The sequence below is a fragment of the Haplochromis burtoni genome, unplaced genomic scaffold (genome assembly GCF_018398535.1).
Source record: "Haplochromis burtoni strain Fernald_Lab_line unplaced genomic scaffold, NCSU_Asbu1 Contig_38, whole genome shotgun sequence".
In the NCBI taxonomy this organism is placed as follows: Eukaryota; Metazoa; Chordata; class Actinopteri; order Cichliformes; family Cichlidae; genus Haplochromis; species Haplochromis burtoni.
The window spans coordinates 1,647,106-1,719,194 of record NW_024582399.1 but is presented as its reverse complement, the minus strand read 5'-3'; the positions used below and the strand labels follow the sequence as shown (position 1 = coordinate 1,719,194).

General features: G+C 41.7%; 5 non-coding genes across 5 annotated transcripts; 1 reads left to right on the top strand and 4 right to left on the bottom strand.

Annotated features, from left to right (window-relative positions):
- Positions 1 to 8,567: 8,567 nt before the first annotated feature.
- Positions 8,568 to 8,639, bottom strand: trnam-cau. Its single transcript has one exon. It is a non-coding gene; the product is annotated as a tRNA-Met (tRNA).
- A 6-nt stretch (positions 8,640 to 8,645) lies between these two features.
- Positions 8,646 to 8,718, bottom strand: trnar-ccu. The gene has a single exon. It is a non-coding gene; the product is annotated as a tRNA-Arg (tRNA).
- A 39,818-nt stretch (positions 8,719 to 48,536) lies between these two features.
- Positions 48,537 to 48,609, top strand: trnar-ccu. The gene has a single exon. It is a non-coding gene; the product is annotated as a tRNA-Arg (tRNA).
- Positions 48,610 to 58,447: 9,838 nt separating this feature from the next.
- On the bottom strand, positions 58,448 to 58,519 carry trnam-cau. Its single transcript has one exon. It is a non-coding gene; the product is annotated as a tRNA-Met (tRNA).
- Positions 58,520 to 58,525: 6 nt separating this feature from the next.
- On the bottom strand, positions 58,526 to 58,598 carry trnar-ccu. Its single transcript has one exon. It is a non-coding gene; the product is annotated as a tRNA-Arg (tRNA).
- Between the last annotated feature and the right edge of the window lie 13,491 nt (positions 58,599 to 72,089).

Sequence of the window (72,089 nt, the reverse complement as noted above, 5' to 3'; positions counted from 1 at the left end):
ATTCGTTCGGGACATGGAGAGATAAGAGAACAACCAGGTTGAGAGCTAAGAGATGCGGCGGGGGGATGGTGGGGTAAAGCGACAGAGAAAATGAGGGAAGAAAAAGAGCAGCAAGAACAAGATATTCAGACAGTCTTTGCCTTCATCATGTTGTAGGAGTAAAAGGTCTTCAGGTTCGTTCCACCTGCAAATCATTTCCTAAGGAGATCAGGATGAAACACCTTATTATGTGTTAAATGTCATGGCAGTGTCATTAACAGGCTGCTCACTTGTTTGACTGAACAATGATTCACCCGGCTGGTTCCTGGTGACACCAAAGTGTGGTGTTCATGTCACATTACCGCTGTACCTGTGAGCAGCATTCATGCTGCTGATAAGTTCCTAATGATATCATCTCTCTTCATCTGCAGGGAAGCCTCTCGCTAACAGTGTGCCAAAAGGGGATCAAACTTTTTATTTCAGCACTTTGTCACATGGTTAGAGAAAGTGAAAAGAAGATAAAGGCAAGCAGGACTTTGGATTGTTCTGTTTAAAAGTTCTGCTAAGGTTTCTGCTGTGCGGGAGGTGGGGAAAGATGATTTTAATGGAAAGACTATTGCATTATGACTGTACTCCATAACAGCCACAACATATTTCTACTACTCTTTTTGTAACAAATACATTTTTGTAGAAACTACATTTTAAGATAATATAGTTAACAGATAGATAACTTAGTATTATGTCTCACCTCAACATAATAAATCTAGAAATTAAAAAAATGGATATGAACAGTTATAGTTTTTGTAGTGTTTTATCCCTTTAAGCCATAAGTCACCTCAAAAACTCTGGTCACCATTCTGCATTGGTTAGTGAGTATAATCAGACTGGATCCAGTCTGCAGTTTTTTCCTGTCTGTTGAAGGCTGGCAGTTTGCTGTTTAGCTCAGCTGTCAATGTTGCGAGCGAAATGTCCATGTTTATCTTCTCTGGAGGAGGCTGTAATAGTTTGTGAAAGGAGTCTGATATATGTCAATGAGTTAGAGTTGTTGAGGATATCCTGAATGTTTGTGTCAGTAAGCCCTCCCATTTTTGCTGCTGTTAGCTACTATTAGCCTCTGTTAGCTACTATTAGCCTCTTTTAGCTGCTATTAACCTCTGTGAGTTGCTGTTAGCTGACGTGAGTGAAACTTTCTTTGAAGTGGATCTAGTATTGTTGGACTCTCACTTTTAGTGAATAAACTCTTACACCATCTGAGAATGTAATCGAACTGTTTGTCAGTGGAAAGGTTGATTTTTGTAGGAGTCTGAAAACTAATAAAATCTTGTAAGTAAAATTTTAGTTATAGAGCACCTTTTGAGACACATCACAAAGTGTTCCACAAAGAAATATGAAGGCATTTAAAACAAAACAGACAAAAAGTTAACCAAACGCAATTCCAAAAAGATGACTTTTAGTTGCTTTTTAAAAGCGACTGCTGAGTCCACAGATGTTAAACTCAGAGGAAGAGAGTTCCACAGTCTGGGGGCCACACTGGCAAAAGCTCTCTCTCCCTTAGTTCTCAGCCTCATATGCTATATAACAAGTACGCCCTGATCACATGACCTCAGGGACCTGCTGCAGCAGGTATGAGTCCTGACTTCAGTTCAGGAGACGAGGCTTGAGGTGGCACCGATGGCGTTTTCTCCTTCCTTTTCATTCTTTGGTGAAGGGGGCCCTTTCTTTGATGATGAAACATAGACATGATCCTGCATGTCTTGAGTCTGAAGTTTCAGGCACTAAGGCAAACACCCCCCATGATTTCTCTTCTCCTCCTCTAACTTTGCTGTACTACATACGTATCCAGTCTCTATCCACAAACATAAAAGAAAACAAAAAAGCGATTAGGCAGAAAAGAGATAACCTTTCAGGTCACTGTATTCAGGTCGCATTCAACATACTGTTGCTTGCTTCTGTGTATTTTTATTGGATTAATTATATATTTATAAGATCGCATCAATTTGTTGGAAGACATAATTACATGATGTATATTTACAAGCACAACATGCTTTTATTTCTCTATCAAATAACCTCAAAAAATGACTGACTCTACGTTTAACTATATAAAAAGGTGTACAAGAAATCACAAACCACTTCCAGTGTCCGGTTTGGGAGGATTACCTGTAAATAAAAGCAGAGAAAGACTGCAGAGGAGTAGGCAGCTCCTTTCAACATAAGCCCCAACAACCACTACCCAAAGGATCATTAGGGGGTCCATTGTTCCTCGTGGGGGGACAATCCCACATGGCTTTAATCTGGGACCCTCCACCATTTGACTCCAGAACTGAAGAAGCTTCTCGGTTGAGAGGTGAAACATCTTCAAGCAACTTAAAGAAGTCCAGATGCTTTTCTTTCTAAGCTCCTTAGGCTACGATGACCTGGATGACTGAGAACCTTCACAGACATACCACTACCCAGATAATTTGGCAGTTTGTACATTGCCTGAATTAAAGTTTATGGCCTGAGAATACACTAGTACGTATACTTGTGTATTTCTGTGCTACTTGAGCACTCATTCACCCAATCAGCTTTTTCTCATCCTAATAACCTTTTAACCCAACATTCACACACTTGCACTCGAACTGATACAGTAGGTACAACTTGGGGTTCAATGTCTTGCCCAAGGATACCTTGAGAATTAGTCTGGAGGAACCAGCGATCGAACCACCAACCTGGACGATGTGCTCTACTTCCTGAACCACAGCCACCCCTTACTGCCCTGTGCTACCACTGAATACTTCAACATTTTTATTGGCTTTAATGGATTTTACCCACCAGCAGATTTCTCAGTCCTGGGTCAACTTTGACTTATGATTTTACACTGTCCACTAACTATGATGCACGTTGATTTATAAATCAAATTAAAGACTGCAGTTGTGTTTTTTGCAGTTGAGTGACTGTAATTTGAATGGCCATTCATGACAAATCATCATATCAACAAAAAGTGCGGTATTACCTAGTCATCTGTTTGCCCAGATGTCCATCAGAAGCACAGATTGTTGTTGGTGGGCTCAGTTTTAATCAAGAATACTGTACAAATCAAATTTTTATGCAGTGCATGAGGACACAAGAACATGATTTACATATGAATTGCATAAAAATTATGTGTTAAATGTCATGGCAGTGTTTTTGCATTCAGCCATCTTCTTCTGCTTAAACAGTTCAGGGCCATGGCGGTGCTGGGGCCTATTCCAGCTGTCATAGGTACCAACAGAGATGGGCAGCGTTACTGTAATCTGATTACTTTTTTCAGGTAATGAGTAAAGTAAGGGATTACTATTGCAAAAACAGTAATTAGATTACCGTTACTTTCCCGTAGGAACGCTGTGTTACTGCGTTACTAAAACCGTGATTTTTTTTGCCAGAATGTCTCATGACAGTGACGTAAGCAAGTGCGACGTTCGTGACAACAGCTGTGTGCAGATCAACAATGGATCATATATCGAATGCAGGAGAGAGTATGTGCATGCAACGTTTAAAGCGTGGAAGTACTGACCTTACTTTGAGTTTGATTCCATAAAAAGTGACAAAAACATTAGTGTCCGTTGTGCGTGGGAAAAGCAAAAAAAAACCCTAAACTTCCAAGCAAGCACCAAGTGTGCTGAGAAACTCGCGGATTCTTCAACTGACCGCCATGGCACACCTGCACCAGGGTAAACCTCCGCCTACGCTACTCCTGCTTTACAGGTGAAAATAGAGCAAAAGGACCGCTAGTCTTTGATATTATTTATTTTCTGCTGTGTTTTACTTGCATCTATTTGAAAGACTGAGTGTAAACACAAAAAAAATTAATATTTTATGTGCTGGAATGTGCAGAAAATAAGTTTAAATGTTAAGCAAATTTCTTCCAGTCAGAGAATGTTGCATATAATTTAATTTTTGCTTGATGCATAAAGTTAAAAGGTTAAAACTAATAAAACAAGTTTTAAAAAGAGACTTTTCCATTTGATTACATTTTGTATGATAGATTATGCAGAAAAAGTAGAATTGGACTGAAAGATCTATCGCTTCATCATCTATTCAGGTTGTAAATTGTGTTTTTAAAAAGTAACTAAGTAATTAATTACTTTTGAAAATAAGTAATCAGTAAAGTAACAGGATTACTTTTTTGGGGAAGTAATCGGTAATTAGTTACTGATTACTTTTTTCAAGTAACTTGACCAACACTGGGTACCAACCTACCTATCTGTCATAGGTACCCTCTCTGGTCATCCACTTAATTACCATTGCCCCTCTTTTTGATATTTCTTTGGCTAAAGCCACTGTTCCAACTGTGTTTGCTGGGTTTGTAGGTGTGAAGTGACCCAACACAACAACATATCGCCACAAAGCTAGGCAATGCCTTTGTCTTCAGGTGATTTGAAATGGTGACATTTTATGTTAATCATATTTGACTTTGTTTCTTATATTGCCAGTCATATGTTCGAGGGAAAATAAGTCTTAGTTTGGGTTTGTACTGTTAATTACTATGCAGAGTTGCATAAATGACTGACATTTAAGGTGTGTATTTTATACAAACCAATACCACAAAGATTAAAAGGAATTCAGGTTCCCCTAATAATCTTCCTGCAAAGTTTAAGTCATATTTGACAGTGTGGTTTCCGTTGGAACTGACATGTTGTTAATTATTTTGACAAAACACATGGACAAAATTCACAATTAGTTTTTTTTCAAAAACAAATGATAAAAAAAACTTTCCCTGATCTCTGAAGCATTTATTAAAGATTATTTATCCAGTTATTTATGTTAAATAGGCCATTTATTACACTTTCTAAACAGATCTTTAGTTCAAAATTTAGTATAGAGAGCTGGTTCTTGAACCAGGTCAAAACTGGACCAAATCTCACCATGAAGGCACCAAATATGAACATGTTATGCAACTTGTATGATGTTAAAACATGCCTGAAGTTTTTCAAAGATGCTGTTCTGCTGTAACACATCAGGAAGTTGTAGACAGTCTTCTCCAGACATTTTACTATAAAAGGTAACTTTGAGAGTCCTCTGTAATGAGATCATGTTTTTCTGAGTGGTTGCAAACAGGCTTTAAGTATTCTGGGACACATCCAGAGCACAGATTACTGTTAACTCCCACTAAAGATCAGTGACATCAGGGAAGTCACTGATAAAACATAGACAACTCAGTGCCATAGACATGATCCTGCATGATGATCCTGCTGGTGCCACATTAAGCATATATAAACATCCCTAAATCAATAATTATAGCCCAATAAAATGATGTATATGATTAGAAAAAGTGTAAGATTACATGAGTACATTTACTTTAACTACTTTAAATATATATGTATTCAAGCTGTGAACTATTACTCAAAAAGAATTATAATTTTGCACTTTGCTATCCAAACTATCCATCACAAGCTTATGGAGCTCCACTTCCCACATAGTAAATCTGCAACAGGATGCAGGGCTGCAAATGAGCACACTTATGAACATTTTAATGATTCAATATTCTGATTTCCTGTGGTCCCCCATGGCTCCCCATTTAAAAAAAAATCCCCCAAAATGCCCCTTTAGTGATATCCAACACTTCACAGAGAAAATTTGGAGGTATAGCTCATATTAACAGCCCGATGAGTGCTTTAGTCGTGCCACAGTACTTAAAAGCTCGTCCGAAGTTGCATTAAAGAAGAGAAAATGATATTGCTGGGGCAGGGCATCAATAAAAGAATCAGGAACTACTATTTAGGATTTCAAGTCATTAATTTTATCCTTATAAAAGTTTAGAAATTTTAGAATTCCTCAGTCAACCACATAATCTTATTAAAACTTACAGGATTTAAAAGATGGTCCACTGTGTAAAAAAAGGCTCTGGGGCTGTGCTCATTAGTGTGAATTAGAGTAGAGCAATACTTGGCCCCTGCCTTCTTAACCTGTTCAATGAAAGCAAGCATTAATGCTTGATAATGTACTTGAAGATTATAGCGGGAATCTCTTCCAACAAAATGATTAAAAGCAAAAATCTCCAATGTATTTGTTTCATCCTTTCTCGCATTTATGTGGACTGGAATTAATTTGTGCTACACCTTGTTAGAGCATGCAAAACCTGATCCTTCCATAATGCCACACACCCATCAACAAAAGGGAATTAAATCCTTTGTAAATATCAAACTAAGACCTCCCAGTCACAACAAGGACTCTCCTTGATGGCTGTCTCACAAGCATAAGCTATCAAACGAGGCGGGCTGCTTGTTTGGGGGTGGGGTGGGGGGGTTGAAAGGAGGGACTAGGATGAGAGCCAATTTTTCTTAGTGTCAGCGATAAAAATCCATCTGATTGAAATTGCGGGCCATTATGATATGAGAAGTAGAGTGCTAGAGAGATGGGTAGAGACGGGGGAGAACGAGAGAGTGGCTGCACAATTGCTGAGCTGCTCCTTTCTTTTCATTTCCAGATGAAAGCTAATTACGCGGTGTGGCGAGAAGACAGGGCGGCGTGCGCGTCGCAGGAAACGGGGAGCCGAGGTGGTTAATTGGGGTATGTGATTACACAGGGCTGTAGTTAGAGAGAATTAGGCAACAACACACTCGGCAGCACAGCTCATCATGGCGAGAGTGAGAGGAGCGGGAGATGACGCTGATATCCTCCGCACTCACCTTGCCCTCAGCAGACACTCCATGAGGCCTGCAGACTGAGATTTGATTTTTAGATTTAAAAGAAGCCTGTTGGTTATAAAAATTTACTCTTTCGCTTCCATTTTTGGCACGCTGCACTTCTTAGAGGTCATTTGGCAGGGAAAAATCATAAACAGCTTTCAGTATATTTGACGTCTGTAGCTGCTCATGTCTCATGTTAACATTAGTGCAAAAGTATTAAACAAGAAAGCACATACAACAGGTTTACTGTATTCTGTATGAACAGGACAATATGATATGATTGACCATTAAGGTTGTCTGGTAAAATATAAACAGGTTCAACAGTTGACAAACACCTGCAAGGCATGTCAGCAACTCAGTGCCTTTAGGAATTTAGACATGATCAAAGTGCCCTGCTGAAGTTTGTAGCGAGCATCAGAATGTGGAAAAACGATGACTTAAATGAAATTGATAGTTAGTATGGTTGCTTGTGCTATACGGTCTGGTCTAAGTATTTCAGGAACGGCTGATCTACTGGGATTTTTCCACACAAGCAACATTTACAGAAAACTTTCTGAAAAAGTCCAGTAAGCAGCAATTCTCCGGGTGAGGGTGGCAAAACTACTTTGAATTGACAGAACGGCAACTGCAGCTCAAATAACGACCAAGGTATGGAGAAGAGCATCATGGCAGCAGCAGAAGACCACACCGCTGCCACTCCTAAGACCATGAAGCTGAGGCTGCAGTTCACACAGACTCATCAAAACTGGACAACAGAAGATTGGAGAAATGTTGCCTGTTTGATGAGTCTTCATTTCTGCTGCAACATTCAAATGGCAAAGTCAAAATTAAAAAAAGACATGAAAACATAGATCATCCTGCCTTGTATCAACAATTCAGGCTAGTGCTGGTAGTGTAATGGTGTGAGACACTTTTTGACACACTTAGAGCCCTTTAGCAACAGGGTTTAGTTTAACAAAGACTAATTGAGTATTGTTATTGACCATGTCCATCCCTTATGACCGCAGTGTACCATCTTCTGTTGGCTGCTTCCAGCAGGATAACACACCATGTCACAAAACTCAAATAATCTCAAACTGATTTCTTGAACATAACAATGAGTTCACTGTAATGGCCTCCACAGTCACCAGATCTCAATCCAAAAGAACACCTTTGGGATGTGCAGCTTATAAATCTGTAGTAACTGTGTGATGCTGTCATGTCATTATGGACCAAATCTCTCAGGAATGTTTCCAGCAACTTCTTGAATTATTGCCATGGAAGATCAGGAGACAAAAAGGGGACTTTGGTCTTGGTCTTGTCTTGGTCTATAGTGGTCGGGAGATTTGGAGTCAACAGTATCCATGACACACAACCTCATGCGCAAAAGCATCAGCTCTAAGAGCCGTGCTTAGAGAGTGCTTTGTAGTGAATCAGAGTCGACTCCCATTGAGCGAGAGCCGGCTCCTTACTTAATTTCCTTTTGCTGCTCAGCTCTCACACAGTGGCTCAGCTATGCGCCAATCCCTCCATATTGTGGCCAATCACATGTGAGGATATAGGATAATATCATTATGTGAAAAACAGAGAGGGTGAGAGACGCGACAGTCAAGTGGAGCGTGCGTCTGTCCTCTCAGTAAGTGAGTGAGACAGTAGACAGCGGTGCAGAGGGCTGTGTGAGTGCATCGCAAAAACATATAAATATGCCTGACACCCGTAAACGAAGCAGCATCTGGCTGCAGTTTAAAGACTTTTTTTGTCTCTGTCTCGACTTTGTCTTGGTCTTGACTCGGTCTGTATTGGTCTTGGTCTTGTCTTGGTCTCGATACCCTTTGGTCTCGGTTTAGGCGGTCTTGACTACAAATCTAGTATCAACCCAGTACTAGACATCTCACAGCCAGTAAGTGCATAAAGGGAAACTTGTATTCCATTAATGACTGAAAGCAAACTGGCTAAAAGTCCTAGCAGAGGATGGTTTCGATCCATCGACCTCTGGGTTATGGGCCCAGCACGCTTCCGCTGCGCCACTCTGCTGGAAATCACCCCAGATGGGACTCGAACCCACAATCCCTGGCTTAGGAGGCCAGTGCCTTATCCATTAGGCCACTGGGGCTGCACACAATGAGACTTAACATGATGGATATTGTGTAGTGTACAGCTGGTACATCGTAGCTTTTGTATTTAAATAGCAGCTTGAGGTTCGTATCTTGCCAGCCTGTTTGGCATGAAGACTGGAGTAGCCAGGGACCAAACAACCAACCTTCTGAGTAGTAGGTGACATGTTCTACCTCCTGACCTATAGCCACAGAGCTGCAGTGTGTGATGCTATCACGTCAATATGGACCAAAAACTGAGCACCTTGATGAATGTGTGCCATGAAAAAGTAAGGCTGTTCTGAAGGCAAAACTGGTCCAAACTAGTCTTGTACCTAATGAAATGGCCTTGATGTTTTTTCCCCTTGACACAGCTGTTAAACCTCATCATACAGAATTTGTATTGGAGATGAGACACAACTGTACCTTTACTTTTATATGGTCAGCTCAGCTGTAGCAGAAAATGACCTACAGCATGAACCCTCTCACTGTGAGCACTATTGATGACACTTCAACGACCTGCACTCTAAATTTCACAACATTATCTCTCTGTTAGATGGTCTTTATTGATCAGCACATTATTCAGAGTGTCTCCCTCCCAGTGCACGTACACTCTTTACTTTTTTATCTTCAAGAACAAAAGAACTGGCAATGAAAAGACATTGGAAAAGTGAGTTAAAGGCTGTTACCACTCTGCTACAAAAATAAAGGGAGCATTTGACTGGGTGTCACTGGTTATAAACACAAAGGTCCTGAAAAGACATAATTATGGGAGCTGAAAAGAGGGAATTGTAACAGTAGGAACATCTGTCTTCCTATGGCATTATCTCTTACCTTCACAAGCTTTCTCTGGCATCATTCAGCTCGGGTCAATACATTTCACCTGTGAATGTCTTAGGAAGGGTTCATGTGTAAGTGAAAGGGTAGACCATCCTTCATCGTGAAAACAATAAAACTGGAGCTGCAGCCTCCAAAATAAAGACTGGTTAGTACTTTCTACTGCCAGTTGTTACATTATGTGAAACAAACTTTAATGCTATGACAATTGTCAGATATAACAGCCTAGTAAAATTGGTCTATAGTGCCAAAAATGTCATTATTTTGTAATCTGTGTCAGTGAAGCAGGAATAACACGGGTTAAAAACTAGAGAGATTGAAAGAATCAGTGAAAGAGGTGCCTTATGTGCCATCATGGTTGATCCATTCATGAAAGAAAGTGTCTAAGACCTCAGAAACACAGGCGTAGAGATCGGCCAGGGACCCCAGACACTGACCAGTGTAATCTGTGACCAACTGGTGAGTGGTTCCTGGCTATTTGCTATTACTTACTAGTAGGGCTGTGCGATATGACCCAAAATTCATATCTCGATATTTTTTAGCTGGGTGGCGATATAAGATATATATCTCGATATTTTTTTAAAGCCATAAGTTAAGAACAAAAAGAGAGTTCTTAGTCACACTGTGTCCCAGATGTCACACGGGCATTTTTATTTACATACAGCGTAGATGTACATGAAGAAATTACTCAAAAATAAATTATCAGCATTTATTAAATAATCATGCTCCATAAATAAAAGAAAACAATGTTGTTTTTGTGCATAACAAAAAGCTCATAATTGTGCAGTGAAAATATAAACTAACAGACGCTGAGCATAATAACAAAGACAGATTTCACAGCTGCTCTGTTCCCAACTTCTACTGCGTGACTGACAGCCTGGAGTTTGAAATCCGCTTCGTAACCATGTCTCTTAACAGGTGCCATTTATGGTCCTTATACACACACAATACGGTAATATTACGTTGAAGCACAGTACGTATCACTCCGCGAGGCTCCAGACTACGGTAGCCGTAATGCTCCGACAATCCATCAAGCGCTGCAGCTCCGTAACTTACCAAAGTCGTAAAACATTTTTTGACAGATTGCTGAGCGCCGTGTATCACCTAAAATCGGTTCGCGGTCAGTAAGCACAACCAGAATTCATACATAAGGCGTGCTGTCAACTTTTGAGAAAATGAAAGGATTTTAGGCCGTGCAGCCTCTGTGGGCTGCATGTCGTTAGCGTGGTTAGCTCGTTAGCGTGGTTAGCTCGCTAACACGTTGACGCCGTCCAGCCCCACAACTCGCTAATGGAGATTTGCCGTGTCCATCTGGTCGCTGCCTGCAGGTGAAGCTATGGGGGAGGGGGAGTTGTATTCAGTGAAGGAGAGGCGAGGCCGAGTAACGTTGCGTAGAGACAAAAGTGGACGAAAGAGAGGCAAACTTGTGGCTCCACAAGTATAATTATAACGTAACATAGACTATATCGATATAAAGGATATTGTCACATCTTATATCTCGTATGAAAATATATCGATATTTTTTAAAACTCGATATATCGCCCAGCCCTACTTACTAGGGTGAAATTGGTCATGAAGGCATATACAGTGCTGCTTTAAATTCCTGGCGATTGCTTTGTTTGCCAGCAGCTTCTATGTAAACACCTGCAAACCACTCACTAATCGACAGTGAACTTGCAAAAAGTCCAATATGGGCATTTGCTCTCTATGAATACATTTTTCTAGCAGGGGGTGATGTTGCTGTCCTGCTTTTCACCTAGCTTGAAACCATGCTAATTTAATAATACAATCAAAGTTACGCTAGCATGTAGTAATCAGTTTTAACTCAGGCTGGCATGGACTGTAAGGTTTAGAGTCAAAGTCTGGGTTGATCCCTTTATTGCAATCTTTTCACAGTTCCTGTTGTCCCTCTGCCATCTTTAAAAATGTCCCTATAAACAGGATTTCTAGCACTTCTTTAAATTCCTGTATGCTACATGCTAGCTTGTATGCATGGAATGATTTGCTAGCCTATATAATTAAGTTGAATATAAACTGATAAGAAACTTTAATTGATATTCATATTCAGTCAGAGCTTCCTCATCTAGCTAGGTCTCTTAGTTGACAGTATTTCTGGGTGTAATCAATCATCCCGAATTTTAGGTTTGTGTGTGATAGAGAAAGTGTTCCTGAAAAGGGGAGCATTGTACAAAAAAAGCATCAAAAACAGCTACAAGTTTTAAACACCTGCCTCTCTGGAGAAATTGCTTTGGCCAAAACGTGTAGCACGGCCACAACAGGATGAGGTTAATTACCCTGAAAGCCCTTTTTGTGGCGTCTATGCATGTGCGATCCCTGCATGAATATGAATCCTCACCACTCAAGCACTCTTCTGCTCAGTTTTTGTTTTTCTCTGTGATGACCTGGCCGCTCATTTTCCCAGAGGACCTGTTGTGTCCGGTAAGCCCCCTTGACCAGCGGCGATGACCTCTCGTATCAAAGCTGCATGTGTAGAAGAAGTAGCTCACATCAAAGGTGGCGAGCCTACCAAAATAAACCGAGTGTTGTCGCCAGACTTCGGTCCGCCTTTGAACCTCCCCCACCCCCGATCTGCTTGACAAAGCTTCAATTAGCCGACATCAGACCACACGCAGGAAGCGGTGGTTCCTCCTCCTTCCATCTCTCATTGCGAGCCCTTCTTGATTCATGGACGCTTTGTTTTTGGTGAATAATTCCTGCCTAGTCAGCTGCTCTTATTGTTAATCAATCTTAACCACCCACACGGCGATGAAGGTAACTCAGAGATGAGAGCAAACAGAGGCATATTAGAGGCGGAGGTGTATGTTTGAAGGGGCGTTTGACATGGAACTGGAGTTATTGGTTATTTTAAAGGTTATTTCGGTGTTACCTGACAGCATTTAGGTGTGACAGGAACCGAGGGGAAGCAAGCGATAGGAGGGATCATGTCAGGTTCAACGCGCTGCTGATCTCCAACACAAGAAAACTTTGTTTTAAGGGGATTTGCTCGGGTTGTGAACTCCAAACAACAGAAAACAAGACTAAAATGTCCCAAAGCAAATGTCTTCTCAAAGTCTTTGTGGCCTCTGTGGTTTGTGTAAACACAGGCAGCATGGAGCAAATGTAGAGCATGTACAAAATAACTGCAGCTATGTGGCTGCAAAAATCATACCCTTTGCATATTCCTGTACGATGTTGAAGCACACACAAAAAAAACAAAGCATAGTTTTTCAAACATCTACTCTTAGGAGTTGCTCTGGTTGCTAAAAAATACATGCAGTTGCAGAAATGTCTACAAAAAATGACCCTCAACTCTGTCAGTAAAGTTTAGTTGCTAGTTTCAGGTCACTTTGAAGAAAACATGATGCTCAATTAGTACATTTTGGTCATTATTACAATCAGAAAGTAGGAATATTCACAGTATCACTTAAAAATCCAACTTGGTATATAAATCCGTTCATGTATGTCCACGCTTTTAAAAAGCAGTAATGAACAGAGGCCGAAGTTGTTTGACAAACACATATTATTGTTTAATTAAACCTGTGAATCTAAAAAATGCATGACTGAAAAAGTCACTGAGAAGCAGTGAACACAGACAGATAAGAAATTGATAAATAAATAAATAAATAAATAAATAAATAAATAAATAAATAAATAAATATAATGGTAAAAATGTGGAACAGTTTACTAAAAGTAACAGCTGATGGTGTTTTCTAAGAGTAAGAAAAGAAGAACTTGAAATTATTTGCTAATCTGTTAATAAAATAAAATAAAATATTAGCTGTAAAGGATAAAAATTAATATAACTCTCACAAAAGATTTTTTTATGTTGGTGAGATTTATTATTAAAACCACTTCTATTACACACAAATCTTTACACAAAATATGAAAAAGGTCAGGTTTAAAGGCAAAAATGCCAAAACTTTATTTATCCCCTTTAAATTATGGGAACAATCCTGCTCAATATCCTACCACAGCTTAGCTGTTAAAACGGGTCGCTGAGCGTAATGAAGATGCCAGATAAACTGCTCAAAATCAAGGGAGCACTTGATCAGTGCAGTAAAACACAAAGTCTTTTAAACTTCAGGGATATCAGTCTGTTCAGTTAGAAAGCAGAATCCACTGTGAATCCATATCAGCTGCTTTGGTGCAAATCAAAGAGACAACAGGTGCACTGAAGAGCCAACAACAGCACAAAGAGAATGGTTTAGCAGGTGGTGCCTACAGATCATCGGTCTCTCCTTATTCCTTTTGACAGATTTTTCTCTAGTTTGGTTTTTCTTAGTTTCTTGGTACCTGCTGACAGCATGAACTTACATTTGGGTTGATAAGTAACTAAATGCAGTAAACAAATAGCTAAAACTGTAAGCTATGGATAAGTAGCTCAGATAGTCCCTGAAAGCAATCCAAATCCAATCAAAATCAGTTCAGATGTGAACACGAACGCCGATGTTGACAAAGATGGTTCTGAATCCATTTACCAATTGAAAGAACATAGACATTTGCTATATTTTTACATGGTGCTGAGCTGAAAATGTAGACAGAAAAAGTAACAACACACTTTTAATAAAGCCAGGTTGCATTTTTTGGGGACCTTATATCTTTGTGGCGTCATGAGAAAAGCAGCCACTAGATGTCACTCTAAGATGTGATAAAAATCTAAAGCGCTGCCTGCTGTAAAAGCGCTGCCTCCAGAACTGGGACAAAAAAAGCACCTTATTTGTCTCTAATGAAATACCAGCATGTTTTGGTAGTAAAAATAATAATCAAACCTTAATAAGCAGTCGAATTTAAGAGAGTAACCTCTGATTGGAAGCATGTGATACTAAAAAACACATAAAGGCTGGGGGGGTTCACAGTCATGAGTGCAAAAGGAATGAAAAAGTGCCTAAATTAGGAACAAAAATGTCTTCAAACTTGCAAAAAAAATTAATTAAATGGTTAAATAACATTAGGTTTAATGTGAAAATCTTACCATGCAAACTACTGAAGGAAATGAGATAAGAAAAGTAAATAATCTTCTGTTATTGCAGCATTCCCAGATGCACAATTTTTTTTCTCTCACTTTCTAAACTGCACATATCTCATTTCTCAATTTGTTCTGGCTAAAAAAGCAGATGCCTTTATTATCCATTTATACCCCGAACCACCTAGTTCCCACAGTAAGCCACCTCTCCTCAACAGATTGCCATTCAACCTAATTTATGCAGGGTAACCTTTTGTAAAATGTCCATATGCTTGATATGCCTCTCCTCGCACGGGCGTGCGCTAAGCAGCTCACTGTAAACACAGATGGACCCAACTGCTGCAGAAATAGAGGTGAACATCTGTATGGAGGAGATCTAATGTACCCTATTGCTATTATACTGCTGTCCCATATGGAAACAATCCCCATCGTGTGCACTGAAAACAAGTACACAGGACAGTGAAATGCTGTCTGCTCGTGCACAGAGTCCAAAAAATTGAAGTGCATGGATTTGAATGCACTTTAATGAATTGTGCTTCCTTTTTTTTTTCCCCCGCTGTCGTCTTTCTTTTGTTTTTCAATAGGATGTATATATTTTAATAGAGCATTCAGATAGGGACTACTTTGTGTCCCAGCACAGACAGCCAGCGATGATTGAGTTCAAACACCTTCCCCTCAGAAAGCTGACTCAAGGCGTACAAAGGCCACTGATGAGGTAAACGAGTTTCCCTCTCCCCCTGTAATCTCCTTGTTTTGCTGCCATTCTGAGAAAGACATTCAAGGGGTCTCCTTCCCTCTCACCATTCACTGTCGCATTCACACATTTCACCTCGCTGAATGACGATTCCCGCGTTATAATTTGGCCAGAAAATTATTAGGCAATAGATTGCCACGGCTATCGGGAGACACCGGGCTTACTGTGAATGGCAGGAGCGGTATTATCTCAGCCCTTTCATGGAACTGCATGTTTCAAACTGGCAGCTAATGATTGAATTAATTCGACAAAAGCAAATGATGTTTCTTTCGGTCTCAATGGCAGGGGAAATTCAAAGAGCAATTCTTCAGGTGCCATGTCGTCTCACAGAGAGAAAAGGCGGGTAAATAATACAGAAAGGAAGGAAGCGTTTACAATTTAAATAGGCATTAGTAAGTCATAACCCTCGGAGCACGTCTCTCATCCAAGCTCCCCGCAATCCATGTTTAGGATTCACCCAATGTAATATAATAAATGCACTGTTTATAAATTTAGATAAACCCATGTGACATTTAAGTGTAATTCTCATTTAAATGGGACACTTTGCCTCCAAGTAAGTAAACGTGTTAGAATAACATGAAATCTGCATTCTATTACACACACAGAGCGCCATTGAGAGCGTGTTTTACATAATTTCACTGACTGTCTGAGAAAATGAATAAACAAAGAATTATGTAAAATGTTGTGATCTGAATTACTGAAATAATGCACATGATTAGGATGCGTGTAAAAGGGGGTGGGGGCGGCGTGCTGGCACTGCGCAGAGTGTTGGTGGAAGTAAAAAGCAGGGCAACAACAACTCCTGCTAGAAAGTCATATTTATAGAGAGCAAAGGCCTATATTTGATTACTATTTTTAACTAACGTGCACGGTGAGCTTTCAGTTCAATTCAACTGGGATGATATTTTCTAAAAACAGTGCGGCCAAAGCATCTAAATACAATTTAGTGAAGTTAAAAAAAGAATTCAGTGTGCTTAAAATGTTTTATAAATAATTATATATAGCAAATGTCACTCAGATCTTCTCCTTCTCCGAGGAGTATTTTTCATTTTTAGATGTCATTTAACTCAGAAATGTGGAATTTCCCAACAGATTTGCTTAAACTAAGGAAGGAATGCATCTCTGTTTTAGTCTCATCTGTCAGTTGTCATCTTTGTGGCTTCCTTTTTCGATTTCCAGTTTGTGGTCATTGACTTATAGTTAACGCTCCTTGCACTGTGTTCATAATTCTGTTTAATCTGATGTTTTGATGTTTGAAGCAGTGTTGTGCCAGTTAGTCTGATTGAGGGCTCGTGTTCAGGGTTTGCAGTACTTGCCCAGTTGTGGTCATAGAGCCTAGTTCTTTCCAGTGTTTGAGATAACTCTGTTTGCAATGTGCTATAATGGTTTTTGCTGTGGCTGGTGCTTGGAAGGCAGTTTTATTATGCCGGTTAGTCTCAGCAGCAACTAAAACAGTATATTGTTTTTTGGTCTCATTTCTAGGGTTTGCAGTACTTGCCCAGTTGTGGTCATAGAGCCTATACTTTTAGTTCTTTCCAGTGTTTGAGATAACTCTCTTTGCAATGTGCTATAATTTTGTTTATTCTGATTGGTGTTTGGAAAGCAGAGTTATTCTGTTAGTTCAAGCACCAACAGGGCACTCTTTTCCTGTCTGATCCCTTGGATTTACAATATTTTGCCATTGTGGTTACAGAATCTACACTTTTAGGTTTTTTTTGTCTCCATCCTTTCAGATAGCTTTCTTTCCTGTGTGTTATAATTTGGTTTAGTCTGTTTAGTGGTCACACTCTCACACAGGACACATTGTTTTCGGGATACAACTGAGGATTTCTTGGCATCTAGCTTTAAGATGTTTAAAAAAACGAGTACTTTATTACGGATGTTAATTATCACCCTATAATTGTGCTTGGTTAGCGGTCTCTCACACTTCAGAGATATTCTGCCAATTCATAATGTACATTTAGGTAACAGTCTACTCAACTTTAGTTTTTAGTTTATTTTTCAGATAGGTTTCTTTGTGTTGGGTTATGATTTGGTTTACTCAGAGTGGAGTTTGGAAAGCAGTGTTGTTGTGAAAGGACGTTTCTTTCTACCCTTTTTGATTTTGTAGGGTCTTTTTTCAGGGCTGGGTGATTTAACTTGATTTAAAAAAACAAAAAACACAACAATTCTACTTTGAATCTTATCATCCAAAATTAAACTATCACTCAGAAGGATAAATATTCAGAAGAAGTTCTAGACTTCATTAAATATGGTTGTGATCCACAACATATTTGAAATGTTTTAAAAAGCTTATGAATGAGTTTTTCAGCATCCTACATATAAATACTGTTTACTTTATGTTGCTGCTTCCTGTTTGAAAATGTTCACTACCTGCCCTCCGTGGCAGCTGGAGTTGAGCTGAACTTGTTGTACTACATCAAGGCGATATCCAAAACAAGATGATTGAACTTTGCCATTGGCCCCGCTGTTGTTTTAATGGTGCTGCATGGATTTTCTTTAACATGCTGCCAAGGGACTCACATTAGCATGCCATTTAGAACCTGCATCCTTGCCTGAAATAACACTTATTGCATAATATCCCGATGAACAAGCTCCCGTAATACACCACAATTAAGCTCGGGAAGCGTTTTGCATCTGCCAACCCTCCACTAGCCGTGATTATTTGGCATTGGGTACACAAAGGGTTATGGGCAGTCGTTTGATGGACACGCAGGCCTTTTGATTTTTAATTGTAATTGTAATCCTCTCCACTTGAGGACTTGGAAATGCATCGTTTGAACACCCCTCTCCCCCATCCCCATCCCCATCCTCCATCTCTCTACCCCTCTTCCCCCCACCTCCTTCTGCGATGGTGATGTGGAGTATTCAACGGCTGCCCACTTCTCGCTCGTGTGTAGCATTAAAAGGTGTAATCCTACTGAAATGTAAATCACCGTTCTTGAAAACAAATTACGCACAAAGATAACAGGGCCAGCGCTCTATCAATAAGGCATCAGAAAGGGCCAGAGCAGTCGCTCCGTTTGTGTGTGTGTGTGTGTGTGTGTGTGTGTGTGCATTTTGTTTAAAAAAAAATATCTTTCAGGGGCCAAATTGCAGCAGAGCTGTTATCAGGGTAATGGTAAACTGTCAGCCAGGCCAGGTTGATTACAAGGTTATCGTAAACAATCTCGTCTAACTGCTGTGGACAGACTGAAGGAAGGAGGGAACCAGATGAGGCGCACACATCACATTCATCAAGCACATTTAAAAGAACGCTCAGGGGTTCGATGGTTGCCATCACCGGCTCCCCCTGTCTCTCTAACTCAAGATAATTGCCCCTATTTCTGCTTCTCCTCTTGGTGATTTTTCTCTGCAGACCTTCACTCGGTTGTCCCATCGCTCCATCAAGCTGCATGTAATATTAGCAGAGATGAAATTTGCGACTGTCAGTTTGTCAGCTGCGAGGTCTGGAAATGCTTCATCTGAAAATGATGGTTAAACCCCGATGAGACAGAAAGGTGTACACGGACAGTAACTGATAGGCTCGCGGGGCAAAGGAACGCCAGTTAAGTATGACATCAACAGGAAGATTGATCAATTTCACATTTCATTCTGATTTGTTTTGCATGATGTGCCCAAAAACAAGATCCATTTCCTGTTTGAAACATTGCCTTCATATCCCTCTGAGATGTATGTAATCTAAGAGAAAGTGTGTATTTAAGGGGGGGAGCAGCGTTGCCCTCTGCTCTAGCATTGCTGCCTTCAACAGGGCTGTTATTGAGTTCAATCAGCTCCTTTGTTAGTGCCAAAGTCATTCAATTAAAGAGAGCTGGAGAAACAAATTTGCTACAAATCGAGCCCTGAGAGGGCCGCACAGAGAGAGAGAGAAAGGTGAGGAGGGAGGGGCAGGTGAGGATTCGTTTCGTCGAGGTCGCCCTCTGTCCTGAGTTGGAGTCCTGATAGTACGGATACATAGGAAGGCGGAGGGGGGAGGCTTTCTTGGGCCTTCTCCATTAGAGGGCTGGGTGGAACAATCGGCTCCGTTGTCCCGGCCGGGAAAGTGATGAGGTTGCAAATGGAATCCCGGAGAGGGAAACAAAAGATGAGGAGATTGTTTGGTGCAACCGGACTCCCGGGTAGGTGCCCCTCTTGGACACGTTAATTGATCTCATTTGTTACCTATACCTGCCCGATCAAGCTGCTATCATTGCTCAGGAGAAGGAGGGGTGGGGGTGGTGTGCAACTAAGCCTCGCTGGGACTTGTGGTGTCATGTCATGTAAAGAGAAGGAGGCATGACGATAATAAAGAAACACCAAACAGAGCAAAATTGCAAACAGAAGGGATGGTGCAGATCTCTAAACAAATAAAAGACAAGAAAAAAGATGCATGAGAAAAGAGAGTGCAGTCAAACTGAGACAGAACAAGAGCAGAGGAGAGTGAGAGGGCAGCCTCTCCTGCCAGTCCACGCTCTAGTCTTACAGGCTTCATTTCACTGCCGCTCTCTGATGGGCCCTGAAACCGGACACTCCCAAATATCCCAATTACACCTGCACTTCTTGTCCTTTTGTAACAGGAATTCTGCTTTTTCTTCCCTCCCGACTCTTCCCCCCAGAATCTCCGCAAAAACAAAGCGCACAATTGTCCAACGTGGAGCTGAGACGACCTGCTCAAACATCCATGTCTGTTTTACTGGAGGCGGGCGGATCGGATGTGCTTTTAATAGTCCTAATTGGACACTGTGTTAGCCTGCAGTTATGTAAACTGTACATCAGCTTACTGCAGTGACAGGTTTTGCGATATTTTGAGAGGAAAGTCTGGACACTATTGGTGTGATCCCAATCCTGTGTTTGTAAGGCGACAGTAGAGATGGCTGTTGTGCTGTAAAAGCCCACATGACATGACAAAAAATGTGAGGAAAATAGGATTTTAATGTTAAAATGTGAAATTTTTGCAACCCAAAAATGCATTGGGGTGGCTGATTGATAGCATCATTTGTATTCTTTTCATATTCCTGCTCCTCTGCATTGCTGTTTATGCTAGTACAACCTTTTTGTTACTCACTGAAATTGATGTAGTGACTACGCATGGGCCGCAAAGGCAGGGGAAAAGTCTCCGAGGACTTTACCCTTCGTGTTTTCATGAGCTGATTTGCTACCTTCTGGTTGAGCAATGATGTGCGTATCCTCGCCCTCAGCGAGACAAAGTGCAAGTTTGTTTGTTCAAGGTCTCCGTAAAGCGAGCGTGCAATCGCTAGCTGCGCTCTTTTGTCTCAGTGTGTCTTTTGCAACTTCACCACCCCCCCGTACCCTGCCATCCCCTCCTGCCGGCATGTCTTCTGAGCTGGCATGGCAGGGTGAGAGCTCTCCAAGCTGCCCGCAGCTTCTCATGCATCCTGCTTGGCTGTCACAAGACGCGATGGGCGCCATTCAACCCAATTAGTGAAATCCACTCTGATGTTAGGAAGAGAGGGGAAAAAGGAGAAAGAAATCACATTTTTATTTCGCCCCCTGTCCGTCATCTGCCAATTTCACTGGAAGTAAGAGAGTGGCACCAATTAATGACCGTGGGCCGGAGGCGGCACCAGCACTGGCACAAGCGCAGCATGTTTCAAGCGTCGGGTGGCATCATGCGAGGCCTGCTTCTCTGCCGACGCTAAAGCAAATGAAATGAGACTAATGGGGAGCTCGTTTCCAGCCGCTGATTAAAAGGCCTGGGAGCTCCCGAGGCATCGCCCAGGTCCAGGTCTAGGCCCAGCATCACGGGGCCTTCACATTGCTCCTGTAATGTCATTTTGGACATCGGCACGTCTGTCTCCCTGAGGTCATCTTTCTTCAGAGCCTCTCATTTTTGTTTGTTCTGCAGCAAAAGGCGGGTTAGGAAATCTACGCTTTCCTTTGGGGTGTTAATTAAGGGGAGCATCCAAAATTAATCAGCAAATTCACTAGGGCGAAGGGCGATGTGTCTGAAGGCCTGGAAACAAAGTCCGCGGAGCACCCACGGAGAAAGAAGCCCTCGGCAATGGCCGGGCGGATAAACATGTGCACAGACGGTGATCTGACACAAAAATTCATGTAAGTATAAAATTTTACACTCATTTTCCCTGTCAGCTTGTCACAATGAATTATAAAGGTTGATTCGCTTATCCGGCTAAGGGAGAGATCACCCACGCCCGGTCATCTGAACACCGTCATATGGTCAGCGTCTGCTGGTGGAGGCCCGTGCTAGCCAGAGAGCTAAAGCTACATCGGTGAACAAGGCGGGAGCACCGATCACCACCTGTATCGATGAGCCGCTACCCAAGAGTGTTCAGATGATGTCGAATCTGCAAATTCGACCGGCTCCCCAGTCTCCCACCTTAAAGAAAAGAAATTTCTCTCTTTTCCCTTTTTTCCTTTCATTCACCTTATCCTCACTTTCATTACGCCACCGCACTTAGATAACTCTCCATTTTTGTCTTTCAATTTATCTTTGGAGTTTTTTTTCCCACATTCACTAATTAGCACAGTGCCTGCAGGCTATTTGTGACCTTTCCATATGTAAATAGATGGATGCTTCCCTCCCTCTCCCCTCTCTCTCTCTGTCTCTCCCCTTTTCTCTCTCCCGCTCTCTGACTCGCCGTGACAGGATGTGTGCAGTCGGAGTAGGCCACTGCTCATGTGTGGATGGATGACACCACTCAAGGCATGTTTGGCAGCGGCTCCGGCGATATCAGGGAGCGAGGTGTTCGGGAGCCTGATGATTGACAGCTGCCAGGTGTGACACTGCCAGCCCGACAACGTGTGTAGCAACTGTCTGCTGTCACTTCCCCTCTCCTCATCGTCTCTGGCGCCGAGGCGCCGCGTCACTCACACCGTCCTTTAAGCTCCTCTTGCCCAGGGTGCTTCTGCAACTTGCAGCTGGAGTTCACTTCGGAGTTCACTTTGGAGCGGCCTTGCTGCTCAGCAGCGATGGTTTCTTAGTCTAGTACAGAGCTTATTTTGTACTTTGGAGCAGGTATTTTTCCCCAGGTGGTATTGACAAGTGAAGAGAGGAAGTCTAAACTGAAGTCTGATGAAACTAGTGGCCTTTTCTGTGTCTCCTTTTGAGCCTAATCTGCTCCAGCTAGTGCCATTTAGTATAGTGAATCATTATGTACAAAAGCACTGTTCACTGACCAGTAATGCATCTGGGGGAATGATTTCAACAAAAATAGAAGATGCTGTGTTCATCAGTGGACAGTAAGAAAATGTCTGTGTAGGTTCTCAGTCATCCAGGCCTTGGAGGGCTAAGGAGCTCGGGCAGAAAGCAGCGGGACTTTCTTAAATTGCTTGAAGATGTTTCACCTCTAATCCAAGATGCTTCTTCAGCTCTAAAACCAAATGGTGGAATTTAGAACCACCTAAACCAGAGGCCAAACATCTAAAAACGAATCCCAGTATCCAGCCCAACCAAGGGTCCAATCCAGCCCACAGTGGATGCCTTTGCAGAGTAAAAACTGTAAATAAAGAGAATAAATTCTGCCCTTTTCACTTTTACATTTTGCTTTAGCTGATTTGTTTTGCAGTTTCTTAACTATGAAGTTTCCTAAGTAACAAATAACAAAGAATTTGCTGTTTTTTTAACATTGGGTCCTTGTTGTAAGAAAGTGGCAGAAAGTACTTGATATACTCCAGTAAAGAACTCCAGTACACATGAAATGCTTCTGATACCGGTACTGATAAGTGTACCTGACAATGCAGCATTTATCCAGTATGGCATTTCCACCAGTAATTTTCAGCAAAGAGGCACACATTTTAAAAATGGCCCAATGATAAGCAAATATTAGCCCTGTTGCTTATGCGTACAAACTGACACTGCCAGTGCTCAGTGTAGACTGTGACGCAAGCTAATGGTGCTAAAATTTGGTGCTGATCTGAATTGTGCTCTTCAAAAGTGAAACTTGGCAGAGGATGCCTAGTGTCCTTCCGTTTTTTGGGTTTTCATTTGCTATTTTTTATTTCATGTCCGTGTCGTGCAGTTCAGTGGATGAATTATGCTACATGGACAAACATATCAAAGGACCTTCTGAGTTTTGGTGGTGGTGGGGGAGTTGTATCTGAACAGTTGCTTCCCACTGCTGAAGTTACATGCAAGTTAATGCAATTCAGCCATAAAATGGTGTCAAGACCCTGGTTTGAATAATGGCCTCTCTGGCTTCCCACCAGGCTCCGCTCACAGAGACAACTTTGGGGAAACAGCATGAAAACATGTGAAGTCGGCGAGACAAACTGGCTGCTGGAGAACTTTTCTCGATGCCAAAAATGGAATATGCTGCCGGTATGAATCCCGATATGGATTCTTATTCCTCAGAGACAATCCAAAGTGTTTTTCCTCGCATTTGCATACATTACAGGCTAGATTGCCAAACCAGATCACTTTAAAAGACAAATGCATACAGCAGCTATGAAAGTGAACCCTGTTATTATGGCATATTAATTGATGATAATCTTTTGTGCCAGTTCACCACTTAGAACCGGGCGATCTCTGACCTGTGCGGATGATTAATATAGATGTAGAGCAGGAAAACACAGATGAGTGAACGCATACGCCGCAAATAACTCGGAAGAGTTGTCATATGCTGTGCGCACACGCTGCTGTGCAGACAGCGACATGACGAAGTAAATAAAGATGAAATATATGCGACGTAATTGTTTTACCCCGGCGTTACATTTAATGCATGAATTATGTCTACAAATGGCAGGTCTCTCCCTTTCACTTTGGAGAGAGAAGTGTATTTACAGACTGCTGGTGGTCCCTGGAGGCCCCCGTTTCCCCTCTCAGCAGTATTTAATACCTCTAAAGTGCATAATTGCTGATCAGAGAGTCTGTGATGCTCTGTTTGGTGTGTAAAGGACTTCTTTCAACAAGGAGAGGAGAAGGGAAGGGGGAAGGAATGCTACACCTCCAGTATCATGTGCCATATTTGTTCACAGTGGCTGGTAGTAGCAGGGGCAAATACAACGGCAGAGTGGCTGTCTCAATAGCGAGCCGGTATCTCTTTACCGGAGTCTTTTTGTGCAAAGGGAGAGGGTTGGTTGTCGTGTAGTGCTGGCTGACCACCGGGTGCACAGAAAGCCACTTAATAAGTAAAAGCTCAGTGTGATTCTGATCTGGCACAGTGACCTCTGGAGAGGCACACCCACTGGCTCTCTCTGTCCCTCAGTGTCCATGTCCCCCCAACCACAATGGGTGGCGGGGACATGACATCAACATTATTTTCCCCCCTCTCCCTAAGCGAGCACCTGCTCAGCCGGCAACCACCACCAATGCCCCCCCTCCCCCCCAGAGTGGTGTCCCCAGCCAGGGCCAAGGCCACGGCGCATTCCAGCCCGACACTGATGCGAGGTGACCGGACTGGACGGTTCACACGGCCCCTCCAGTAGTGCTGGGGCTGCAGCCAGAGTCGCACGCAGACAGCTGGGGGAGATGGGAGAGGCGGAGGAGGAGAAAGAGGACGAGGAGGATGCAGGGCACAAACAACCATAAGAAAGAACAAGTGGAGTTAAAGTTGACAGGTTCAACAGAGCAGCTGAATGTCAGTAACAGCGGCCAAAGCAGTGCTTGAAAGTAAACACAAAATGTTGTTGTTGAAGTGGTAATCTGTGTTGTTTATGTAGCTTTTTTTCTTTGCTTCTATCTTAAGTGTTGAGTGTCTGTTGTTAATGATTATTTGAGTATCAGGACTTAAAACTTTGGCTAAAATCCCACATTGTCCGATATATAAAATTACATGTTTTAAATTTTTAATGTTTTAAATTTTGAATACATAAAGAATATAACATTTATATACTTTCAAGTTTATAGATTTTAAATAGATATAATTGTGCTTCAAACATATATTTGCGGAAAACCTATATTTACCCAAATACGCTATCCTTCAGGATAATATGAGCACCAATCGACCCTAACACTAGTTTGCTTTGTTTTTTAAGTTAAAACCTGTTTTTTAAGCAATAATAAGATAATAACTAATTATTTCATTTAAATAAGGTTTTCTATAGCTATGCATGAAAGAAATTTCTTAAGCTAAAGCTACTGTTATTATTATTTTATATTTTAACGAACTGAAAACTTTAAGCTAATACTTTAAAACAAACAAACAAGAAAAACTGCAAAAGAACCATGGCTTAAACCCTAAAAATCATGATTAGGTTACAAAGAGGACATGTGGTGAAAAATTTATATCAGTTTACATTTGAGTAGCAAAAATTAGCTTTTTAGCTAGCTAATATTGCTAAACATGTAGCTGTTTCTGACGCAAAGCTAATATGTAACAATCTGAATTCTTTGTGTCCTTATTTGTTGTTCTATAATAAAAGTATCCAAGTAATAGACTACATGCAAATGGGACATTAGTGGGTTATGTCACAATGTCTGTTTAAAAGATAAATTAAGCCAGTGTGCTAGCTAAAAGTCATTTTTTCACTCTTTAATCGTTACAACTGTAACTGTCACAAAGGCATGTTTTTTGTCACTTATCAAAACAGTTTTGGGTTTTTCACTAAAGGAAAATCACAAAACTGTGATAATATTTTTAACCCTAGGTGAGATTTTAAATATGTTATAAATACATAGACAGAAATAGAAGTCCATTAAGGGAGGTAAGTTTCATTGCTTGCATTACATATAGACCAGTTTTGCTTATGTACACTTTAAGGCCTGGAAGGGTAATTAATTAACATGAATCTTAAAAACTATCTGTAAACAACAGGACAAAAAATATCAAAGCTGAAGCCTATTGTAGTTTATCTACTCCTGAAATTAAGCCAAAATGTCCTTCATGGACTCCAGAAATAACAAAAGTAGCGCTGAGACATTTTCATTCCAAGCCATTCACTCGAGTCTTTAAACATCACTCATGTTGTTAGTCTCTCAGCTTTACTGTTGAACAAAGAGTTGTTGACTGAAGAGGATAATCTTGAGAAGAGGATAAAATATTGAGAAGGTATCATGCTAAAGCAGTCCTTTGCACTGATTCAGTAGCACACTTAAATATTTTCAAACAGTGGGTCTATTAATTATATATAGAAAACCCCTGTGTGTTCAATTTAAGGCATTATTGTAAGTTTTACTATGGAATAAAAAGTATGCTCACATTGTGCTTTTACACTGCTACATATACACAGAAATAAAGAATTTACTGTCATTTTTTAGAGCTAAATCATCAAATATGATAGAAATAAAGATAATCTTAATGTCTTAATTAAACATATCTGCTCTACAGCGACAAGTACTTTGCTCCTTCTCAAATGCAAAGATCACTAGCTTGTTCTCCATCAGGAAAGTGTTAATTAATGAAAGCTTGCCGCACATATATGCAGGCACAACGGCAGCTCCTGCACTCAGGCAGCCACTTATACACTCACACAGCCGCAGACACAGACACGCAACCTTATTAGCCGCTGTCCTCATGTGGGATCACCGTTTGTTGGTGAACCGTTGCTCCGCTGAATGAAAGGGAGAGAGGCCTGAAATAATTTGTTTAACTTGGAGCAGCTCCCAACTCAGCAGGTGAGAGGAAGGGAGAAAAAGAGCGTGTGTGCGTGTTTTCTTTTTGTGTGCGGTCGTCTTATCAGTGTGTGTTTGGCGGCAGGTCAGGGTTTCACTTCACTTGCCCCAGCTGCAGACCCTCAATTTGTTGGTTTGGGTCACGATGACATGTGGAAAGCAAAATCTCCTCCACCCCTTCCACCCGGCCTCCTGCCACTTCCTGCCTAACCCGTCCTCTGTTCCCCGACCCCCCCCACAAACCCAACTCCTAATTATCTCTGAATAGCAATTTTATTGAACCCTAATTTGTGGTAATGAATTGTGATAGGAGGCGCAGCAGAGAGAAAGGAAAGAAAACTTCACCCGCCTCCTTCCACACACACACACCTCTCTTTGTTAATTGTTAGGGCAGCCACTCTCACCCAGAGCTGTTGCTGGTAATCAGTGTTATTGTCCGTGTTTCACCCTTGCTGACCACAAGATGTTCATATGACGTCCCATTCAGGGTTAGCTACATGAGAACAGATGCAAGCGAGTCGATTTGCCTGTAAAGGTGGGGGTCACGCCAACGCAACGTGACTTAGAAGAAATCTGGCTCCGCACTGGGATCGATGAATAGCAACCCCGTGGCGACCACCTGCATGCAGAAAACAAACACACACAAAAACAAACACTGATGTGCTGCTTTGTCATCTGAGGGGATTCTGAACTTTGGACCTGTGTTTTGGCAGAGCTCAGCCACTTGAAAAGCGGTGAGTGAGGCGGCTGAAGGGTACTCGTCCAGTCGCAACAGGATTCTCCTCTGCGGAGCGTCGTCAAACGGAAACAAGAGTTCTCATCAGCCGGGCCGGGGTCACGGGGTCAAACTGGAGGGCTCTGACACAGATGAGTCTTTCTTTCTACTTTCTCTCTCGGAGAAAGGAACTGAAGGTGGATGCATATCCATGAAGAGTGGACTGTTTCTTTGATATCTAAGCAAATGCATATCTAATTTTTTTTTATCCCCACTCTCACCAAATGCTTGCTTTTAAGGGAACTTTGGATTTTTATCGTTTTCTTTTTCTATAAGTCTTGCTGGACTTTGTGGTGTGCTATAAACACAATTATTTTGAACAGTCTTAATTAGTCTGAATTTTTCTGTGAAGGTTAATTTATTTAAATCTACTGTTTGTGATCACGTCTCAAGATCGATGCAATTTGGACTGAAAATCCTTTGTTAAAGTTAAATATTATCATTGCAATGCAAAGTAAATATCCCAGATATCGAAGGGGATATTTAGGATACTAGACAATCTGGAAGTCATTGGACTCACTTCCCATCTGCAAAACTAGGTCTGCTGTTATTACATTACAGGCCTCATGTAATGAGTAAGTAATGGTGTTTAATAATGTTGTCTTATACTGTAATGTGGCCTTAATAGCATCCTATATTACTCTGAGCCACCCTCACTAGTGTATCCAGCCATATCTAAAAGCCTTATTTACATTTTTCTGACAGGAAATTAGCAGCATAAACACACCATAGCTCCTCATCTTTCCCACCACAATTCATTTGCAAACCATCTCGAAGAACATTATCTCAAGCCATGTGATATCTGAAAACAAAACAACCAAAATGGAATAACACTGTGGGCTTTCAGATGTCTCAAAATCCCAATAATTTAAAGACTAGCTTTGTTTCTTTTTCTCTTTTACCTACCCAGAGTGAACAAAGCCCCACACAGGCCAACTTTCCCCCCTCATGATTGGAAGGGATCTGCAGCCTATATCTGGTCATACAAACACTGTTTGCTCTGGGCTTCCTGTCTGTGGACTTACATTACAATGTGTAGATTTAGAGATTGGGAAACTAAAGTCACCAGGCTTTTCAGTTGGATAACGGCTTCCTCTCTCTCTCTGCCCCCCTCCTCCCCTCCCTCTCCAGCCCACTGTCTGTCACACTGTCGTCCAATACCAGATGGTAGGCGTTCAACACGGAGAGCAGCGCCGCTAAGCTAAAATACATGATTACAATTCACCAATACAATTCAAATATCATGGGCAGGCTTAAGGATAATACCTCTGTAACAATATCATTTATTTTTTCCTCTGTTCCCTTTATCCTTGTTTTACTGGGAGAGGAGACTGCAAAGCTCTTTCTCAAACAGATAAAAGAAAAGATAACCTTTTTTTCACCCCCCAAGTCCTCTTCCTCTGCTCCTGTGGGGATTATTACTCCCTCCCGTCCCTGTGCCAATAAGAAAAATAAAACCAATAGGAAAATTGAAAAAAGGGACACAACTGTGTACTTTTTTATTCCACATTTAAGAACAATAAGCACAAAAAAATTTTTTCGAGTGCAAATATTTATAGTATGTAAATCTTGCCTTAGCTGACATTTCAAAGCCACGACAATAATGAATGAAAATTTTATGCCAAATTCATATTTATGCTGTTTATTCATATTTGACAAATGTATTCAACTCCAGTACTGTCATACATATACATTGTTCTTGTTAATGCATGAAGTGCACTAATAAACTTCACATTAGTGGTGACATATTGAATAAAACCCATGGGCATTTTGTATATAAATAACAATAATAATAATAATAGATACAGTTACATTATAATTTAAAATCCCTATTATAATTTTAATGTAATATTCTGAATGATACCAGAGGGAAAACATATTTTAAGTCAGCTTTATTCAGCATTAAAATATTTTGAGATAGTTCTAAAAGTAAAAATAAATAATTATTTTATTTAAGATTTACTGTATAATTTGATAAAATGTTTTCTTTATCACCAGTAGCATGTTTTATTCCAAGTTAAGCTATTTAGTTTTATATGTGTGTTGTTCTGCAGAGATTGTTTTGTTAAAAAGAGAATTTGTAATCCATGCTGTAAATTCTGGTTTTTGACACATCTGATGAAATTAAGTTAATAAGCAGCAAAATTCAACATATTTAATTCATTTTTTATTTGGGTTTTTTTTTTTGCAACTTTTTCTTTCGAAAGGATGCAACAAACATTATTGTACAATGTACAATACAACATATTTTGGATGTTGAATGAAGCGAGACACAGATAAGAAAACTGATCACGCACTTGCCAGTTTTGAAATTTTAGGACATTTTGCTTCCATAAGAAACATAAAATGAAAGGAAATGTCTCATACAAAAGTAGATCTTTACTTCGTTTTATTTAACTACACTTTATGTCTTTGTTACTTAATTTAACTCTTGTAATGCAAAACTGTATGTGTACTGCAAAGTAAGTCATCAGATGAAATGGAATTTTCAGTTTTATCTCTTAGTTTGTCCATGAATACAGATTTTTACTAAAATATATATATATATATATACACACACACACACAATAGAATATTGTATTTTGTAAAAGTGTGGGGAAAGGTTCTTGGTTGCTGCCAATAACACAAAACAGATTTTGTGTGCACAGTAAAAACTCCAGTGTGTTAATGAAATAAGAACTTGGTACCTGGCTTTATCCAGTGCTCAGATATCCGCTTTGGAAAATGTTTTATAATTGGTACATTTTTGTAAAATATTGTATAATTTGCATATTAAAACGGAAAAGTTCTTGTATTTTGTTAATGTAATCAGCTTTTTATTCACATTTCATTAGTTATAGCATCTTTCATTGTTTCATGATAAAACCCTTTAAGAAACCGTCATTTTATTAAACAACGTAAAGAGAGATTGTTATATTACCCTAAAATTTTAAAAATTCATATTCAATGTTAAATTTGAGGCGATACAAAGCAGCAGTGACCTTATGCTTTTTGAAAAAATAAAATAATTATGCTTTATTAATAAACGAAAATCAAGATTTGCGACTGGAAATTTGTAGTTTAAACAATGGAAATGACAGTAAACACACGTAAATCTAAAGGCACTCTTCACTCGCACTACTACGAGTTATAAAGAGTGTGCAGCAACGACAGGAACAAACAACAAAAACCCCACTGTGAACATTTTTACTTTGCGTACTGTTACACCACTGACTGTAAGATTTGCTTTACAGGAACTAAACACGAGAAATGATCCTCACACAGTCAAGACATAATTTATACATACGTTAACTTTATACAGACCTGCGATGTGAATGTGTAACAGCTGACACTTGTGTTGCTGCTGTGATGCAGGACCCTCATTTCACCATTTCCAGCTTGACCCTAACGTGCGTGTTTTTAACTTTCTCCAGCTGGTTTGGGGAATGTTCACAAACCCAGCAGTTTTAGGAATTTTCCATCACCCAGAGGAGCACGTAAGCTTCAACCAAACACATGAACCCCTTTCACAAAAGTGGATTTGGGAGGTTTTTCGACTGACAGGCTTTAAAGACAGAAAACAGCGGTTGTTCGCTGTTTGGAGGCGAGGATGTTATTCTTCCATGGCCAGAGTGTGTTTTTCTCTCAGAGTGTGATCTCTGGTGTGGGCAGAGGTGCGTCTAGCCGCCCACACCGCTGGCACTGCTGCCCATGTAGCACCCATAACACTGAACCATTAGTGGCATGGCAGTCTACCCACATCTCAACCACCTTCATTAGTCATTCAGCTCCTTATTTTTGTTTGGTTTCCCCTCTGGCTCCTAATTAATGCTTAATCGAAACTGCTGAACTGAGCTGGTAGAAAATTCATGAATATTAAAATCGACCCTGACGTTTTTTTCTCACTTTCTCCTCTTTTTTTTTTCCTTTTTCACTCCCTCTCTCTCTCTTTTTTTTGGTTTTGGCTTGTCAACAGTAGTAGCCAGGCGCCATTAATTTCTGTTGCTGTCACAGATTTAAGACGTCATCCTTTTTTTACTGCTGTGATGAAGGATAGTGGGCAAGATTTTGCCAGTTTGAAGTGAACTCTGAGTTTTTCTTGTCGCTTTGATGTATGTTTTTTTTCTTCTTTCAATTCAAGGGCACTTGGATGTAGTTTGGCTTTGATGGAGGCCCTTAAGTTGAGCAGACAGAAAACTCATCAGGTTTTAGACCCTCGACGTTGCTACAGATGGAAACAGATAAATGCCGTAACGTCATAAATTCAAATCCCGTGATGTGTTTGCGGATCATTTTTAATTCACAGAGGAAACTTGTTAAAGTTTTCTTTCAAATCGCATTCCCTAAAACTGATTTCTATTGACCCGTGCTGACAGAGCTGTTTGCCGGCTGGAAGCTCTGCCACTCAATATTTGGTTTTATAAGTTTCAAACTGCCGACTCAGCATTAGCTCTGTTATATGACCAAGGTTACTAAGTTCATTTCCCCCCCTTAAATCCTCTCAAATATTAGTTTCTGAATTGATCAAGTTCTGAAGACTGTTTTTGTCTGGAAGCTTAAAGAATTAAAGGAAGTAGTTTCCAGGCTTGGAAACGACTTTCAGGAGAATAATTCATATGATGAAAAAGGCATGTTTAATATTTAATATCGTATTTGAGAAGTTACAATGTAGCAAGAGTCCCTCGGTTCCTCCAAAATAAAAGCTGCGATTGGGTTTTTATTTATAAGTGCGAAACTTTAGATTTCCAACGACAGCTACAAGGGAATCTTTACAAATGAGATACATAAGGAAATGTACAATTACCCAGCTATTCATGCAGCTTACAGAGGATCGCTCCTAAATGTGTTTTCTTGTTACCTCTAATGGGACATGATTATTAATATTTCCTCGGAGGATGCCCCGTCAACTCTGTTCAAAGTTTGTGAGCAGAAAACCATTTAAAAAATATACGCTAGCCCCCGCTGTTTATCATATTTTATTAAAAAAAAAAAATCTGAATCTGGAATGAATTTATTCCAGCCTCTCTCTCTCTCTCTTTTTTGGGCTTTCATTATTCAAAACCCCACACAAGATGTACTTATATAATAATGTGTGATTGTGGAAGAGCAGCAACAGAGCAGCACGATCACGTCGCTCTTTGTGAAGAAATAAACATATGTCTATATTTGTTGTGACTAAATTGATGGTGGCAGAGCAGGCAAACCAAATTGAAATCTTAGTGACAATTTCTCTGAAGTTGCTCAAATACAATTTGACTTCTGACAAGGGGGGATGCAATTTATAAAACAGAACATGCCATCAGTGGAGGCCGGCATTTGCATAATGAGGATACTTCCATTTCCGCCAGCAATGTTTTTGACAGCCTCTAACTAAAAGCTGTGGCGGAGAGGAGTGAGAAATGTCGATACAAATAATCCAGAAGAGGCAGAAAGAGGGGCGGTCAGGGCAGCCACCGGATCCATCAAAGAGCTCGGCGAGCAAAACAAACACAGTTTGGCAAAAGTCAAAGAAAAAAAAAATGGCAGAGTGCTCAAGCTGCAGTGATGCTAGGTGACCCTGGCATAAAAGGGACAGAGGGGCCTTCTGCCCTGAGCTACGGCGTTGACTTTGAACGCACCGGAGAGGAGTTGGACCGCAGGAGAATCCACTCCAGAGGTTGCTCTGATAGGTTGACAAATATGACTGAACTGACGCTAATGCCATGCAGCTCTTTTGCTCTAATTGTTGATTCAATTTGCTAATGACTAATTTGATTTAAGTGGCAGGCACATCTCCATGTGTGCAGGACATGGAGAGGAGAAGCATAAAAAATAAAAAAAATGGACCGGAGGTGGCGTGATGGCTTGTCACGCAAAGGCTGCGCGCCTATGAATATTCCATGAGAGTTCACACTTAATTGTTTCTGATTTGTTTATTTTTTTCAATACAGTGCTTTAGCGCACACTCCATCAGTCTCTGTGTTGACACCCCGTGCACCAACCCAACCCACGCCCCCCCCCCCTCACCACTACCGCCGCCTCCCGCTCATGCCACCCTCTCCTCACCATCCCCCACACTTTCACAAGTGGTGCTCAGATGTCCATCAAACACAGCAATGAAGGATCACTATAAGTTGTCGGAGCCTGTCAACAAAAGCACTCTACCACTTTGTCCCCCCCCCCCGCACACCAACACACACCCGTTCTCCCTTGTTGAGTCCTCTGATGTGAAGGAGCAGATGAATTTCTAAGCAGACATTTTCGGGGCCCCCATCGAGAGCCCGCTACCTGTTGCCAATGCAAATGGATTCCGAAACTTGCAAAGATCCGAAAGGAAGTGCATTGTTCCACAGGCCGAGCTGAGCTCGAGTCCGCTTGCATGTCGTTTGCCTCTCGGAGTGGACGACGCGATACTTCGGGCGGATCGAGAATAAAGCTCGAATGTGACCCCAGCGCTGCTCTCGAGCACACGGCGGCTCAAAGCGGCCGCCCTGTCCAAGTTTCCAGCGGTGCAGAAAGAAATGGCGAGAGCCAGGATAAACGTTTGAGCGGTGCAAAAACTGTTTGTGCTGATATTAAACGCGTTCCAGAAAACTGTAACATGAGTATCGTATGAAGAGTACTTACCCACATGAAAGCCACGAGGGACGGCCTCAGACTGAGCTCCTCTCCTCTCGCTTACTGGAAGTACTGGCGTCCAACCGTTTGCTGTTTGTAACCGCTCCAAGCATGTTGAGAGTTCTCACGTAGGGCTTTTTTTCTTTAAAAACCCTGCCTCTCCTATACCTTTTTGTTCTTGCCGTGTTCTGGCCGGTCTTGTAAAGAAGCGAATCGCTTTCCGTTTTGCCTTTTATCCTCTCCCTTGATGGGCCTTTCTAGCTACATGACTTGCAAATCACGCGGTGATACTGAATGGGATTGGCATTTTCGGATGTAAATACATAGAATATTTCATATTTGGTAATGGGCAATGGAAGGCAGATGGAAGCCTAATTATTGTATAATGATATTTTTCCCCTCTCTGTCTGGGCTGGCGATGGTGAATAAATATAGCCGCGCATTCATGTATTAATTCGTCTGTGTGGATATTTATTTGGTGTTTGCTCATGTATTCATTTATTAATTTATACACTTGGGTCGTCTTTGCATCTGGACAAACGAGGCCGCTGCGAAACGGAGAGCTCACCCTCGGTTTTTGAATCGTGTCACCGGAAATTGCGGGGAAGTGGCCAATCAGACGACGCTCTAAAAGAGTTTCCCGAAACTCTTGCAAATCAAAGTCAAACTTTGCTCATTTCTGCAAGTTCTCCCCCCAACCTCTCTTCTTCTTACTACCGGATGCAAGTTGGCGATGCAAAGCCCGGAGAAATCCAAGGCAGGTCACAGGAGAGTGACAGTTTAGGGCAGTTTATATTAGTATCGATAAATAAACATTATTTAAAACATCTGTCAGGCCCGGTTAAATATCTTCCGTGTGGTTCAGTGACTTCACCAACCCAGGGCATCGAATATTTAATTATTGTACTAACTGAATAATGAAAAAGTCAATTTCCAGACCGGCGCCCCGTATGCAGAAGACAATTGCATTTCTAATATCTGCATCTGAAATCTTCTTCACACACCCTCCCCTTCCTGCGTCCCGTCTCGATGCCTCGCAGGGGCTGCAAAGTCTCCCGCATTACCATAGCTCTCTTCCTGACTAAGTCTGTTCCTCATATTCACTTGTCGTGGCTAATTACGTGTTTAACCCTGTGCTGGTGAGCTTGTTTTACATTCAAATTTATGGGGACCTCGCTGATCTGAAGAAGCAGGAATGAGTGGGGACGCGACAGCCGAGATCAGTCTTCTGGTAATTGATTATCCTCTTAGAAAAAGCGACAGCTTCCAGAGGACTGCCGTCTTGAAGTTGTTGACCTTTGACCTCTGACGGGTTGGAAATGCAGAACGTTAAGGTCACAGGTGGACGGTGGGAGAGCTAGCTGTACGTTTTCTAAAGTGTTTAAGTTAACTGTTTTTTGGGGGACTATTATTATTATTATTATTATTATTATTTTTATTATTATTGTTGTTGTTTCTGTGGAATTTCATTTACATTTTTATTGCCAGCAAATAGGAAAAAATTGCTCTGTTTTCATATAAACACAATGCTGCAGCAATAATTTTCTGATCTTGTTGCTTGTGGAATAAATAATTACGCATATGTTGTCAATATTTACATTTCCACTGTTTAATTTAATTCTAATGGAAGTCCCTGGGCGATACGAGCAGCAGCTAATAGAAGCGAAATGATTAAAGCCCTTTCTCCGTAATAACCCTGCTGAAAACACAACTTGCTGTACTGTAATCTAATGTAGCATTTCGGTGTTTACAGACTTCTGTTGTTGATTTAATTTCCTGATGTGATATTTTTTCAAAGCCTCTTTAAAGGCGTCTTCTCTGATAGGTTTTTATTAGTTTTGGAGTAAAACAACAAGAAGACAATTGCCTGCGTAGGTTCCTGCATTGTAAATACACTCCTTGGACTCGCCTTTTTAATCATTACCACACACCCTCCCCTCTGTACAGTGGTTCCATTGTGCTGTAAGCGCCGTGCATGGTGTGCGTTTGTGTGTGTTTGGCATTCAGTACCAGGCTGGGTCAAAGCAGCTTAGTTCCGATCTGTTGGGTGACCTGCCCGAGCCTTGCTGGCCTCACTGACCCGCATGATTTCATTATGGAGAGGTGTGGCGCATGGCCTGTGCACGCACACACACTCGCACACACATGTATGGAGCTACAGCTGGAAAACGAAGACATTTGTACATACACTCAGGGGAAAAAAGGAGCAGGAACATATGTAAATACATGAAATGGAAAAAAAAGTCTTTCTTACTTCCTGGAAGATGTGTACACAACTGGTACTTTGAATTGAAATCAGTTTTTCTTATTTTTGTGCTTTGACTTAATTCAGGCAATTCCCTTTAATTAATCCATGAATTTTACATTCAAAATTGCATTTGAAAAAAAGCTAAAAATTAAGGTTTCCTAAATTCTAAAAGTTGGTGGGGTGCAGTGCTCAAAAAACAAGCTGTCCTATTCAAAAGTGCGCCAACGACAAGCTGAAAAAAGTTTTTTAATTCTTAACATCTTGTAGATACACTAATAACAATTATTATTTCACCCCAGTTCAAATAAATCTTCAATAAAGAACAAGATTTAACACCCAAAACAGGTTTTATCTGCTCCATTCAAAATTCCTCTGACGAGAGTCTAAAACTAAGCCTGCATTTACAAAATCAAGACATGAGGAAGCAGACGATTGTTGGATGCAATTTGTAACTAACGTGTTTTTGTTTGTAGAAAACCACCGTGGAAATTACTGCCTTAACTGTCGACACCAGCAACGAGAGCGAATCGATCCTCGGTCCAGCCGCTCACAGTGATGTCCGAGTAAAAGCAGATTTCTGCAATCACACACACACAAACATACACTTAAAAGAAAAAACACATGTAATTCCATACAGTCACTGTTATTTCTCTGATGTGATGGACTGTGTGTTGAGGGTGGTGTACAGCACACCATCACTAGATGGCGATCTAGGTTAAAGTAGAGTGCTGCTGGGATGCTTGGAAAAGCAGACCACTGTTGCGTGGCAAGTGATCCTCCTTACTGAAGTGTACACACTAATGGCATGTAGAGCTATGGAATAAGACTAAACTATTCCTGGGACTGGGTCTGTCTTTTATACTCGTGAGTGATCCAAGTTCTGAAGGTACAAAAACAACAACAATACAATTTTAATTGCACTTGTTGGGAACACACTACTTCCAATATCTGATTTTTAAAAAATTACGTGAGATTGTGTTTTGACTCTAGCCAACCCCACTTAGATTTAAGCAAGATCAGGATGAGAAATTCATGTCTGAGTGTGTTTACAATGACAATAAAGAGGAGTGGTTAAAAACACAAATTACAAATATATCAAGAAGTAGTAGAAAGTATACTTTCCATTATTGTTTAATAATGAACATGCAGTTGCAAATGTAAATGTTTATAAGGGGAACCAGCACATATGGCTCAATGTGAAGTTATTTTTTTTTTAAATTGTAACATGCAGATGATCATAATCATCCAAAAGCTGTATGAGAGCATTTTTCTGAGTCCCGTAACCGGTGTTGCTGTGGTATTTAATGAAGTGTACGAAACATTAATGGACATTCTGACTAGCTCCGGAGTAGTAAAATGAAAACCATAGGAGGAGAGAACAAAAATGAAGATGGCAAGCAGTTAACAGTTAGTGTGTCCTCGTGCATTGTTATATAACTGTAAAATGGCAAAAGTAAAAAGAAAAAAAATGGAGCAAACTGTAGCTGATATAGTGACCTGCTTCAGTGGAGTAATATGTGCTATAAGGCGACATGCTTTTCCTTCCAGTACCTTGAAAAAAATTCTCTGTTGTACTTACTTGGATGGAGAATCAAAAACACAACCAAAAAGTAACCCATGAAAGTAAAAATGTGGCACGTCTTTGAGAAAGTTTTTTTTTTTTGCATGCAAAGCTTTACTTTTACAATTGACTTCTTTCAAAGCGCACACAGTGGACTTTATTCGGAAACCGTTGTCTCCCAGAAAACAGCTGTAAGTTGTCAATATGACTTACAATTTGGATTTAAGTTAGGCAACTTCTGCAATAGCATGCAAAATGTGCACGGCTGTCAGCGCCTCTATGGTTAACTTTGTAGTTTCTCTGCTTAAATCTAGCACAACAGTGAGTTAGCAAACTTAAAAGTGGTCCCAGACAACCCTCACACTCAATCTTTTTTTGTTGAGTTTTGGGTCAGATTGCTCAACTTCCATTCTCCTTCTTCATAACATGGACTTTGTCTCTCCCTTTGTAGATGGAAATGCTCCTGCTAATCTATCTTGAGGACCTGACCTATCCAGAAGGTAAAGAAGCCATAGCCTAGCTTTACTTGGGTAGTCTAAGTACCTCACCCTCCATATCTTACTATTTGCTTCTTTATTTGAATACATTTTTGTTCTTTTTACTACCAGAATAGCACACTTCCCGCTAACTTAACAAGCAGTTTTTTTTTTTACTAAAGAGAAGGGCTATGTTTTAGCTTGATTTAAGCTAATTCAACTATTACATTTGCTATGTAGCTAAAGCTGTAATAAAAGTTAATACTTGATATTTAAAACTAAAATTAGAGCCACACTTTTTATTGCTGGTCATTACTTAATTCAAAAGGCTAATACTGAGCAATTTTTTGTGAAGAAATACTAATATTTGAGGGGGTTTTTGGGTCCATTTTTTATAACAAAAGTGTTATTTCTTGCTAATGTGATGCACAGCATACACTAAACAAACTGTGAGACATTAGCATCCTGTTTTTGCTGGATTGTCACTAGTTGTGCTTAACTAGCTGATAAACTTACATGGAAGCTGATACAAACTCCAGGTGCCATAAATTAATAGTAAGGACAGGGCTTGCTTATGTTAGTCATGATGATCATTACTTAAAGATCAATTAAAACATAAGTAGGGCCTATTCAGATTTAAATTTTCTGAAAAAATGAATATTCATTTTTGTGGCTACTGTTTAGATATCTAAACAAACAAAAAAAGACAGTGAGAGGCCACTCACTTCATATGCATCCTTAAGTTACTTATCTAGAAAGAAAATGAATATCTCAGCCAGATGTTTCAAGTTTAGACTTTACACATTGCTGTGATGTTTCATGAACACACAAGATGAGACGGTGTAGGAGAGACTCAAAACCAAAAGAGGCCGTTAACGGAAAGGAAAACAATGACAGGGAATCTATCTTTAAGGCCAAAGAATCAAAGCTCTTTTATTTGCATAACCTGCATGCAAGCATTTACCATACACACACACACACCCCACACGCATACATCCCATCACTGTAGTATCTCATCACGTCTATCTCCGCCTCTTTCCAATCTCCCTCGCCTTCTTTACATCAACTCTTTTTCTCATCCTTTTCTTGTATTTCTCCTCTCTCCCCTTGCTCTCTGCCTATGCAAGTTGTCATTCTCTCACCATAATAGCGCTTCTGCGCCTTCATGTTGCTGGTTGTTTGCTTGAAACGTAATCTGTAGATGTAACAGAGGAAGAAATTGAGTCTAACAAATGGCTTGAAAGGCTCACGCGGCATATCAAGCCCAAACCAACAAAGGCAGACAAAACGCCCGTCTTTTTTCCTCCCCTCAACATCTGAAGTTGATATTTTCAACAGAATAGCGCACGGCTGACGTTCCCTGAATAAAGAACGCTGCGTTCGCTGCTGCTGTGTTGTGTTACGCTGTCATTCTGACTTGAATGGGAAAGTTGAGGCCCGTTTGTTTGGTTTAGCTGTTGAGGAGAAATGGGTTTGTTTGATTAACATTTTGCTCGCGCATGTCAGTTTCAACTGCATCATTTCTTTGGGGAAATGAAAAGAATTGAGACTGAGGCAGAGTAAAATGTAGAATCTATCTATCCATCTATCCATCTATCTATCTATCTATCTGTCTGTCTGTCTGTCTGTCTGTCTATCTGTCTGTCTGTCTGTCTGTCTGTCTGTCTGTCTGTCTGTCTGCAGCCTGCCACAAAAACATCTCTTCCCCATTTCTTCTGACAGACATAAAACGGTGATTTTGCTCCTACAAGGTGATTTTGAAACAACTATTATCTGACAACATAAATAATTTGAGTAAACTGGACAAGTGGTGGACAAACGAAGTGTCTGTCAAGAAGCCATTCATAAGGAAGGGAAACAGAGAGAAAAGGCTCAGGTACGGAAATTACACAAGAACGAGACATAAAGCAAGTCATATGAAATAATGAATATACAACTTTGTTCAAATCACTGTCAGTGTATACAGAGGAGGTCAAGAGAGAGAGAGAGGTACAACAGTGAGCATTTACAGCCATCTGTAAAACACGGTGGAGGCTCTGTCATGGTTGGAGCTGCATTTCAGTCAGTGGTGTTTGAGATCTTGTGAAAATAGATGAATTATACAGAAAAGTACCATCAGATTTTGATCCACCATCTGCAAAGGTTTTGATAAACAACAGCTTCATCTTTCATCATGACAACGATCCCAAACACACTGTTAATGCCAGAAAATCATACCTGGATAGAAAAACACACAGTGGAGCACTATCAGTCATGGATCGGCCTCCCTGAGCCCGGACCTCAACATTATTGAAGCAGTGTGGGATCATGTTGACAGAGAACAGAACAAAAGGCAGAAACATCCAAAGAAGAGCTTTGAATGTTCTTCAAGAAGCCTGGAGAACTATTCCTGAAGACGACTTAAAGACATGACAAGAAAGCTGCCTAAGAGAGTTCAGACTGTGCTGAAGAATAAAGGTGGTCCCACCAAATATTGACTTTCAAGCTCTCTACAATTGTACAAACTCTGTTTTTTCCCTGTGTGTTTGCATGTTTCAGTAAATCATTGGAAATATTTCCTTTCTTCCCAGCAAAATGTAAAGAAATTACAATGATTCAAAACTTTTGCACAGTATTGGATATATAAAATGAAATTGCTCATGGGCTTCAATAGGCTCATGTGAAACGAGCTTAACTGTAACTGTGATTATGGCTATTACTGCACACCATGACCCACACATTACTACACATTACCTCAATATGTGTGTGCCTTTACGTGTGTGTCTAAACTAGACCGTCAGCTCTGCCGCAGCAGGTGTAATCTCTTGGTTTCACTAATGCGCAGTGATGACATTGTTTTTGAAATCTCAAAATTGCCTCCCAGTTCACAAAAATCACATTACCCATCCACGGAGTAATGTCCCATTTGGAGAGCAATGCTGCTAGCTTACAGATCAGGCAGGTGCTGCCTCAAATCTCCTATAATGCACTGTGATGTAGAACGCCATAAAAGGGCTGTTTTGCTGCACACAAAACAAAATGCTTACTGTTGAAGAATGAACCTCCTACGACTGCATAAAAGCAGAGTATAAATGGCAAAATGAAACCAGTTTTCTTTCTTTTGTTAAAAACATTCTTCTTTCCTTACATTACAGCTTGCTTCTCACTGTCACTTCCATAGATTAAATGCCAGCTGTTGCTTTTACGGCGCCAAAATACCCCTTATTTCTTCTTCACACAAGCTTTTTAACTGCCATTATCTATACATAAACCCAGTCCCTCGTCTGGCACATCTCTAATGGCAAATTCACGCACACCTCTTCCCCTCTCTCTTACACCCGTTTAATTAGCTGTTAATCACGGGCAAACTCACATGCTGTATTCTGTGTTGTGAGCAATCTGGCACTTTGGTGGGTTTTCTGGGTGTTGATAACAAGTTGGTTTTAGCATTTGTTGGTTTATTATTTTAAATTCCTTTAAAATTGATTTTTGGGGTCTGAAATTGTTGATGATAAAGACAAACAACTAAACCTGTATCTTCAGTCCAAGGCAAAGTGGTGGGAAACTTCTTAGACATTTCATCTCATTAAGTCTCCCTTAGGGGAACTACAAAACCACTGAGCAGACATCCAATACAGTACACGTGATATCCCTAATTTCAAATGTATAATCTTCGTCTTTGAATTGTGATGATTTTTTAGAGTATCATGACGACAGAGATTGCACAGGCAGGTAAATACTGAGTTAAGATGTCAGTGTGTTCTTGTGTCAACAATATAAGGTGCTTATTGTTATGATAAATGATAAACGGCAAAACAGAGGAAATTGCTCCACAAAGGTAAGAGCAGTAATGAACAAGTTAAAGTACAAATATTACAAGTAATCCAATATATTAAATATAGCTCTAATAAAAGTTGTTCTAATATTTAACTTTCTTGATATATTATCCAAAATTGAAATATAAAACATAAAAAACTTTAGTTTAAGTGCCCCTCTTATCATGCAGACAATTAGATGAAAATTCTAACTGGGAATTCGGAGATTCTGGTTTTTGAATGAGTCTAGAATGCACTATCAAACCTGTTTGTATATATAGTCTTGTCTTTCCCTTTATTCTTGAAAATGATGACACATTTTCTTGGTGGGTAAAAGGTTACTGGTTCAATTCCAGCCAGGGATATAAATCTCCTTTGGGGTTGCATCTGGAAGGGGATCTGGTGTAACAAAAAAAGGCAACTCTGAACTAAAATACCAAAAGTAGTACTCATTAGTCACCATGCAGCATGATCCAAATGGTCCATGTAATTACATATTGTATACTGTATTACAAGTTGAAATTAATGAGCCTCGATGTGAAAACATCCCTTTTGTGTTGTTACAGCTAATAAAGTGGCAGTCTCAGAGGTTTCCATTAAAATATGCATTGCCATATGAGTACTTTGGAGTATTATGAAAGTATGGCAGTATTTATATATTTACATTCCCAGATTAAAATGATTCATTTCCATTAATGTTCAGAAACAGTGACAGTCAAGCCATTTATTTAGGCTTAGGCAGCAGAACTAGTCGGGTAATATTATGCACTTGCCTGATGGTACCTACCCGAAATAGGGATTGACACTGTGATCGGTGTGTCCCTCCGAGATGTCACCAGCTTAGTGTAGATGACACGTCGGTGCTAAAAACACTGAACAGGAAGAGGCAGATACAGTGAACTGTTAGAAGAAGCGCCCCAGGTGAGAGACTTCTCTGAGAACTTTCACTTTCACGTTGCTTTTTGCAGACCCATGGCTCACTTATTTCTTAAATCTAACTTCACAGACAGAGTTAAATCTGATATTTTTTTAGACTACAGCTCCATGGTGTAAATAAGCCTTTATACGTGTAGTGCTTCGTTTCTGCTTTAAGCTATTTCGGATTTTTCCACCTAACATAATGCATCATCATATAATTTTCTGATTATATTTTGTATTAGTGATCAGAATCCATAAAGCGTGTGTGCTAACTATAATAGCAGTACTGATATAATAAATTTAGTGGAAGGAGGAAGCCAGTTGTTTTTAACAATCGTCCTGCGGTGATGTTATTATGACACCATGTTGTGTATGATTGCATTTTTGGACTGTGATTTTACATCTTTGTAACTACACCACATTAAAAGAAAGAAATGTGTGTCTGACCAGCCATTAGCCAAGACCCAAGAATTTGAAGAGACAGCAGGGTGAAGCCATTAATGACTCTTCTCCCTCACTCATTTCTACGTCGAGTAGGTGGGAGGCATACCTTGCATCTGGTCATTAACTGACTCACCTCCGTCATTTCTTTCTTGAAATGATGCACTAAAAAAGAAGGAAAAGCTTTGCGTACGTTGCATATAAGTGACAAGGATGGATGATAGTGAAACAATTTGATAAACTGATGCTAGCCTCATATCCGTACAGCCTCCTGTGAGTTTACATGTTAGGTACAGTGCACCTGGAACAGATTTTTTCCCCACAAAGAAGCTTTATTCTAAGCTGTGACGCTCGTATTTTTTTTTTAAAAAATGTACAGAGTGAAGCCAAACATCACAAAAAGCTCCGGCTTTTAGAAACTGACCGGTGTGCAGTATTTTTAGAGACTCAAAGAAAAGAGAAAAGTCCAATGAGATGTGAGAGGATTGCTGCAGCTTTTAAAGAAAAAACAAGTGACTAATATTTGCTCTTGAACAGCATTCACCATGAACCACCCTGCAAAATGTATTGTAAGCTATTACAAATAATTGCTTTTCCGCTGTCTTCACTTGCACTCATTTCCCTCAATATCTAATTCTTCTGTAATATTTGTGAAACCGTATTAGAATCACAGTGAATGTAATACAATGTGTTATCAACCCATTACCTCCCTTCAGGAATCAATAATTCAATCATACAGCGATTTAGATGGAGTTTACACTCTCGCAGCGGCCCACACAGTGCACTGTACATTGCGTCCTTTCCAAGGGGACGCTCCTCTCGTGCCCCCAAGACCCCTTGACCACCCCCACCCCGCCTGTGACTCAGACTGCACGGTGGGGATCAACCGTGGCCCTCCTCTCCTCATTAACCTCATCTAATTAGATGGCAGGGAAGTCCATTGTTCGCCCTAATGAAGCCTCAATGGAAAGACAGGGCCTCGGCTGGCTCTTCTGACACTGCTGTGAAATTACAATCCCTGATCCTCGTCCTCCCTCCCACCTTCCTACCCCTGGCCTCTTTCTGTCTGCGTTGGGGTTTCTTGGAGAGCTTCACCAATGTTGGAGGTTGTCTAGCAGATAGATTGAAAGACAGATGCAGCAAGCTGTCTTTTTTCTCATTCCTATACTGCTAATTTTGCTCCAGCAGCAAAGCCCAGGGTGGCATTAGCTCTGCTTAACCCTCCAGTATGGATCCCATCCACTAATTACTTAGCTGCAGTGGTTCGCTGAGATTTAAGTACCACCTCAATCCCATTATCTTCCATCCTTACAGCTAGCCCCTGTTGCCCGGGCTCTTTGTAGTGCAGGAGCGGAGGCTGCGGGGTTATTGATATGGGCCTCCCTCGCAGATAAGATCCACGGCGGTGCGAAGGAGGAGGAGAATGGCGGGCTTGGATGGAGAAGCAACACAAAAGGGGAGGGGGGCCTGCACCTATGTAGGTAAACCGAAGGTGGCAACAGGAACACCAGGTTGTGACTCGGGGAGGGGGGTTAAAATTGGATGGGGTGTTTGGAAAGATTATTTGCCCTCCAGTGTTTTCACTCTCTCTCTCTCTTTTTTTTTTAAAGAGGTGGGGGTTTCGCTCTCTGCTCACCCCAGAGCAACTAATTACAATTCACATGTCACACACTCCACACATAATAAGAGTTAGGAAACAGAATTAAAATATTCCAAAGGCCTGCAGGGGGTGTCATCTCGGGAGAACGAGGGGAAAGTGTGTCTCTTTTTTTTACGATGGGGTGGGGAACTGCGCATGTGTTTGTGAGCCAGTGCATGCGGCATGTGCGTGCGTTTGTCAGGGAGAGGTGGGTGGATCGGGGGTGGTGTCGGGGGGGCGATTGGCGGGAGCGCGAAAAATCTACAGCACTCCCCGCTCTGTGCGTTCCCGCCTGCTGCCGTCCCGTCGGCGGGCCCGCCGCCCCACTTTCTCTTAACACGTCGCCTGCTTGGCACGCCAGCACGGCTGCCTGTTAGGGCTCCTGGTGGTGGTGGTGAAGTTTTCGAGGGGGTGAGGTGGAGGGCAATTGAGTGACATCTGCTCTGCTGAGACGAGGGGGCAGGCGGGCTCCTGGCATCAGCGGCTGTGGTGTCGGAGGCGTTGGCACGAGGCTGGCTGGGTACAGCAGGGGTGGTGGCGCCGGCAGCAGGCGGTGGATGGCCTTAACGGAGAACCGTTTGCTCAAACAGCATGACATCTCCTGGAATGAAAGCACACACGCACACACACACATACGCACAAACACCCACTTTTTTTTGGCAAAGCTTGTGCGCTTCCATGCACACAAACTGGCACTCCATCCTTCTCCTCGTTCTGTCACGTCCCCCTCTACTCGCCTGTCTTCCACCTCACACTTCAGGTTTCCTCAAAGCCTTCCCATGACCAGCGCACACTCGTCGCTCAGTGTCTGTTTTCTTTTTTTTTTTAACCCATGTTTTCATCTGAAGTCTGCAAACGTGGACGGCGTCGGCGGCGTTTCATTTACGTCGGCAGTTACTTTCTAACTCTCTTCCATCTCTGTCTTTCATCCTCCATCTCTTCAGGTCCCCCCCTCAAACCAAACACCCTTAATGAACCGTGAAGCTGACACCTGCGAGAAAGCAACAACTACATTAAAAATGAGCGGCAACATCCCCCAAAACCTCCGCCTCGTCACCTGCCACCTCCTGAACGGGACAGGGAAGTGAAAGCACCACAAAGGATTGGGTAGTTGATGCTTTGCTTTGGTTGCTATTAAAGTTTTGAGTTATTAGCAAATAGTAATTTTGAGTAGAGGACAAAGCATTCATGTAACCTAGAACGTGGTGGTGGTGGGGTGATAGTGGAGAAAAAAGACAAAGAAGAAGAAGATGAGTGACGTTTATTAGGTTGTATCTAAACGAATCCACCACTCTCCTCTGTCTCTCTCTTAGAAGTTGTTTCCCTCCACTCTCACATCACCGCTGTTGTCGAGGCAACTGTGACGCTGATGCGCTGTAAATTGATTTCCCCGAAAGATGTGATGGATGAATAGAGAATGAACATCTTCATCGCTGACCCCGGCGCCGATTGCTTCTCCACCCTGCCTGCGCCAAAAATGATTGACAAGGCTGCTAACGAGTGCCGTCGCCGGTCGTGTTATAATTTTTTCTTCTTTTTTTTTTTTGCTGCGTTGAAAACAGCCGAGATCTCGCTCGGTCCCGAGGTAATGAGCTTCTGGAGGAAGGAGAGGGAGGAAGAGGAAGAGGAGAGGCTCACCCTGGGAGAGGTGAAATAAAAGAGTGGGAGTAAATAAAAAAGAGGAAAAAAAGGGGAGACAAAGCACATGAAAGTAGATTAGAAAGAAGTTGAGGTTATCATCGACTTGAGAGGGGCCATTTCATTGTTTATCTGCTGTCTTGATGGATGTCTTTCAAGCTGGGGCTTTCTTAGCCGCGGTGCATTCGTTTCCCAATCGCTGAGAGGCAAGAATTTTCAAAAGGCCCCCATAAAATGTGGTATTTGCATTAAAAGTATTTGATGTAAAACAACAACAAAAAAAAGTGCAGCGCGCTGCAGATTGCATATCAGAACGCGCACGCTCGGCCCCGTGTGCCTGTGTGTGTGCAATGCATGCATTTATTGTGTTTGCATATGCATGTAGGCATGTGTAAGGCTCTGGCATGTGTGTGTTTGCGTGTAATTTATTCCTCCACGTGGGGGCTGAGGGCAGGTCTCCCTCTTTCCCTCTCTCTCTGTTTATTTGGATGATTAGGAGGTGACAATATGTTGCTGATGATCAGGTTTATAATCAGCTACCATCGCAGATTATTCTAACCTTGATTAAAGACCTGCGGTCTCCCTATCATCTCCCAGCTCAGCCTAACAAGATAGGACGACGCTCTGATTAATGCCAGAGAGCGACTAGTCATGACACAAAAGGACAGGCCTGCATCACCGCGGGAGGACTGTCACGCACCACACTTTGTCTTTCTGATTTGTCTGCTTGATGCAGGACCTTTGTCTTAATTATTTGCCTTTAACAAATGAATCCGTGTGAGACTGATTCACTTTTCATTACCGCAGTAATAAGGATGGCGTTGTTGATGCCTGCCATGATTACATGGCTCCAGAATCTCGCCGCAGCACATCCACAAGCCCCCCCTCCCCCCCCCCTCCCTCCCTTTTACAGAATAAGTCATGAACTCGTCACCAAACTTTTCTTTTGTCTTCGCTGACAATCATTACTGCGACATGTGCACGTGTCTGTGTGTGTGTGTTTATGCGGGGGTTTGTGTTTTCCTGGCAGAGCGTTTGATTCATTATGCTGCGAGGTGTTGTTGAGGTCCCGGAGGTGTGTAGGAGAGGATTGAATGAATGAGTCGCTCTCACAGGTTGTCAGATGATGGAGGCGCTGATCCAGCGTCTCTGGCAATCAACCGGACGGAGGCAGACACAGAAGCCGCTGGCCTTTGATTCACTTCAGCCACTCTCTCCCCCTTCCTGTGGGAGTGGGATCATCACATACGGATACTGCTGGCGAAAACAAACCTCTAGTTTAACGGCGATGTCACAACGAAGAGGAGGCTCAGTGATCCACCATTAGGCACAATTTGTTTCCTGTTTTCTTTCCTGAATCACAGTAAAAGTCAGATCTCGCATCTGTGCGTTTGACACTGGATACGTGTAACCTTGGCAACTCCACATTAAGATGGTAAATGGTAGCCTGCCTGATGATCTTATCAGAACACGATTATTTTTACTAAGAGGCTAAAGCTACTCACTGGCTCCAAAAGCCTTCATTTACCACCTATTTACTTCAGTGTGACTTTTCTTTTTACAGCCAGTGTTAGCTTCAAAGTCCCAAACAACCAACAAGATCCTTCGTCTAAGGCAGGCGTGGGTAAAATTTTTGTTCGGACGGCCAGCTTCACTTTGGTATGATAAGCAAAGGGCAGTAACCACATAGAGGGATGACACACTAGGTGGCCCCAGTGGCCTAATGGATAAGGCACTGGCCTCCTAAGCCAGGGATTGTGGGTTCGAGTCCCATCTGGGGTGCTGTCCAGCAAAGTGGCCCAGTGAAACCATGCTCGGTCCTTAACCCAGAGGTCAATGGATCGAAGCCATTCTCTGCTCAAACTTTTAGACAGCGGGCTTTCTGTCATTAAGGTCACTTAATGACAGAAACATGTTTAACGTGTCCATTAATGGACACTGTTTATATATGCACTTACTGGCCAAGTCATTCCTAGTATCTGTTTGGACCCTGCCTTAGCTCTTAATGGCACAGGGTGCTGGAACCATTCATCACAGATTTTGGTCCATGTTGACATGATGTGAATCTCCCGTTCCAACACATCCTAAAGTTGCTCTATTGGATTGAGATCTGGTGTCTGCCGAGGCCATTTGAGTACAGTGGACTCATCATCATGTTCAAGGAAACGCTTTGATTTGGATATATTCACCTTGCCCTGAGACTCATCAGACCAGCGAACCTTTGTCAGTATTTTATGGTCCAGTTTTGTGTTTTATAGCCTCAATTTCCAGTTCATAGCTCGAGACTGGTTCCCATTGCGGACTTCTGCTGCTTTCAGAGATGCTCTTACACATACCTTGGTCGCAACAAGTGTTTTTTTTTAATTTACTGTTGTCTTCCTTTAGCTCAAAGCAGCCTGGCCATTCACCTCTCACCTCTGATATCTACAAGGCATTTTCTCCCAGAAAACTGCCGCTCACTTTTTTATATCATTATCTGTAAACACTAGAAATGCTTATGTGGGAAAATCCCAGCAGATCAGCACTTTCTGAAATAGTCAGACCAGCCCATCTGACACCATCAGAAATGCCAAAATCAAAACTCATGCTGGTCTTGAAACTCAATTGTCTAATTGCTTTTGAACCTCTGAAAATGCGGAACTGTTTATAAAAAATGCTCTAAAAGCTGTAAAGCCAACAACCTGCAGTTCAGTCACATGTTAGTTATTCGTCCACAAACTTATGGACCTGATTGTATCTAACAGTATAGATCAGCGGTCCCCAGCCTTTTTTGCGCCACGGACCGGTTTATGCCCGACAATATTTTCACGGACCGCCTTTAAGGCGTCGCGGTTAATTACAACAAAATAAAACTAGTACCGAAAAAAAGAAAATTTATTCATAACACACGTGAAAAGACCCAGGAAAACCGAGTAAACAATAAAAACGATAACAAAATAACGCTGAAAACCGATAAAAACCCTGAAAACCATACATTTCACACCTGAGCCTCAACTCTCGCGGCCCGGGACCAAACGACTCACAGACCGGTACCGGTCCGAGGCCCGGGGGTTGGGGACCGCTGGTATAGATGACCTTCTCACTTATTTACAGCCCTGTCATATGTAAATTATCAGTCCCATTGCCAAGTTTAACTTGGGTCACCGAGGGTTATTTAGCCTGTCGTTGCTAGTCTTTGAATTTCAGTCCTCAGTCTGATTAAATATACAACAGTGTGGGTCTGTGGGATACAAAGCTAAGGCCAACAAAACAGGATCATTACTGCAGCCTTCAAACGTATTCTTTTACCCCTTTTATTATTCATGTTGAACTGTAAAATGACTTTTGTAAACATCAGCATTATAACATCAAGTACATAAAAAAAACACATTAAAACATACAAAGCTCAATTTTTTTTATAGGCAGTTCAAGTATTTAGGTTTTCTCTGTTAAAATATACATTTCATATTCAAACCACATCTGTATTTTTCATCATAAAACACAATGCGCTTTGTAATCCCAATTTCAACAAACAAAGGTCAACCAATTACCAAAATTCAAAGCGCAAAAACAAACTCATTAATTTTATCTAATGAAGTTAATATTAAAAATGAAATTTCAATTATTACACGTCGAGAAACTAAAATGTTTATTCTCTGTGTGCAGATTAAACAAACTTTTCTTGTGCCTTTCGGTGACCGTAGCAACGCCATAGTTCCCCAGATGGGCAAAAATAAATAAAATTTAAAAAAATCAGCATTTCAGCTTGTTTACTCGAGGACAGAAACCGAGTGTGCTCTATTCGCCCGAATTGTTCTCGCGTCCAGGTGCTCTTTGGACAAGGTGCCTTGCATAGAGCCACGCTGAGCTGTGGGACAGTCTAAATGGAGGAGGTCCAGCCACTGATTGTCCCTCTCCTCTTTGATATTAAAAGCATTCTAGTGAGAATAATTTGTGTTTAGTGCCCCGCTGCGGATCGAGCCGTCCTGTTTGACCAACCGAGCTGACCTAATTCATCCTCTCCAAGAGCGCACAAGTGTTTGTGTGCTAAATGCAGAATAGCTGTTGTGACTAGCCGGGCGCACACAGAGCCTTGTTGTTGTTGCCGGGCGAGCCTGTGTGTGCGTTTGAGGGCCACTGAGTACGTGACCTCTCATCCAGCATCTCCAAAGCGCCGGCTCAGCAGGCGGGTAATTCATGCCAAAGCTTTGGCCGCCCCGCTGCTCGGAGCACGCGCCCTCCCCTTCCCCCCGCCCCGAGCAGCCCCTCCCACCGAATGCCCCCTGACCCATGTCTCCGTGGCGATGGGGTGTCCCGTCACAGTGAGCACCTGGCACCTGGCCACCCCGTCTTCTTCGTCTTCTCCTCTTTCTTTTCTCTGTTTTCCCTCCCTCACAGGCCTCATCGGGGGGTTCTATAATGAAGTTTCACATCTTCATTCAGGGAGCGACAGGAAGTGGTCCAAGCCTGGAGCGCTGTCAACATGTTGAAGGATGTTTCAATTCTTGGGAAAATGCTTTTCGTCTTCCTGCAGGACTGTTCTGTTTTTGTGCCCTTCAAACTTCACGGACGCAAACGCGGGCCTGTCTTCACATCTACCTTTGCGCAATTTCTTGGAGCTAGCATGACTATAACAACACCAAACTGTAAACACTGAAGCAAGCTTTTAGCTCAGAGATGTCGAACTCTTTTTACATCGCCTACTTTGGGCAACTTAGTTTTTCTGCCTGATAAAGAAACATTGCTAAATAAATCTGTCAGCAGGACTCTTTAGATTTCAATTGTAAGAAACCCTCGGCTCACATGGTGCTTGTGCTGCCTGGGTGGGTCCAGGATGAGTTGTCCGGCCTCTGCTGGGCTCGGGTGGAGGCCTTCTTACATGTTTTCTGCTTTTATGTTCTGGTGTGCACGCTGGCTGGATCTTGATCTTCGCTCTGGGCTTCTGTCAAAATGTAGTTGTTTTTAATCAGGTCAGTCCAAAGACCAACATTGACGTTGTCTCTGTTTAACCTTTGACCTCTGTTCTAACCTTTCCTACTGTAGTGGCAAGAAATCTGTAACCCTGCACAGATTAAAGCCCCGATCGTTCCCTTCTACTTCTTTTATTCTTCCCTCTTTCCTGCTTTACCTTCCGCCTCCAGACATGACATCACGTGGCCGCTGTCTCGACGAATCGCTGGGCTCCTGTCTCATCTCTCTCATTACATGCCGATTAGCCCTACAAAGTGGTATAAAAAGGTGTCTAATGCAATTACCCTAGTTAGGACATTTTAATAGTGTGCTGCGCCTCAGAGATGTATGTGCCGTCCAGGCGCTGACATTAAATCAATAATCAGCCTGTCACGCCTGCTTGTTAATTCACAGCTTTGCATTTTATACCCCAACATGGTGAGATTGATTATTGGTAGCGGGGGTTTTGAAGTGGGGCAAAGGGGTTTATAATGATATGTGTAATGGAGTATGGGCCACGTTGCTTTAATTTGCATGGTAGATACTAACTGAGATTTCATCTGTGGGATGCTCGCAGCCTCTAATTTGTTCGGATAAATTGCGATATGGAAGAACAGTAGTTTTATTGAGTGTGCAAATGACTCTTTGTACATGAATGTGTGTGTGTGTGTGTGTGTGTGTGTGTGTGTGTGTGTGTGTGTGTGTGTGTGTGTGCGCGCGCGCTGGAGGAAGGGAATGACTGAGTGAGAGCACTTCCTTTGTTTCTGTGTCCCCACCACAATCATAACGTCATTACTCAGCACTCATTTCTAAATTATCTCACTTATTAGTGGATAAATGCGAGTATTCATAGCTCATTATATCACTGTCACATTTTCCCCCCTCAAACTGGCCACTGCAACTTCTTTAATTTAAAAAAAATGGGAGATGGGACAGAAGAAATGTGACAGGAGTGGGTGTGACCGGGATCATAACAGCAGAAATCAGCTTACAGGCAAGTCGAAGGTTTAAAGAGTTTATAAAAATTAAGAATAATAGAGTTCAAACTCAATAGACTGTGTGTGAAATACATTTTCCCCATTTTGATTTGTGCTGTGATAGTATTTTATACTTACTTATATTATTCAATATTTTATACTGTGCACTATACATTTCTAGTAAAGGGTCAGACCCCACTTTTTCCTTCGGAGCTGTCTTTGTTCTTTGTGGTATAAATTCTGAAAGATCCTTTAAAGACTCTTTAAAGACTTAATGTTTAATGTAACCAGAGCCAGTGATCCACATCTTAGTTACTCTCTGGTCCTCGTCTGGTTTCATGAGTCTCCACGAACAACAGAAACACCACTCAAACAAAGTGGAGCCCAGAGTAAAGCTCAGGAGCTGAATAGACATTTTCCTCATTCTGCTGCAGGTCACAATGGATCAGCTGTAGACTGAATAATATGCAGCACACTGAGTGCACCCCCAGTGGCCTAATGGATAAGGCACTAGCCTCCTAAGCTCAAGCTCGTGGGTTCGAGTCCCATCTGGTGTGATTTCTAGCAGCGTGGGCATCACAAGTGTGCTGAGCCATCTCCTGCTAGTGCTTTTAGACAGCCAGCTTTCTGTCATTATTGCAAAGGAAACTGTTTATAAATGCACTCACTGCTAGAACATGGCTGTATCCTGATGAGACATGGTGAGCGCATTTCCAGAGTCTTAAATCCCCTTTCTTCCCTGTCCTCATGCTCTGTTTAAACTTCAGCAGGCTCTCTTCATCATGCTTAAATGCACTGAGTTGCTGCAAGGCGATAAGCTGATTGGATATCTGTGTTAACAAGAACCTAGACATTCGTAAACTTATAAAGTGAACAGTTAGTGATTGCTACCTAAATCTGTAAAGATGTCCATCAGATCACAGAGCTGGATATATGCACAGTCAAAGTTTGAACACAGTCTTAGTGGAATGTTTCTCTTTTTCATTTTATGTTTTTATTTTTCACATTTTTTATCAAAAAACAACAAAATCATCTGAGTTCCCCAGTGAGCTGCTCTCAGTTGAAATTTCTTCACAGTGTTGATATTCTGCTTTCTACCAAATATGTGCAATCTGATCCTCGCTCACTTTGCTACTGAATAAATGTTTCAGCAGTGGCCCAGTGAGAGGAAGACTAAATCAACAATGCACCTTTAAAGCCACCCAACGAGTAATGAGGACTATTTATCAAATTCATTTTACATCGTAGGCCACAAATAACTCGCTCAAGTGGCCCCGACTAGTGAAAGTTCCCCTTTCTCTCAATAAAGAGAAATAAAACTGAACATTTAATCCCAGAGGGATTTTTAACAATGCAATTTCAACAGCGTGTCTCAGTTTTTCCACATGATAAAGACACGTTGGTGTAGTAGATTAGTATGACTGTTTGGGCTTAAACTGTAAGAAATAAACGTGGAAAATCACAGAAAAAGTTATAAAACATAAAGAAAAAGCCGTCTGACTAGGGCTGCACGATTTTGCATAAAATGAGAATCACGATTTTTTGGCTTAGAATTGAGATGACGATTTTCTAGCGATTCTCTTTTCCAGTATAAATATTTATTGCACTTATTAACTGCACATCAACTTCGTAACAGTTGAGACTGAACATGAAAACAATAAATAAACATAAAACAACAAATGTCTCACGTTTTGTGGTTGCATTTTCCTAAATCCCTGGTTTTGCACAGTGTTGATGGGAGCCATATCTTTGGTCAGGTGATAAGTGATAGCCTCCGTAATTTCTTTGTGCCTGCGGGAGTTCGAGGTGTATAGGGAAGCGCTGTATAAGGTTCCCGTTATTGGTGTTTGGGTGGTTGGCCGAGACGGATTTTCTCCTGTCACTTTCTCGTCATCCCTGACGTGCTCTCCGTTGTTTTTTCCCTGCTAACTTTAGCATCACACGGCACAGCTTCTGTATCACGTGGTATAAGGCTCCGTCCTTGTCATTTGTTGAGCAGGAAGAGTGAGCGCTTGTTTTCATGCAGAGTACGTCCCGGATCAAAATGCGGTACAATCGTCGTCGTCTTTTTTTTTTTTTTTTAAATCGTTGTCATTTGGAAATGAGATCGCACATAAGTATGAATTGAGATCGCGATTTTCTAACGATTAATCGTGCAGCCCTACGTCTGACCCACCGTGCTCCTTCACATTTTCCAGTCCTCCAGTCGGCTGGATAGGAATCGTTGTCAGGCAGATTCTGGGCCCCAGGCCTTATGTATGTTTTTCCAGAACAACATAAAGGAATGCAGGATGGCTCAACACTTTTGCACAGCACCATGCATCTTACTACTCAGCAACAAGCAAGAATTAGTGACAGGAAATAGCTTCCTCAGTGGGCTTCTGTGATATGGCACAACACTTTCACGCTGTGTATAAGTGTACCTCGAAGAAAGCCAAGTAACACCCACAGGAGGTGTGAGTGTCACGGCTCCCCGAGCAGACCTCCATCATCGTCTTCTATTAGTCTTAATTAGACCTTCATCTAGGAGAGTCACTCACTATGCCAGCGCGTATTAGCGGCCCCTGAGAAAACACGATCCTGTGGCTTCACGTTGGAAATGACCAGCTCCTGCTCTTCCTGCCACCTCGAGCTCTGCAAACTCCCTTTGGGCTCCATTCATGCAAAAGCACACCTCAGCACTCCCCAAAGGGAGAAAGAAAGCCTCTCTCTAACGTTTAAAATCTCCAGCATTTGTTTCTCGGTGCGTCCCGACATCTTAGCAGATGAAAGGTATGAGAAATGTGCGCTAATTTATCATTTATCATTTTAGAACTTGGAACAGGAAGGAGGTGGGGGGGGAGGGGGGCGACAACAACCTGCTCAACCTTGGAGGAGCGGCATGGAAATCAAGATGAGGCTTTCATGAATGTGACAAAGTCTCAACACTTTCCTCCTCCCTGATGCATAAAGTATGTTTCGCCCTTGCAATTCAAGGTTGTGAATAATGTGTTTTTCTCTAAACATTTTAATTAAAAAACATCCATATACGGCGATTCAAAGAACTATGATGCAGCTACCCCTCCGCCCCACCACCACCACTCCTACCCACACCTCCCTTCTAAGCCGAAGTAATTCTGCAGCGACGCAATGACGCCTCAGTTTCCTTCAAGGAGATCGCTGAAAGCCGTATTAATCATTGTCTGGTGCTGGCCCACCTTCCCCGGGTGTTTTGCATCCCGCGACATCACTTTCAAAGTCTACCTCCTAAACTCGGGAGAGTGACAAAGTGGTTCTAAAAGACTAACGGCGTTGAGCATATGGCAGAGGGTGGTGGTGGTGGAGTGGGAGGGGGACAGCCAGGCTCCCTAGCCAATCCAAAGAAGATGAAGGAAGGTGTTGGGGGAAGGAGGGAAGAGTAAGGATGCAGAAATGACGATTCTCCTATAGAGCAAGCACCTCATGTTTCCGACTCTACTTTCTACCCTTTGCTTAACTCCATACTAAGCTGCGTCTGTGTGGATGAAAATGTCCCTCCTCAGAGCGGGAGGCGATATTTTCCAGGGAGCAACCTGTACACATGCATTAATAAACACAGATTCTTAGTATCTTGGCGAGTGTTTGCCTCACAAACAAATGAATGCCTCTCCATGTTCCTATTTCCTGGCGGCCTCTGATTGGTTCTGACAGATATTCAGGGTTTTTGGTGAAGTAATTAGTGAGCCTCCGGGCGTGAGCTGAGGAGAGGCCTTCAGCGCTGGGTTACTTCACAGTCTTTCCTCTCTCCTTCTCAGGTAATTGCTAGCAGCTGCACAGCCTGGGAACTGAGTTTAAAAGGAGCTTTGCATCGATTCCCTTTATACCCCCTCCTTTCCCACTTTCCTTCTCCCGTTTCCTCATCCGTGCCAGCACAGCCTCCCCAGTGATGCCTCAGATCCTGCAGACCGCTCAGATGTACCCGATGCTGCAACAAGCTGGAGCCACTGCCGACACAAGTACCCGGGTGACTGCAGCCGAGTAAATATTACAAATTTTGTTTACCTACGGTATCCTAAAGGGCCAAAACAGAGAGCAGTTTTATGTTTTTGTATGAAAGAAAAATGCACTCCAACCTCTTTCCCTCCAGAGGAAAACAAACAGAGTGTGTCTAAGTAATTGTTCATCACCACCTACAGGTTTGCACAGGCCTGCGGAGCCCTGGACCGCTTAGGATGCACTTACGATTCTCTTCTTTCTGCATCCGTCTTGTTGCACAAGTACAAGTACACAGTGGGAGGACACCCATGAGCGATCCGAGCAGCAAAAGTTTGGAAAACGAAACGTGGTCAAGGTTAGACCAGAACTTTGGCTGAGATTTGGCAAGTCTGTTATTCAGAGAACTGAGATTTTTTCAGTAAAAATTAAAACTTAACTCAAAGACTTTCCCCCCCGCTCGCACGATCAACCGAGGTCGCTGCATTGGATGATCCCTCCGCCCTTTCCACTCTTTCCAACTCCTACACCTCGCTTTCCTCCACAGCTGAGATGTCAAACTCATTTTACATTGTGGCCCACACCAGTAAAACTTCCCTTTTTGTCAGTGTAAATAACTTTAAATACCCTTTTAATTCATGAAATATTTCAATATAAGAAAAAGAAGAGAAATGCAAGTCAATTTTTACTGTAAAGCCACCATTAAAAAAATATACATTTTTAAGGAAACAGTATAAAAAAAGGGAACTTTCTGTAATTTAATTGTTTATCTGTTTATTAAATGTACGAAAATATGGTTAAATGTCCCATAGTCATCACCTCATCCACAATTTTATAAGATTTCTAGTGTGTTTACTTTATGGCGACTGTTTCAGGGGTTGTTGAGGCTGAAACAAGCTGCTCGTTTTCTTACAGCGAGTTAGAGAGACAGCCAGCAGACTGGGTGCTGAAAGGAAGAAAGGTTAGAGTTCAGACTAATTACTTATGAACACACTGTTAATATTTTGCTCGCCGTATAAGTGAACAACTGCTTCCGTGCGCGCTAAAACGAATGGCACCAATCATTTGCTATATAAATTGGCCTAGTTCTGCTGTCAGAGTATGAGCTCCTTTCTGTTTCTTGTCATTTCAAGCCATCATTGTATTTGCATCGCTGACATATCAAAGAATCCATACAGTCTTTGTACTGTGAGACAAAACCGCAATAATAAAGCGCCACAAAGGGAACAGAGTGAAAAGTTGTGACAACATGAAACGCCACAGAAATGTGAATCCAAAGTCACCAAGAGTGACTGATGGAAACTTAATCCTCAAGAAAAAAGAACAACAAAAAAACAAGTTGTCTCGTGGAGGTTGAGACGTTTCATCTGAAAAGTGAAAATCTTTTAAATGATAGAGGAAAAAATGTTGTTAATCACAATATCGGCATCTAATCAGAATTATTAATCACTGTGATTCGTCCGGTGGGGCCAATCCACCTAATTGATAAAAAAAATTTCATTGATGTTAAAGGTGTAAAAGTACCTACATCTATCAAACAGGTAAGGGGCGGAGAATAAGCATGGTCAGCTAGAGAGATGCACACTTTATTAGGTACAACTGTTCGGGTACTCGATTAAAACAGTGGACATGTAAACTAAATTGGCTACAACATGAGGTGGCATAAAAAGCATGAAGCCATTGTGCTGTTTATGTTGGTGTGATGATTTTCTCGGCACACTTGAGGCCCATTACTCAGGGTTCAACCAGCTGTCTAAAAGTGTTAGCAGAGGATGGTTTCGATCCATCGACCTCTGGGTTATGGGCCCAGCACGCTTCCGCTGCGCCACTCTGCTGAAAGGCACCCCAGATGGGACTCGAACCCACAATCCCTGGCTTAGGAGGCCAGTGCCTTATCCATTAGGCCACTGGGGCTGCATGCAGTGAACCCAAACATACTGCATATTGTTCAGTTGGTTCAGCTCCTGAGCTGTGCTCTGAGCTCCACTTTGTTTAGATGTTCCTGTTGTTTGTGGACAGGAAACCACCCAAGGACTAGAGAGTAACTAAGATCTGGATCACTGGCTCTATTACATTAAACATTAAGCCTTTAAAGAGTCTTTGGAGCATCTTGCTGATTTCATGTGACAATTAATTAAAACAGCTCTGATTCTTAGCACACTTTGGGCCGCTTAGTACCAACGGAGCATTAGTTAAACACCAATGAACAGTGTTGTTGCTGACGATGTCCATTCCTATATGACCACAGTGTACCATCTTCTGATAACACGCCGTGTCACAAAGCTAAGATCATCTCAAACGAATTTCTTAAACATGACAATGAGAATGACTTCACAGTCACCAGATCTCAATCCAATACACCATTGGTATGTGGTGGAATGCGAGACTTACATGATGGATCTGCAGCTGTTGTTTCCATCAATAAGAATTGCAACCTGGCGATCTATAGTCGGCTTTGATCCTCATAACCGGAGGTTGCATTGGGGTCGCTGAGCAGTCTGTGAAGGATACCTTAGATATTCTTCACTATGTCAAGGCAGTTCATAAGATTAGTTATTTTTCTCAAATGTTTTTTGCAGCAACAAAAATCCAGGACTTGAGACGCCTTTTATGTGCTTTGGTGTGAATTCAGTGTAGCTTTACACTATTTCATTTGGACCAAAGTGGTAGTCCTCTTGACCTAAATTGTCTCCCTGCTGCCATTCTAAGAAAGTCATATATGCCTGCAGCAGATTGTTGTAACAGTTAAATGTGCAGCCTGGTCTTTAAATGTATCGTAGCAATCTTGTGGGAGTCATAAGCCCAGTAATTCCTCCACATGGTGAAATAATAAGGAGTAAGAGGCCATTTCCTTAGGTACACCCTGTGGTGCAAGAGCTTTTCATTCATGAAATTTTCATATTTCAAAATAATGCCCCCACTCACGCTGGCAAGTGGACTCATGAACAGCATGAGCGAGTGAAATACCTTTCATGTCCCTCTGAATCACCACATCTGAACATTACCGAGCCTGCGGAAACAGATTTCCACCCCTGGAAGCTTTCCCAAAAAAGGTCGAACAATGCCAAGAAGTTCGAGACTTCTCTTAATGACTTGATGTGTTTATGGGCTGATGAGCTTTTCGGTGTATTTTTTGTACCTCCACATGTCTCAAAGAGAGGAATCTGATGAAAGCAGCGTACAGAAGTCGTCTTAATGCATTCATCCTGCCTCTGACAACAAGATAGAAACTGACAGAATGCACGCCTGACATCCACCAGCATCCGAACGCTTGATTGGCTTATAGTATTTACATGCTCAGTGATACAGTACATCAAAAATATAAATTTTCTTGACATGAAATAAAACAAACCCTAAGGGCCTTTATATTTAAAAAACAAAAGACCCCTCTTCATCTCCTTCAAAAAAGATGACAAGCAAAGACAAAGCTGAATTGGATAACGGAGACCTAAATGACAAGAAAACATAGAGCGGTGTGATATACAGTACCAATAACAAAATGCTTAAGTGACAAGCAAAGGAAATAAAATGAAACGCAGCGTTAACGCTTCACCTCACATAAACACGTCACTGCGTGAGCCTGAATCCTTGCAGAGATGGCAGGAGAGTGACATTTCATTGTACAGCTTGCTGGGTTTAATGTAAACCTCTTACAGGGTTGGTATAGATCACATTTCTCTTTAACACAAAAGGTTATTGTTCAGGGATCGGTAAAACGCTGCTGAATGGACTCATTCTCCTCTTTTAATTAACATCACGGGCACATCATAATGTCACCACTTTCTCCTTTTGTCTCCCAACTGGCACTTCTTCTTCTGTTTTCTATAAAAAAATACAAAAATATTCGCTCATGGACCCTTGGCAGGAGGAGGAGGGGGGGAGTGTGTGAAAGGCAGAGAGGCAGGGTATTGCCAGGAAGGAAATATTGTAGCGAAACGACAGCCGAGGCAGGTGTTTTTGTTTGAGCGGTCCTCTTTGGCATTTCTCGGCTGCTGAAGAACATCACTGCAATTATAGGCGACAATAGCTGCACACACACAGTGTAGGTTCATTACCTATAACAACCTCGGGCTTTTTAATCTGGATCCTATCAGTTCTTTCTGTTTACTCCCGCTTTTTCCCTTTCATGTCCCGCTAACAAAACACAGGGATAAAAATCTGCTGCAAATGCTATAGATGCGCTCCCATAAATTCACTTGCTAACTCCTGTGCAGCCAGATGTTCACATCTGCTAAGCGACTATAAATCCATAAGAGACAGGAAGTCATTTCCAGTGGCAGGAAGACACCGCTGACATGTGGCAACAAGTTGAAACTGAGTGAAGACGTCGGGAAACATTTATCTTTATGCCGTGTGCCGTGATGCATGGATGCACCGGCTCATGGGAGCAATCGCATCGTATTTGCTTACCTACTGTTGTGTGTCAGGGCTCAGAAACATCAGTGACGACTAATCTGGAGCTTTCTACAGTCCTGTGACAAAAAGTTTTTCCAGTCCTTTGGAAGCTAAAAGCAGCTTGTAGAAAAACACTTTTAGGAGCAATAACTTGAAATAATCTTTTTTTGTGTGACTTTATTGGTTTCTTGTTTTGTCGTGGAGGAATTTTGGCCCATTCTGATCTATAAATCTGCTTCAGTTCAGTGAGGTTTGTGAGAATTTGTTCATGCACAGCTCTCTTACCGTGCCACATCTGGACTTTGACTGGGCCATAATAACACTTTGATTCTTTTCTTCTTTTGTTCTTCTGTTGTAGATTTGCTGCTGTGCTTGGGATCATTGTCCTGTTGCATGACCCAGTTTGGTGAAAGCTTTATCTGTTGGACAGATGTCTCACATTCGACTCTAGAGTAATTTGGCATACAGATGAGTTCATGGCTGACTCAGTGACTGCAAGGTGCCGAAATCATCACCCCTCCACCACCGTGCTCGTGCTGACAGCTAGTATAAGGTGTTTGCGCTGATATGCCCCATCTAAAGTCTCAGTGCAGATTTTATATGCACTTATTCACATGAAACCAAAGTTGGTTCCACTTTAAATCATCATAACTACTGCAGTAAAAAGAAAAAGAACCACAAACGTTAAGACGGGGAAAAAATGGCATGAATTTCTCCTCTTGCTGGATCAGAGCCAGTGTTGCCAACTGTTTCCAAGGTGGGTAGAGTTAACCAAGAATAATCTACAGCCACTCTAGCAAGCATGTGGGGCTGTACTTCTCATCGCTGAGACAAGCAGACTGTTACATTTTATGGGAAAATCTGTTTTTTGTTTTTTTGTTAGAAGAAAAGAGTAAAAATAGGACAGCACTTCCTTTCAGCTAGGAAAAATATCATTTTGGTGACCACTGTTAGGCTTTTGCCAAATGCTGTAACGTACTTGTTACTTTTAAGAAAAGTAACAATTGTCTGACTGCAATTACTCAGACATATTGGTGAAGGTTAAATAATTACCGCCTCATTTATAAATGCAAGCAGAATTCATGTCTTTGCAGTTGATTGGCAGCTGCTTGCCAGTTGGTTGTATTCTTGTTATAAATATTAAAGCAAGGTTGCTGAGCACCTATGTCATTTTAAATCATCGTCCTGCAGCAAACACGTCACTGATTTTGGATGAAATCCCGTTAGACCTATAAGGTTCTGACTGGACGTTGAATCTAAGTCATTAATGTGAATTTCTGTGTATGTAGATTTACAAAGATGGCATCAGATTTGTAATTTTTGCCTATTTTTCACAGTCAATGTCTGTATTATCACAAACAGACAGCATGTGATTGCCAGCTTGACCCAAACTGATTGCAGACGGACTTTTTATTAACACTTGATGCGCCAAAGCCGAAGTTGTAGATGACAGCTAACTGCGAGTGGTCCTTGTGTTCAAAGCGACCATTTCAAAGGCAACAAGATTGCACGTTTGTTGCACCTGGTCAACTATAGTCTCAAATCACTGTTTTTCCAAGTGTAATTGCAAAAAAAAAATGTGGTCACTTTAATGTAAGTATGCATGATAATCATGTTGTGAAGTGCACTGGTCAAACTGATTCCAGTTTCCAAGAGACTCTGACACAAATGTACTTTTAATTTTGGCGTAATTATGAATAAAATCCTGGGTTAGAGCCTTTAAATGTATCTCAAGTGACCTCTGAGCAGTCTTTGTGATGCTGAAGACTGACGAGCTGCAGACCATAAGCAGTCACCAGATAGCTGTTATCACATCCAACCTCACTTCTCGTTGCCTCCTGGCTACCCAGGGGCACGCTGAAAGGTTAAACGAGTTACGACAAAATTAATTTCCTCTCCTGGATTTCTTTAACCTAAACACCAGAGGGTGACTTTCACAGTCTGGGAAAGTGGGGTCGTCACACTGTGATCCACAGAGAGGGTGCGAGTGGACAAAGCTTTGTTCAGGCCTCCCCCCTTGTCCCTCTCATTGAGCCGTTCACTCCATCACTCCCTTACACCCAATAGGAAATCTCGGTCTTATCCACGGAGATGTCAGATGAGAAACGCTTTCTCCGGAGAGCAGGAGCATCCGACAATACAGAGAACAGCTGATTCTATTCTGAGAACAAGTTTCTCTCTTTATCTCTGCTTGTTGACAGGCTGACAGACAGCTGGTTTGATTGGCAGATGCACAGGCAGGTTGATAAACTGTAATCCCCCCCCCCTCCCACATTAACATGGCTCTATATATGTCTGTCTCCAGCAGCTCATACCATCTTACAAGTGTGTTATTGTACATTATTTTGTTGCTATATTTGGTGAAAATTTGGTGGCGGAGGAGGAAAGTGGTGTAGATTTCTGAAAATAAGAAATGAGAGTACTTACGCTGCTGCAGCTCTTTAGTGCTTGGATTTTGCCAGTGCTATTTGTTTGTACTTTTCATTTGTTCTCACCCACTTACTCTATATTTCATTTAGCATCAGACACATTGAACTGTGAAATATATTCCCCCATATTTGTTTTCATGTATTTAAACATTTTTTTTATGTGTTCTACTTTTTATTTCCTTTTCCTTTCACTGCAGCAATAATCCCCAGAAAAACTGAGCTGTAAACAATTTCTTCTTTGGCTACATGTTAAAAGTACAGCAGTGAAAACTAGAAAAAGGACACATCCCCCTAAATTCTACTCTTACCCTGTGTCAGCTTGGCTATAGATGAAGTTACTATCCTTTTAGCAACTAATAGGTTGTTGATGACTAATTTAGGGTTGTGGTTAATATAACATCCACCTGTCTATATGGCTCTGACACATTGACCACAAAACAAGCTGCCTAATAAACAGCTGGCCACAATGGGCGGCAGTCTTCTAGTTTCTGGGAATGCATTTGACCTGAACCCCAATTATGTTGCAAGTAACTGGTGGATGTCAGGAGGTTAAAAAGGATCTGTTTGTTTATGTTTGGAGAAAGAAGGAAGATGCGTACGACCCAAAGATCCTGGTATTTTATCTTTAAGTTTTTGTGAAATTATTTTATTTCTGTGCGCAAAGTAAAATAATGAAAGCATCCAAAATAAAGCTAGGATAGTAAATAGGCTTTAGGGTGGGTCAATAAATAACTATCCATTTGTAAATAATGTGTACAGTATAAAATACTATCAAAAGTGTATGTAATACAAAATACTGAATATAATATATATGACAGCAATATACTGTATAGTTGCGGTCCCCGACCTTTTTTGCGCCACGGACCGCCTTTAAGGCGTCGCGGATAAATACAAAAAAATAAAACTAGTCAAAGGAGCTTGCAAAGAAAAGCGTCTGGACTTCTTTAAGTTGCTTGAAGACGTTTCACCTCTCATCCGAGAAGCTTCTTCAGTTCTAAGGTCAAATGGTGGAGTACAGTGTAGTACCGGTACCGAAAAAAAGAAAATTTATTCATAACACACGTGAAAAGACCCAGGAAAACCGAGTTAACGATAAAAACAATAACAAAATAACGCTGAAAACGTCGAGAGGTAACTTGGGGTTTAATATCTTGCTAAAGAATACTTTGACATGCAGGCTGGAGTGGATCAGACCACTGACCTTCCAGTTACTAGACCCTTAATAACTCACACGATGGCAAGGTGGGCCAGCAACCCTCAGGAACACCTCCAAGATGGCATCCATCCATCTTCTTGCTGCATATCCAGGTCCAAGTTGTGAGTCACTTTTCCCACCCACCTCCTCTAGCTCTTCCGGACACTAAAACATTCCCAAGCCAACCAAGAGACATAATCACTCTAATGTGTCTTTGTCCTCCCAGCTGGACAAAACACTTCACCTAGGAGGTGTCCAGGAGTTATCCTGGTCAACTCCCCCAAAAAATACCTAAACTGACTACTGAGTGCTCTGACACCCTTTAGAGGAAGCTCATTTTAGCCACATGAAACCGCAATCACTTCCTTCCTCGCCTCACTTAGGAAGTAACAACAACTTTTAAAAGTAAACAAGCCATTTGGATGAGAAGTGAAATGCCTTCAGAAGGACCCCCCCCCAAAAAAGAGGTCCGGTTGTATTTATTGTCTCTACCACACATAAATTCACCCTTCACAATAGCTAGATATTTAATTTGCTGCTGCGACTGCGAGACACTTTGCAACCCACTGCAACCCACACTCCCTGACAGCTGCTCTCTTCCACACAGCAGTCTGCTGCTGCTGAACACAAACACCAGATATAAACTATGTCAAATATAAACTGGGTTAAATGGCTTTTTTTAAAATTTTTTTATTTCTATTGTTTTATTTAAACCTAAAGTGGTCCTGACCGTTTTGTAACAAAAATTGACAAAAAACAAAAAACTGTATGGAAACAAACGACAACACATCAGTAAGCTGGTCATCAGTCAGATACGTAGACACAGAGACAGACCATTAGGTTCACAGACAGGCCGTCTTCTGTCTCTGTTTACCCTTTGAAAAGCAACAAGACAATTGGAAGGTCAGAGGTCAAAAGGTTGTCTGGGCAGCAGCATTAATTTTAACGCTGTGTGGTGGGCTTAAGAGAAAAATGATATGTGCTGAGAGTGTTAAACTGCCCCTGGGGCCTTTTGGGCATTTGTGTGACAGGTAATTATTTTGAAGTTAACTGAAAAATCTGAGCCAGACCATCTGCAGAAAAGCCGAGCAGCCGACACGTCTCTGCAAGACAATCAGCCACCGCAGAGAGTCGTACTCTTAAATGTGCATAATAATTCGCAGTTAAATCTTGTATTTATACCACAGCTGTAAATTATACTTTTGTATCCAAGCTATAGCATAATGATTGCGATCATTTCCTCCACCCTCCATCTTCCAAAACCTCTGACAATGTGCACAATAGCATATTGTAATTATGGACATGGAAATGTTCTTCATCTCTTTTTCCCCACTTCCCTCCTGCTGTGATGATAGCAGCGTTATGTTACCATGATAGATTAGGGAGATTTACTCGGAAACAACAAATTATGGACAACATCCTAGTCTTTGATCTGCTTAGATTTCAATTTTACTTTTTACCTTTTGGCAAAGGTTAAAATCCTCCCAGCTATTGTTTGATCACCCATCTTTACAGCAATTTAAAAGCTCCAGAAACAGGTTTTATTGGAGAAAATTAGAGTGAAAGCACAAGACTTAGTGCCCTGATGGTGTACCTGTGACCCCGAAATGATCATGTATGTAATAAGGGAGGGTCTACACGTGTGAAACGTGTGAACTTGACAAGTACAGTAGTAGGTGAACCATCAGAGCTCAGACCTGGAGCTCATGAGGTCAGTGAGGGTGCCAAGGAGCCAGCTGGTGGTTGTCAGAGGGGGCGTACATCTCCAGGACACTGGTAACCTTACTGTAGCTCCTTTAGTTTAGTTTTTTTTTTTAATTCAAAGCTGCTCTGAACAGTAAGTTCAGTAACATTTGAAATTTTTATTCAACTTGTCCTCTTTTCCTTTCTTGTCCAGTTGTGCTAATTGAATCTATAATTTCTGGCTTTATGCAGCACAAAAGCCAGTGAATGCTGAAATTAAGCTTAAAAACCTACATCTGCTGGAAGGTGAATTTGTCTTTAAAGCCTCCATCAGATGTTGATTTTCGAAGTGTATGACCTGTAAAGAAAGACCCTGTGGGCGAGTACACTGGAAAGAAAAACAGAATTATCCATCAATAGGTCAAATAGAATGCTGAGAGTCATGTTTTCTGAAGCAGAGGTTAGCAATGCTGACGACTGGTGGAAAAATGGTGAGTTTAACTTGGAAGTTTCAAAGTGGTACGACATTTTTCTACTGTCAGTAAAAATGCACCAGTCAAAGATCAAGTGGTGGAAACCTTGGAGAAAATGTTAGTGTGTGTTTTAACCCTCAGATCTTTAGCACAACAGTCAAACAGGAAACAAAGTGAAGCTTAGATGCATCACCACCACGATGAAGACAACAAGTGTGGATCTGATTGAAAATCTGAGGAGATGATGGGACATGATGCACACTGAAAGACTCAATCAACCACAGGACAAGAAAACATTCAGCACTGCAATACGCTATTAAGGACTGAAATGTTATCAGAGCGCTTCCCTTAACCCATATGGAAAAGATATATATAAATCTTATAAAGTTTGTATCTGTCTTGTGTGAAACTTGTATGAAAAGCATATAAGAGTGAAAACAGATATAAGATCCCTTGAAAAATTATATAATGAAACTTGTATGTTTTGGATACTTACTAAAACAATGTATGAAAGTAATGAGAAAGTGGCCACTTTCATGAGTAATCACATATAAGTTTTTACTATTTCTTTTCCATATGGGAATCACCAACGTTTTTTTTCCCTTTAGGGATTACTACCAATCTGCATGTCTTCCTTCACTACATCCATGAACCCAGAGGTGGGAAGTAACAAAGTACAAATAGTTTGTTACTATACTTCAGTAGAATATTCAGGTATCTGTACTATCTAGTAGTTTTTTTTCCCAGACAACTTTCTACTTCCTACATTTTTGTTACTTTTGCTTTAATGCATATTGAACCAATTAACAGTCTAAACAGTCTAACCCCTGACTATGACTATCGAGTCAGGGATTAGTGTGGCTCTGTGTTTTTATTCATTTATTCATTTTTTTTGCCACAACACTGGAAGGACTGCTGGTGTCTGTAAGTTGTGTTCGCGGTACTTTAGCATCAAGCTAGCCCCACTGAAGAGGAGCAAGCATAAAAGGAGGAACATGTTCTGGCAGGTAATTTCAAATGCAACATTTCAATCAGCTCAACAAACATCAGCAAACACACAAACTGCTTGTGTGAAGTTTGTCTTACAGTGTGTTACTAGCTTAAGGTCCGGCTGCTGTTTTTCACAGGGAGAGAAAAGAAAGAGCTAACGTCACTCAGAGATGAAGAAAGATAAAGACAGGAGAGGAAGAGGAGAGGTTAGACTTAAAGGTAAGGACTGCTCATTTAAAGCTTACATGCAAGTCCTCATTTTTAAAATCAGATATTGGGTCTGTACATGTGACATTATGTTTTTTCATTTCATGAAACATGCTGCAAAAGAAACTGAGGTAGACTAACTGTGTTATTTAAAGGTTGCATGAAAATCCTCTGCAGGTTAATGCAGGATAAACAGGTTAGATTGTTGTACTGTGATGGGTATGAAGTAAAGAACAGTGTGTGACTGGTGCAAGGTGGCTGTGGTTTCATGAGTTCAAGTGTAGCAGAAATTCATATCAATTTTAGCTGATGATATTGAGATCTATTCCACCTTCATACTAACTGTATAGTGTCTGATATATAGACAGCATAAACAGTGTACTTTCAGTGTAGGGCAGCGATCCCCAACCTTTTTTGTGGCACAGACTGGTTTATGTATGACAATATTTTCATGGACCGACCTTTAAGGTGTCGCGGAAAAATACAACAAAATAAAACCAGTTCCGGTAGCAAAAAAAAAAAAAAAGATTTATCCATAACACATGGGGAAAGACTAGGGATGGGTACCGGTATCCGGTGCCATGATGGCACCGGTTCTGACATAAACGGTAGTAACCAGACCGAAAAGCAGCGCACATTTCGGTGCTTTTTTTCGGTGGTTTTTTTTCCTGAGATGTCACACACTTTGAATTCTAGCCAATCATTTTACGTTTCCGAGGATAGTAGGCGGGTCCAGGTACGTACGTTCTTTTAGAGCAGAGCTACAGATTTAAAATGCCCAAGGCGAAGTGCTCAAAAGTCTGGCTGTACTTCACAGCAAAATATGCAAACTCAGCAGCCTGCAACAAGTGCTTTAAGGTGATACTGTGATACTGTCAAAGGAAGTAACACCTCAAATCCGATGAAACACCTGGCAATGCATACCGTTTATTTTTAAAGCCGAAAAATGCAGCGTATTTGATAGCTTGCTGCCAGACCTCACACGAGCGCATCTACTGCGGGTGGGTTGCCTGTTTTTGGACCCGGAGTTAGCAACATCCCCCAAAAACCTGAAGAGTAGAGTCCTGGCCCCTAGCCCTGCCAGTGTAGCAGAAATGATGAGGATGATGATGCAGCAGCAGCCGTTCTTCTCTGCGTGAGTAGCTTAATATTGTTCGTGTATACTTTACGTTGTGTAGGCTCACCACGTTATTACATTAATGCATGTAAGGTGAACTAGCAAACATGGCAGATACTCCCATCACCCTGGCCAAAAAGGCTAAAATGACCAAAGAAAAAGTGGAAAACAGTTAAACATGAGAGGTTTTTGGACCAATTTTGTGTTCTTCATTCTTTAAGCACCAGTTTAAGCACGGTTTAAGCACCGGCACCATTTCAAAAGTACCGGTTTGGCACCGGTATCGGATAAAACCTAAACGATACCCATCCCTAGAAAAGACCCGGGGAAACCGAATTCACGAGAAAAATGATTAAAAGAAATAATGATAAAAACCGATAAAAATCCTGAAAACCGTAAATTTCACACCTGAGCCTCAGCTCTCGCAGCCCAGTACCAAACGACTCCCGGGCGGGCCAGGGGACTGCTGGTGTAGGGGATGGAAATCAGCTATGACCACTCACAAAACATCTGGTTCAATTAAGTTGTGTACATCCACAAAGAGCAGCAGGTCAGCTCACAGCCTCTACACTGTGAAAATGTACTTGAGCTTTCAATAGAAATGATTGATTTGGTGCTTGGAGTACAATGACTTGTGCCCTTCCTCACCTGTAGCTGGGTCACAAACTGGAGAATTTTCTTTTTGGTTCATTAGTTACCAGACTGTAGATTTTTGGCATTTTCCTTGCTGATGGAATTAACAACACAATACCATTCAACTGAGAGCTTAGCCAGGTGTTGCAGGCTCATCTTTGCAGATGTTGCGGATCTTTTGACTTCATTAGGTGGCGACCTCCAACTTTCACTGGACCAGTTCTCAGTTGGACAAGGGTGTTGTGCCCACTCTGAGTCTGGGATGAGTTCCTGCCTCAAGTGGAGCAGTTTAAATGTGTTGGGGTGTTGTTAGTGTGTGGGTACAGTGGAACGGGTGACTGTTGGACAAACTTGGGCCATGTGGTAAACAGAGAAGTCCCTACCTCAAGTATCGTTACGAGCGCTGGATAGTGATTGAAAGAATGAGATCACAGATAGAAACGGTGGAAATGAACTTCCTTTAAAATTTACAGAAACATTGAGGGCTTAGAAAACAGCAGCTGCTCCTCCATAATGAAAGGAGCCAGTTAAGACGGTTCAGACATCTGACTGGGATGACCTCTGAGGTGAGGTGTTGGAGTTATGACCCAGACTCAGGACACGCTGGAGAGATTGCATCTCTCAGGTGGCTTGGGAAAACCTTGATGTTTCCCCAGGTGAGCGTAAGAAGGTGGCTGGGGAGGGTGAGGTCTGTTTAAGCTGCTTCCCCCATGAGCTGAACCCAGATAAGCACCTGAATATGAATAGATGGATGGATTGCTCTATTTCTTCAGACTTGAAACTAGTGGCATTTCCCATTTACTAAGGCAATACATTAAGTAGGAAGTGGAGACATTTTCACATAGACTTTTATACCACGTGATCTTTTTTTGGAGTCGCCCTCTGTTGATCAATAGAAAGACTGCAATGCAAATCAATGTGCACAAACCATGAATGCCTTAATTGCTGGGACTGTACCTTTCTGTATAAAGTTGGCAAATGTTGATTCTCGTTTAGAATAAGCCAGTGTGAGGGTGGTAGAGGTCACTTCTTTACTTAGAAATTATAGTTTTGTTAATGATTAAATATAATTATTAATATTTTTGCAGCCTTGCAGCTTTCTTGATGAAACCACATCCCCTAGAATTCATATATATAGTACAGTACACACTGCAGTACTGTAGTCTACAGTACTGGAGTGTGCATGGGGTGGAATTAAGTGTCAGTCGGTGTTTTCTGTGTCCTTGCTACAGCTCAGCATGATGGGAAAAACACTCCCTGTGACCGCTAACTGCACTAAAAAAAAGGCTTTGCTGACGTTATTTGTTCCTCGCCGTGACTCCCACTGAATGTAGCACCGGCAGTGCAAACAGCCCCGCTTGTTATCCAATTGTGCTTCTGCCAGGTATGGCAGGCAGGGTAGTGTTTGCGGAGTTGACTTGAAGTCCCAAAAAGCAGTCTCCGTGTGACAGCCTGTCAGTCATTACCTATGGCGGCTTGCCTGGCATGACTCTCTCGCACACTGCCAGCACCGACTCTTCAAACTGTTGTGCGCCGCTTGTTTGTCCTTGCGGGGATGTCTGTCATTTCGCTCGCAACCTGCTCCTTTCGAACTTTTATTTTCAGCTTGTCCTTGTGTTTATTAGCCCCCGTTGCACTGTAAATCTCTGTCTGTGCCTCTCGCACAGTGTTCAGCCCGACTTCAACCGAACACCTTCTCAGACTAGCGACTCTGCAGCACATCGTGAGCGTTTCCTGTCTGTTACAATCAATCTTCACTGGCCAATTAGAAACCAATGATACCATTATCACTTCAAAAGAAGACAAAAAGAGGAGGGAAAGGGAAGGGACCGGATGGAGGGATGCAGAGAGGGAGGAAGAGGGGAGAGATCCAGCCTGTAATTAGTGGCCCTAACTGGAAGAGAGAACAGGGGGCCACATGGTTAGGGCATCTGTGGCCGAGCATACACACACACACACACACACACACACACACACACACACACACACACACACACGGTCCCGCTGGCGTCTGGGGGTCCGGCGGTGTCAGCCCTACTCTGGGCCAGTGGCCAGCGCCTCTGTCCCTGTCATGTGGGCCCGTTAATGAGGAAGTCACATATGGACTAGGGACCCTCGTTAGGCAGGCGAACAGGGAAGCAGACACACACACACACATACATGCCATAATGTGGTAGCAAACACACACACATATAAACAGGTGCAGGTGAGGGCACACGCACAGATTGATGGACACCAGGCATTGCAAGCAAGCCGGGGGCAGAGAAAGAACATCCTGTCATG